Genomic DNA, 72,089 nt, shown 5'->3' with positions numbered 1-72,089 from the left:
CACTGGCCCGGGGGGGTTTAAAATAAGATGACCCTCGGGCTCCGGAAACCCAAGGGAAAATAGGCTAGGTGGAAAATGGTAAAACTAAGGTTGGGCATTGCTGGAAAACCTTTAATCAAGGCGAACTATCAAGGGGTCCCACTATAACCCAACCGCGTAAGGAACGCAAAATCCGGGAACATAGCACCGATATGACGGAAACTAGGGCGGCAAGAGTGGAACAAAACACTAGGCGAGAGGCCGAGCCTTCCACCCTTTACCAAGTATATAGATGCATTAAGATAACAAGATAATATGATGATATCCCAACAAGTAAATAAATGTTCCAACAAGGAACGGTCTCCAATCTCCACCTGCAACTAGCAATGCTATAAGAGGGACTAAGCAAAGCGGTAACATAGCCAATCAATGGTTTGCTAGGACAAGGTGGGGTAGAGGTTTGACATGGCAATTTGGAAGGCTTGAAAGCAAGTGGTAGGCATCGTAGCATTGGCATAGCAAAAGAGCGAGCAATCTAGCATAGCAAAGACAGTAGTGATTTCGAGGGTATGATCATCTTGCCTGCAAAGTTGTCAGAGTTGACTGGATCCTCGAAAGCAAACTCAACGGGCTCCTCATTAGCGAACTCGTCTCCCGGCTCTACCCAAACAAGACAAACAAGCAAACGGAACACAATCAACCACGGGCAAAGCTCAAACAATATGATGCAAAGATGGTATGCTATGCGGGATGCGATGCGGGATGCATATGCAAGATTTGACAAGGGATGCATGAACCTGGCCTCAACTTGGAAAACCAAGTGTGCAACTGGAAAGATGAGATGAAATCGCTTGAAAATGATATAAAGATCACCGGAATCGGAGTTACGGTTTGGAAATGGCAAGCGATTCAAATATGGCACCAGTCTGTGATTTACAGCAAGTAGCCATCTAAATGCAACAAGATGAACATGCTACAGCAGTCAAACATGGTATCAAAATACATGGCAGGAAACAATTCATGAAGCTTAACAAAAGTCTAGCACTGAGCTACGGCCAATTTATCCATTAACAGGTTCAAACAAGCATGGCAAAAATGCATTTGGTAAGCAGATTTCAGACAGTGAAATTAACACTTGTCTGGAATTTCAGATGAGATAGCACTCTTTGGAGCAACAAAACTACATGCTACAGGACCTGAACATGGCAAAGTAAAGCATGGCATGGAGCTACTGAAAGAGCTTAACAAAAGTCCCTTAGTGACCTTGAGCCAAAAGGGATTAGAAAATACATTTGCAAGCATGTGAACATGGCAAAAACATAATCAGTTCTCAGACTTAGTGAAAACTGGAGCATGCTGAAACAGATATCAAGTAGGCATGTTTACGAGCTTGATGCACTCACTACAGAGCAAGTCATGACAATCTAAGCATTCACCCATCAAGAATACACAAAATACCAGCTAGACATGGCAAGAACAATACCATAGCATGCACGGATCAACTACAACATCATCGGCAAAATCGCTAACAAGTAGACAATCTGCCCAGATTCACGAAATGACAAAAGTAGAGCTCGATTGACTCAAGCTAGGGTGCTCCATAATTGCAAACAAAGACATGGATGTATAGATCACTACAAGATTAACAAAACATCCTTACTGATCATCCTCAAAAGAGGCACGGATCACTAGGAAACAACATGAACATATGGCCATATGAGATAAACAGCTCAAGGACTTGGTGAAAATGCTAAGTCCCTGAAATCAGCATTAGCAAATGCCTCGCTTTGCAAGCTTGTGCTAGTCACCACACACATCACAAAAAATACATGGGTTGCACCTCTGGATAGATGGCAAAACATATAACAAAACTCATGAAGAGCTCAGGGGCATAACATGCACACAATAATCATGGCAAAAATGACAAATATCTAATTGGAGCAGCAGATCTGACAATTATCCCAAATAGCACTCTTCCAACAGCATTTCGGGCATCAAGATGAACTCAAATGAAAATGATGCAACGAGATGAAATGATGTACTCTCTGAGGCGAACATTTTGATATGCTATATGCCCAAAACGGAGCTACAGATGAGGAGTTACGGCACGATGAACAAAGCAAATTATTAGGGTTTCAGGGATAAAAAGTCAACCGCGAGTTTTAGATCTCAGATCTGGCACTGTAGATGTACTGTAGCAGCTCGAGGTCGTTACAGTTGGTTCATTGCTTGTTGCTCTTGATGCAAAGCTTGTTGTGCACCAAAGACGTGGCTCTTTGTGACGTAGGAGGACATGTCGTCGTCTTGCTCGATGAAGAGTGGGTTGGTAGAAGTACTTGGCCTATCCATCATTCCAACAAATATGTGAGTGGGAGAAAGAGAAGAACTTATACCAAATGTACCTTGACCGATGTTGAAGATGGATCAATGATCACTCAAATGTGTAACAAGGAAATAACACAATTGGTACCAATTCTTGTCAGTTTCTCACACCTACACAAGTAAAATCTTATAGTGGACCTCGGTTAGGATGGCGGCACAAAATTTGATGCAATTGTTAGTGAGCCTAAATAATGTTGGAAAAGATTCACAAATTTGCAAATGCAACAAGTAGACTAATAGCAAGATATGGTACACGGAAACTCACACATGGATAGATAAATGGGGTCGTGCAATCAAGGAATGAGCCAAAATGTGGAATCCACAAAAATGCTCTTGTTGCACAGCACTAGAGAGACGCTAGCATGATTGCACCATAGGCGGATACGAAACTTGTGCACAACCTACTAAGAAAAAATGCAACGACTTCTATCCCAAGTATGCTATATGTATGGTATTCCAGTGATATGATCCAAGATGATATAGTATGACATTCTTAATGTAGTATGATGCTATGGTTCTTGCTTATAAGCTCTTTGCTTATCTTTCCTCTTTTGCTTAAAAGCTTGGATGGCTCTTTCTCTTTTGAGCTCTTTTCTCATGCAAAACTTCATGAACCAAGATAGCAATTGCGTATGCTTATGACAACCTTGTGACACAAGAGATGATACCAAAATATGCACCACGATGGTATGGTATGTATGCAATGGGAGCTATGATCACTAATGTGCACAAGTAACGTTGCCGGCAATACTCAAAGGCTAGTCTCGATAGGAAAGGTACGCAAAATGGTCTATGGGGTTATCATTGCAATGGCAAGAATGCACAATGATGATGTATCACGATACCAAGATGATATGGAGGTTACCGTTGAGGTTGGTTGTTTGTAAGCAAGAACGGATGATGGTGACAAAAAGGTGACGTGGTCGTCGTTGATGATGAGTCCATGGCGAAGATGAGCGGCGGTGATGTCGATGTTGAACCGTTCCTAGTTAGCCGAAACACCCTAGGAAACGATGAACCACAACTCAAATTAACAAAACCAAATGTGTCAAAATTTGCCGGAGTGCAGAGCTGGTAATCGATGGTGGTTGTGGAAAGCGATGGTGGTTTGCAAGTGCATAAGCGGAATGTGGAAATGGTAGTGTGGATGATATGGTGGAGGACCTAGGCAAAGATGCCTAAATGAAAAAAAATATGGTGTCAAATTGTGTTGGAACCTATCTATGTGGATGGGGGATGTCAATAGCTATCCAACGATCTAAAGAATGTAAAAATCCGAGTCCGGATGTGAAAGTTATGGTCGAAATTGTCAATGAGCCAAGGCTGAAACTGGGAGGGGTGGTTGCACCGCTCCTAGAGCATCCTGGAGTTCCAGTTTTGGTTGGCAGAAGTATCAGGTTATGGGGGAGCGGTTCTACCGCTTTTGTCGGGAAAATTCTTAGATCTGGATATGGGATGAACTTGGGGTGGAAATGGATGATTTCGGGGGCAAAATTGCAAAGATTTTGAGGATGGAAGGTGGGGAAACTTGTGGGGAAGCTAGATCTACCTGCTACACACGAAATCCATGGATCAAATCCAACAAAACTTCATCACACCAACAAATCACAAAAAAAATTGGGGCTATTTTTCGTGGGGATTTTTGAATTTAGGACAAAAATCAAACAAAATAAGTGAGGGAGTCCTGGATTATGGGGTCTCCAGACAGCCGGACTATGTCCATTGGCCGGACTGTTGGGCTATGAAGATACAAGATTGAAGACTTCGACTCGTGTCCGGATGGGACTCTACTTGGCGTGGAAGGCAAGCTAGGCAATACGGATATGGCTATCTCCTCCTTTGTAACCGACCTTGTGTAACCCTAACCCTCTCCGGTTTCTATATAAACCGAAGGGTTTTAGTTCGTAGGACAACAACCATAACATACAATCATACCGTAGGCTAGCTTCTAGGGTTTAGCCTCTCTGATCTCGTGGTAGATCTACTCTTGACTACCCATATTATCAATATCAATCAAGCAGGACGTAGGGTTTTACCTCCATCAAGAGGGCCCGAACCTGGGTAAAACATCGTGTCCCCTGCCTCCTGTTACCATCCGGCCTAGACGCATAGTTCGGGACCACCTACCCGAGATCCGCCGGTTTTGACACCGATATTGGTGCTTTCATTGAGAGTTCCGTTGTGCTGTCGTCATCAGGAAGGATGTCTCATCCCGTCTTTAAAGACGACACTGATGCTGAGGGAGCTTTGGCTATCGGCCAAACTCTCCGGCTAGGTGGTTTTCTTATGACCGCCTGTTCGGCCGCTGCACCGACGATGACTTCTCGGCTCATCGAAAGCAATCTTCACATCAACTCGGAACTCACCGAGCAGTTAGATCCAATGGAGCTCTCTTCCCTGAACGAGCTCTTGGATCGCATCACCGCCCTGGGAGTTGCTATAGACTACGATCAAATTGGGTCTAAACCCGATCTGAGAGAGATCAACTCTCCCCAGGTCACCCATCACGTTGCAGTGGTGGAGGAACAATGCGGCAACCCTTCATCTATCTTAAGGACTAGCTATGTCCAAATTCCCGATCCCTTCAAGCCAGATACCTGCGGAGGGAAGGACGTCACTCAAGGCCTGAACCTAGAATCAGGCAGCGGGCTAGATTTATCGGAAAACATCCAAGAATCCAAACTTCCGAGTTCGGAAACTCCTTGGCCCCTGAGTCTCAGATTGGGTGAGGATTCAGATTCAATTCCACTCACCCACCCAAACATACGCGATCTATCCCAAATTAGGCAAGAGCCCGAAGAAACAGTACACCATTACTGGGCCAGATTCCTCCTGGTCATGAACATGATAAAGGACTGCCGCGAGGAAGACACAATTTCATTCTTCTGCAATAATTGCACAGACAAGGCAATCCTCAAACAATATGATGCAAAGATGGTATGCTATGCGGGATGCGATGCGGGATGCATATGCAAGATTTGACAAGGGATGCATGAACCTGGCCTCAACTTGGGAATCCAAGTGTGCCACTGGAAAGATGAGATGAAATCGCTTGAAAAAGATATAAAGAACGCCGGAATCGGAGTTACGGTTTGGAAAGGCAAGCGATTCAAATATGACCACGTTCTGCGATTTACAGCAAGTAGCCATCTAAATGCAAAGAGATGAACATGCTACAGCACCCAAACATGACAACAAAATACATGGCAGGGATGCATTCAAGATGCTTAACAAAAGTCTAGCACTAAGCTACGGCCAATTCATCCATTAACAGGTTCAAACAAGCATGGCAAAAATGCATATGACAAACAGATTTCAGACTTGGTGAAATTAACACTTGTCTGGAATTTCAGATCAGGTAGCACACTTCGGAGCATCAAAACTACATGCTACAGGACCTGAACATGGCAAAGTAAATCATGGCATGGAGCTACTCAAAGAGCTTAACAAAAGTCTCTTAGTGACCTTGAGCCAAAAGGGATCAGAAAATACAATTGCAAGCATGTGAACATGGCAAAAACATAACCAGTTCTCAGACTTTGTGAAAACTGGAGCATGCTGAAAACAGATATCAAGTAGGCATGTTTACGAGCTCGATGCACTCACTACAGAGCAAGTCATGATAATCTAAGCATACACCCATCAAGAATACACAAAATGCAAGCTAGACATGGCAAGAACAATAGCATAGCATGCACGGATCAACTACAACATCCTCGGCAAAATCGCTAACAAGTAGACAATCTGCCCAGATTCACGAAGTAGCAAAAGTAGAGCTCGATTTACTCAAGCTAGGGTGCTCCATAATTTCAAACAAAGACATGTATGGATAGAGCACTACAAGATCAACAAAACATCCTTACTGATCATCCTCAAAAGAGGCACGGATCACTAGGAAACAACATGAACATATGGCATCATGAGAAAAACAGATCAAGGACTTGGTGGAATTGCTAACTCCCTGAAATCAGCATTGCCAAGTGCCTCACTTTGCAAGCTTGTGCTAGTCACCACACACATCACAAAAATACATGGGTTGTACCTCTGGAAAGATGGCAAAACCCTTAACAAAACATATGTAGAGCTCATGGGCATAACATGCACACAATAATCATGGCAAAAATGACAAATATCTAAATGGAGCAGTAGATCTGACAATTATCTCAAGTAGCCTCCTTCTAACAGCATTTCGGGTATCAAGATGAACTCAAATGAAAATGATGCAATGGAATGAAATGATGTACTCTCTGAGTTGAACATTTTGATATGCTATATGCCCAAAACGGAGCTACGGATGCAAAGTTATAGCATGATGAATAGGGCAACATGAACTAGGGTTTCGGGCAAAAAGTCAACCCTCGAGATCCAGATCTGGATCTGGTGCGGAAGCCGAGGTTCGCCGGAGCACTGTTCACCGGAGGTCGCCGGCCAGAGTTGGGGAAGCTCGCCGAAGTCGTAGGAGGCCGCCGGAGGAGGGGGAGACGGCTGGGCAGCGGTGGTGATGGCGGTGGCCGGCGATGGCGATGGCGGCGGAGCGGTCCACGGCGGCGCGGCGGCGCCGGCCGGCGAGGGGAGCGGCGCGGGCGAGGAGAAGGCCGGCGAGCGTCGTGCGGCGGCGCGCCCACCTCGGGGCGGCGCGGGGCGCGGAGCCTCCCGCGGGGAGTGGCGGCGCGGAGACGGGCCGCGGGGGCCGGCCTCGGGCCCCGGCGGGCCTGGCGGCGGGGACGGCGGACGCGCCAACGGGGCGGCAACACGTGGCGGCGGCGGGGCAAGTCGGACACGTCCGGCCCGAATCGGACGTGTCCGGCGGCGAGAGGTGGAAGACGACTAGGGTTTCGGGAGAGGAAGAAAGAGAATTTTGGAGGGGTCTTTATATAGACATAGATGGAGCTAGGAGAGTCCAAATGAGGTGCAGTTTTCGGCCACGCAATCGTGATCGAACGCTCTAGACGATGGAGAGGGTTTTGGTGGGTTTTGGGCCAACCTGGAGGGGTGTTGGGCTGCAACACACACGAGGCCTTTTCGGTCCCTCGGTTAACCGTTGGAGTATCAAACGAAGTCCAAATGGTACGAAACTTGACAGGCGGTCTACCGGTAGTAAACGAAGGCCGCTTGCAAGTCTCGGTCCAATCCAGAAATGTTTAATCCCCACACACGAAAGAAAGGTAGAAATGACCACCGGAGGAGAACGAAGCGCCGTAATGCAAAACAGACAACGGGGAAAATGCTCGAATGCATGAGATGAACACGTATGCAAATGCAATGCATATGATGACATGATATGAGATGCATGACAACGATAAAAACACACGGAGACAAAGACCCGAACCCGAGAAAATAAAATAACTTAACGCTGGAAACGGCAAGAGTTGGAATACATATTGGGAAAGTCATATCCGGGGTGTTACACCTGCGCTACCGCCCGGTCGACGATCTCTATAAAGACTGGTTGGACCGCATCGCCGAGCCTGTCAGCGCGGCTGGGGGCTCCGCTGCACCGTCCCTCTCACTGCCTCGACCGCGGTCTGCTGTGGGCGACGTAGCTCATGGAGCGCCTACACCACCCCCCGTCAGGATGTCACCCTCGGTCTAAGACGCGTGGCCCCACGGCGTGACCCACCATGCAGGGCGCCCGCATGCGAGGGAGAAAGCTGCTAGGAGGTCGAACAGCCGCAAGATGGTGCTCCTGCACTCCCTCCACCACCACGTCAAGACCGCGCACCGCTTGCAGTGGTGGCGTGTGAGCACGAAGATGAGGCTCCACCTCCACGACGGGCTCCGGTGACCACAGCGGGCTGCCGCGCCTTCACCCCTGAGCTACGTAGCATCGTCTAGCCAGGCAAGTTGAAGCCCGACCTACCTCCATGCTACGACGGCACCCCCAACCCTACGGAGTTCCTACAGCTCTATGAGCTGAGCATCGAGGCGGCCATCAGTGACGAAAAGCTAATGGTGAACTAGTTCCCCATGGTCCTCGAGGATGGCGGTCGTGTTTCCTGAATCTGCCCGCGTTATTGATCTCCTCCTGGGGTGAGATGAGCGAGCGTTTCATCACCAACTTCCAGGGCACTCGTGACCGTCCGCCGGCCACGGGTGACCTATGGCGCATCAAGCAGCAGCTAGGGGAGACCCTGCAAAAGTACATCCAGTGCTTCAACAACGTTCACCTCAAGATCCCAAGGTTTCAGACGAAGCCATCATCTCGGTGTTCTCTGATGGCGTCCATGATATGAAGGAGGAGCTCGCCATCCACGAGGACCAATGCACGGCTCTGGAGATGTTCAACATGGCAACCAAGTGCGCAACAGCTGAGGAAGGGCGCCTCTCCCTCCTCGAGCTCCTAGCGTCCGACCCTGAAGACAAGAAGGCCAAGGACAAGGACGTGCAACTCAAGGGGGCGGCCATACTCGCGGCTGAACCAGAGATGAAGCGTGGCTGCGACCACCCACAGCCATCCAAGAGCAGCCGTCCATTCCGCGTCTTCCACAACATCCACAACCACAACACCAACGACTGTCAGGAGCTCAGGGCCATTCGTGATGGGCACCTTGGTCGGCGCCCCGAGCACCACGATCGAGGCTATGGCCATGGAGGAGGTAGGAGTGGAGGACATTGGGACAACCGCGGTCCCCACCAAGAGTGGCGCGACCAGCCTCGTGAGGATCGCTAGCAAAGCCAACCTCGCGGGGGCGCCTGGAGAGACCAGCCCCGAGAGGACCGTCCTTAGGGAAATGTCGGCCTCCCTCCGTTGCCGCCACCACCAAGAAGGAACGAGGAACACCACCAGGATGAGGGGACTTGGGGCTTCCAAGAACACAGTCCCAGCCTCCCAATGCATCGTCAAGCCGTTTACTCGTGAGGTGAACGCGGCCCTCCCCAGGCTCGAGGCCACACGTATGCTCAGGTGGTCTAAGTGCACCATCACCTTCAGCTCGTCCGACTAGCTCAAGTGCGCGGCAACTGCCGGTGCCCTCCCGATGCTTTGCTTGCCCATCATAAGCAATGTCCTTGTCATCAAGACTCTCATCGATAGCGGTTCAGGACTCAATATTCTTTCCATCGAGACGTTCGACCGTGTCCAAGTGCCATATGATCAGTTGCAGCACAACAAGCCCTTCTTAGGAGTGATCGATGGCTCCACCACTCCGATAGGGCAGTCCGCCTCCCTGTCACCTTCGGCCAGCGTGACAACTACCGCACCGAGCTCATCGACTTCAACGTCGCCCACATCCGCCTTCCATACAATGCCAACCTAGGGTATCCAGCCCTGGCCAAGTTCATGGCGGTGACCCACCATGGCTACAACGTCCTCAAGATGCCGGGGAACCACAGCGTCATCGCGATCGCCTGTGAGGAGAAGGATGTTGTGTGCTCTCTCAAGCGTGCCTAACAGGCTGCAGCAGTTGAAGACCCAGACAACAAAGGCACTATCTACCCTCCTGAGCTGCCACCAAGAAGAAGAAGCAGCTGCTCCGCCAAGAGCCTCAGGAGAGCGGTGCCTCCGGCCGCACCACCTCAATACCTGCGTCCATGGATGGGGCGCCTCCCTTCCTTGCATAGGAAGGCACGCCCGGCATCCTCCTCAGGCTGGGCTCGGGGGCTCTCTTCTAGAGGGCCTCTGACTTAGCCAATGTCACGTGGGAGGCGCTCGGGCACCACATGCAGGCATGCTTCATCGCACGCTTCCCTTCCAAGGGCACTCGGCACGAAGTTCCGAGTGCTCAGGAATTCATCACCAAGCCGACCGAAGAGCTTCAGGAAGTGAGAGCCATGTGCGGAAACCAGTGCCCACTGCTTGGCACGTCTCCTTGTCCTGGCGAGGACAACGAGCTGTGCATCTGTGTTAACATCCCAGAGATCAACAGAGCTACGTTGGTCGGTGTGAGGGCCCCCTCACAGCTACGTTCGCATGCCCTTTGGCCTGCCGAGCGCGGCTGTTACCTTCTAGTGTCGCCTGGGGAGCATCGTGGCGGCTCAGGAGGTCAGGCACCACGCGGTCCTGGCGGAGATGGCGACGGTTCTTCATGAGCCTCCTGAGGTTTGGGACCCATGCGGCTCGCGAGGAGCGACTTCTTCAGCATGAATCTTCAGCTACTCCAACATCTCTTCAGCAATGGAGCCAGGTGACATTTTCCAGTTTATTCAGTTGGGGGTGCCCCACGAACCGCATTATCCCCAGCTCGCATGGCCCTATCCCTGCGGCATGTATATTTATTGCATATTGAAAGTGCTAGTGATCGACTAGAGGGGGGGTGAATAGGCGATTTTTATGAAAGTCTTCAAAACATGGAAGTTTCGAAGACAAACGATAGAAATAAACCTATTACCATGTAGCGGAAGGTAGACTACACTAGGCAAGCCATAGTCAAGTATTCAATGGAGTGAAAAGCACAATGACTAAAGGAAGCTAGACAGTAAAGATCAGGTAGGAAGATATTGTGAAGCCAATCAGAACAAGCAGTCACTCAGTGAAGACAAAAGATAATGCAATCATACAATGACTTCACGAGGACCAACAGTAAGTAAAGGGAAGGGAAGGAAGAAACCCGTGACTCGTTGAAGACAATGATTTGTTGGACCAGTTCCAGTTGCTGTGACAACTGTACGTCTGGTTAGGGAGGCTGAGATTCAACTCAGAAGACCTCGTCTTCACCTTATTCCCCTTGAGCTAAGGACACCCAATCCTCGCCCAATCACTCTGGTAAGTCTTCAAGGTAGACTTCCAAACCTTCACAAACTTCGTTCATCGGCGATCCACAATGAATCTTGGATGCTCAGAACGCGACGCCTAACCGGCTGGAGGATTCACAGCCCTCAAGTGTAATAAGTCTTCAGATCACACAGACAGGAAGACTTAAGTGATGCCTAACACTCTTTGGCTCTGGGTGTTTAGGGCTTTATCCTCGCAAGGAATTCTCTCTCAAAGGCTTCGAGGTGGGTTGCTCTCAAACGACAAAAGCCATGCACTAACTCTGAGCAGCCAACCATTTATGGTTGTAGGGGGTGGGCTATTTATAGCCACTAGGCAACCCGACCTGATTTGTCCGAAATGACCCTGGGTCACTAAGGAACTGACACGTGTTCCAACGGTCAGATTTCAAACACACACGACAACTTTACTTGGGCTACAAGCAAAGCTGACTTATCCAACTCTGGACAAGATTTGCTCTCATAGTCTTCACTCGAAGACATAGGATTTTGGTTAAGCATCACTTTAGTCATTCTGACTGGTTCACTTGGACCCCACTTAACAGTACGGTGGTTCCTATGACTCAACAAAGAAAAACATAGAACGACAAAACTGCTAAGTCTTCGCGCTCCATAGTCTTCACGCGATGTCTTCTCTTGTCATAGTCTTCAATGTGATTTCTTCACATACCACCTTTGACTTCAATGTCTTCATACATTTTTAGGGGTCATCTCTGGTAGGAAAACTGAATTAATGAGGGACTTCTACCTGTGTTATCTTGCAATTCTCACAAACACATTAGGTTTGTCGTCAATACTCCAAAACCAACTAGGGGTGGCACTAGATGCACTTACAATCTCCCCCTTTTTGGTGATTGATGACAAACTAGTTGAAGTTTTCAATGGGGAATAAAATATGTGAAATTGTAAAGGATAGGGGATTGTCTTCATTAGTTGCAAAGGCTCCCTCTAAAGATGTGCATATAAGTAATTTGCTCTTGGAATGCAAATGCACATGGCAGGTTGTACTTGTGGAGATCCTCTTCAACCTATGATGACAATTCATCATGCATGATATGATGTAACGAACATAATGCCATGCATAATGAAAAATGGACGTCTGCAAAATGACCTAAGTGCGGAATTTATCATCACACATGCGGAATTTATCATCGCATCACAGAATAGCAAATAAGTAGCAGACGACCATCGAGTTTAAGTGTTACAACTCAAAGAACCAAATGTATCGAAAAGCAAGAGTTGTAAGCACTTGGCAAAAGTAGCAAAAATGTAAAGCAACCACCCATATTGACCCGCTTGAAGACTATGAACTCATATGCTTCTCCCCCTTTTGTCAGTAAGGACCAAAAATGTTTGAAGATATAGAGCGCCTACTCGTTCCCATGAGGTATAGGCGAGGCAGCAAGGTCGTCGTTGAGGTCCGGTGGTGCAGAAGAACGTGGTGCAGTGTCGATTCACGCTGAAGGTGGAGGAGGTGAAGTTGCATCATCTTGGTCATCGATGACTCTGGCATTTACGGTCGCAGCTGAGGACAAGTATTCAGAATCTTCAAGTGAGGGAGTCCGATGCAAGTGAGCATTTCTGGGAGGAGTTGAGTCAAATTTGAAGCATTCGGTGAAGCCATCGTCGTGCAGATCAGCTTCAGCACTCAGTAGGGTCAGACTCTTCCACGGCCTCCGACAGGTTTCATGAGTGACAAAGGCATTCTTGGTGGCAAGATTGCGAATGCGGTTGACATCCACCAAGAGGCTTTGCATCTGATGCTTAAGCCAGTCGTGATGTTTGTCCTGTTTCTGATGCAGCGCGATGAGAAGCTCTCGGTCATTGAGGACACGAGATCGTCTTTGAGGCCTTTGCGCAATGGTGCTACCAGTGACATCAGTTTGAGCACGAGGGGCACGTGTGTTTCCAGCAAGGGGATAAACACGTGAAACTGCTGGAATCCCTTCAATGGGCTGGGTGAAGCTTTGGTGATCAGCATTGTGAAGATTAATGGGATCTTTAGCAGGTACTGGGTAAATGGCTTCAACTGACAGATCAACCTTGGGCAAGAATATAAGATGATTGCGCGCAAACGGTTGATAGTTGAAGGCAGAGTGACGCTTTATCAGACGCATAACCCATGGAGCATAGAATTTCAACCCAAAGATGTCAGAGCCAGACGCAGTCAACTGCCTGATGAAGAAGTCTTGAGCATTGAAGCTGATGCCATTGAAGATATAGAAAACCAAAGTCTTCATTGCTCCTTCAAGCTTCGCTGTAGATGAGTGTCCTTTGACAGGCCATAGAGTCTTCCTGATGATGTGGTAAATGGTGCGAGGCAGGTACTCTAGGTCTTCAACAAAGAACTTTGATGGGTATTCAGCGTCGTGAGGCAGAGGCTTCATCATGCTCAGCATTTGACTCATGTTGGGTTTTGGCTTCTGAAATATGCTTTCCAAGGCATTTTGATGTTGTTGACAACCTGGTTCATAGTATTCACCAGGAGTGGGCAGGCCTATGAGCTCAATGATATCAAGAGCTTTAGCTTCATGATGGACATTGCCTGTCATCCACTCAGGGACCCAAGTCTTTGGATCCCTGTTGTAGCCTCGAAAATGAAGAGTGGCATAGAATTGAAGCAGCAATTCTTCGTTCCAGTGCTCCTTGTCAGTGACGAACTACAACAGACCAGCATCTCTAAAACAGTCTAATGCTTCTTCAAGGTAGGGCAGTCCAGCTATAGCTTCAGAGTCGAGGTGCATATGTGGAAATATGCGCCCTTGATTGTATAGGACACATGAATAGTAGCTGCGCTGCTGATAGCTCCAGAACCGATCGGAGGAAATGTGCGGTCTTATATAAGGGTTCTTGGAGCTATTGAAGAATGTATTATGTGCCACGAAGCCATTTGCATTGAAGACCCCAGGTGAAGTGGCAGTGCCTGGGAATCGTGGAAGTCTTGGCTTGTGCTTTTGGACTTGAGGCCTGTGCTCGACGTGGTACTCAAATTGTGGACCAGCAGCAGGCGGAGGAGTCAGAATGGGCCATCGAACCATAACCGGCTGACCACGATCAAATGCTAGCTCCATTGTGTGAGGTCTTGGAGGGGGAACAGGGGCATTGGCATTGTCTTCATGGGCTTCAGGGGCCACATGTGCTTCAGGTGCTTGGACTTCAGGTGTTGCAGCATTGACTTCAGGTGTTGCATTGACTTCTGGTGCCTCATTGGCTTCTAGTGCCTCATTGGCTTCAACCATGACAACGTCATTGGTGTCAGCAGTGATGTTGGTGGCCGCCTCAGGGTTGTTAACCTCCACTTCAGAAGCTGGAGGGTCGGTCACGTTCTCCTCGAGAACAACATCTTGGTGAGACGGGGGTGTAGCAACTCTTGTAACTCTTGGGGCTTCTTCTTCATCGGCTGATGCAACCGGAATGTCTTCAACCATTTTGGCTTCGGATTCAGACACGTGCATTGTGGGAGTGACTTGGGGCCTTGGTCCTTTGTGAAGCCTGCGTAATGCGGGCGACGCTTGTGGAGATGGAGTGTGCTGGGCCACAAAGTCATCATCATCTTGCACTGGTGGGGTAGCTTGCGGTTGGGGAGAGCTTGGAGTGTCTTGTCTCTGTGGGTGATCAGCCCACGATGCATCCTGAGTAGTTGGTGTTATAGGACGACCAATGCTGATGAGTTCGCTGTGCGTGAGCACATGCGATGATACCAATTGGTGCTCGATCTGAGGAAGGACTTCATCATCTTCAACATTGTCATGGTGACCAATGTCTTCAGCAGCGGTGGGGTCAACTGCTGGAATGTCTTCAGCTTCAGGAGCCTCTGTGGAAGCAGGCTCATGAACTATCATCCATCGTTCTTGATGCGAAGAGTTAGGACGAGCAATCGAGATGGGCTCGACAACAAGGGGCTCTGTGGGAGCAGCCCGATCTTTCTTGGTTTTGCGCTTCTTCTCGGAGGGAGCGACATCATAAGCTTCAGGATTTTCCTCTTTCTGGCTTCAGCCTCGGCAGCCCTTGTCTTCTTTAGTTCTGAAGCCACTTTGCGGACCTTAGGCTTCGAGCCTGTCATACTGGCAGGGAAGACAATGGGATGTACTTCCTGCCTTGTTGCTTCGGGTTCAGCCACAGCTGGCTTCATCTTCTTCGGCTTGGCCGCCATTCTGGGGTCGATGCCAGGATGCCCAAGAGCCTTGCGCTTTTCAGCTTCATTGTAGGCTTGCACGCACTTTTCAGCCAAACTCTTCATGCACTCACGAGAACCTCTAGCTTCTTCACGTTTCTTGAGAAAGGCTTCCTTGAGCTCGTGCAACATAATCTTGAAGTTTTTGACATCTTGTACGCTGAGCTTTGCCATGTGCTTCTTGAACTGAGCTTTCTCATAGTCGATCTTTTGCTTCAGTTCAATGATGCGCTGAGCTAGAGCTAGCTTAGAAGCAATGGCGCCAGTGAAAGCAACGCTGAGGCCAATTGGAAGTTGCAGATCATCAAAGCTGAGATTGGGGTTTTCAAACCACTCATCAATGAAATTGTGGAGGATTGCCACGTCAAAGAGAGGCAAATCATTGAAGATTTATGGTTCTTCCTTGCTCTTAATCAGTTTCTCAAGAGCGTCATCTGCAAGATCTTCATCACTGGACAGATCAATGTGTTCGTCTTGCAGTATGGCAGCAGGGGTCAATGCCTGATCAGTATTCCTTTTCATCTCAGTCTTCTTGGAGATACGTGATAGATCTTCAGACTGCACACTGTCTTCAGGAGGTGCAATAGCATGTGGCTTCGCCCGTAAGATTTTTGGTGCTGAGGCAGACTTCGAAGCTTTAGGCGTTGGCTTCGGTGGTGCAGGTGCTTCGTCAGATTTAGCATCATCAGCAGGTTGATCCACGACTGCCCCTTGAACCATAATGTGAGTGATGAGACCTTCCAGGTTGTAGAAGGGCCCAACAAGATTGGGTTCATCTTCGTGTGAGCCATCGGCACGAGGAGCAGAGGGACCTGGGTTGAAGTCTAATCCCCACGACTTCTTGTTTTCTTTGGCCGAATTTTTGGCAAACTGGAAGTTGCGCTTGAACAGATTGTTGTCACGACACCATAGCAATGATGATGGATCTGCATTTGCAGGCTGTGGTCCTCGGACCATACAAGGATAGAAGCCTAGTTCAATGGCTTCAACTCTGGACCTGGGTTGAAGATTTTTGTATAGGATGTCTCCCCACGGTCGCTTGATGGCATTCTTCTCAGCATATTCCTGGGTCACAAACCTGTACTTGAACCATTGCTCGGCCCAGTATCTTCGAATCCATTGGATTCGTGTCTTGCGCTGACCATAGCTTTCTTCGGGGTCAGTTTTGTATAGTTCATAAAGATCTTCGGGCAGGTCCGTTGATGTACCTCCACGACGCTGTCTGCCGCCCTTTCTTGTAGGTTTCTCTGGTGCCATGAAGTTTAAACTGAAAGGCTTCAACACGTTCAAAGGCTTCCGCTTGCTAGCTAAACAGGAACTGGCTTCGGGAGAGTTAATGTGATGCTGTAAGAATTCTGCAAACGAATGCAGACTATGAGAACCAAGGGATTCTCCCACGGACATGTACCTGTGACAGCATTAAGGTGTGAGGGAAGGGGAGGAGGTCATATGCATTCTCAGAAGATTTTGAAGATAAATCAGTTTAGAAGACATTGACCTCATAGTGCGAAGACATTCACTCATAGATAGAGAGTTGGTTCCAGATTTGTACGAATCCACGAATAAGTACAAGTGAGGAATCTAACTTCTTTGTGAAGCATAAGTGAACATACTAGGAATATTATGAGATGCAGTATGAAATAGATTCAACTTGTGTGAATAGAAACTGCTTGTGGTAGAACATGATGAATCTATAGGATCAAAGGGGGCCGTAAAAAGGAAGTTTTATTTACCACACGAAGAACTACTAGACGGAGTGGGAGAGGAGGCCGAGTAGTTCGATCGTCTGTGCCCTAACTTGGCGACGGAGGACAGCTACGGCGACGGTGGAGAAGACGATGTCCGCGGCCGGCGTGAAGACGGCGTCGGTGAGTTCGCGGCAGCTAAGCGCTTCATCGCCGGTGTCGTCGAGGGCTAACGGTGGCGCTAGGGTTTGTGCGGGAGTGGAAGATGGGATAATGACTGTGGTGAGGCGTGTATTTATAGGGATAGGGATGGCACAGAGTTATTACACAGGTGCCCCTGGCGATTCACATCTGGAGGACACGTGGCTGTCATGCAACACATCGGAGGTTGTTCCATGTTCCCACGCACGCCTGGATTGTCGGGTGGTCGTTCCCACTTCTCCGGGTTTCAAGTGAAAGGATTTAGCATTGAAAACGGATTAATGTTTGTCTCTGTGTCTTCTACTGACATGGATGCAGAGAAGACATTTGACAGTGTCAATAGAATGCATATGATTTGGATAGATAGATTTAGGAAAGAAGCATAGAGGGGTTAGGGTCCGATCACATTCACTTAGTTCAAAAGATTCATCAACAAACCATAGCTATAAGTGAATGCTGTAGAGGACAAAAACCAAATCAATATATACCAGAAGACAATCATATCAACTTAGTGAAGATAATCATTAAGACAAGTTGAAATTGAAGACAAACCAAATGTGAAGATATAGCAAATGTAACGCCATGGGTAAAACACTTCAAACAGAAGAATTTGGTGGTGGCGTTACCCACCGTATAGGAAGTATTAGACCCAAACACGGCGCACAATTATCGTGGTGCTCCGAAGTCAAATTCCACGTTAATGTATTCACACTCAGAATGTAAGTCTTCATTGATTGAAGATATACTTTACTTCGTGTGTTGCACATCTAAGTCATCAACATGCATAGGTGTTAGGATGTGTGCCTGATCACAGGACATTTGAGGATTCCAAGATATTTAGCTCACACCATAACTTGCAAAACCTCTTCTCATCCAAGGGCTTGATGAAGATATCAGCCAATTGCTCTTCTGTGTTGACGTGTATGATATCAATATCTTCCTTCATAACATGATCTCTGAGAAAGTGATGACGAATTTCAATGTGATTTGTCTTCGAGTGCTGAACTGGGTTGTTGGCAATCTTGATGGCGCTTTCATTGTCGCAGTAGAGTGGCACTTGCTTCAGATGAATGTCATAGTCTTTGAGTGTTTGCTTCATCCATAGAAGCTAAGCGCAGCAAGATCCGGCAGCAATGTATTCAGATTCAGCAGTGGAGAGAGATACACAGTTCTGCTTCTTTGAAGACCAACATACAAGTGATCGTCCCAGAAAATGACATGTGCCTGATGTAGACTTGCGATCCACCTTGTCACCAGCATAATCAGCATCCGAGAATCCAACTAGATCAAACTCGGAGTCCTTTGGATACCATAATCCTCGTGTTGGGGTGTGAGCTAAATATCTGAGAATTCGCTTCACAGCTAAGAGATGCGATTCCTTTGGTGCCGCTTGGAACCGGGCACACATGCAAACACTAAGCATGATATCTGGCCTAGATGCACATAAATAAAGCAAGGAACCAATCATGAAGCGGTATACCTTTTGATCGAACTCTTTACCGTTGTCGTCGGGACCCAGATGATGTTTGGCTCGCATTGGTGTCGTGAAGACTTTGCAGTCTTGCATCCCAAATTTCTTCAGGCAATCTTTGAGGTATTTCTCTTGAGATATAAAGATGCCATTGCGTTGCTGACATATTTGAAGACCAAGGAAGAACTTCAGCTCACCCATCATGGACATCTGATATTGCTCTTGCATCATATATCCAAACTCGTCAGTGTATTTCTGATTGGTGCAGCCGAAGATAATGTCATCCACATATATTTGGCACACAAACAGTTCACGATCATATGTCTTCGTGAAGAGAGTGGGATCGAGGGAACTAGGTTTGAAGCCTTTGCTCTTCAGGAAGTCTTGAGTGTGTCATACCAAGCCCGAGGGGCTTGTTTGAGGCCATACAGTGCCTTGTTGAGCTTGTACACCATGTCAGGATGTTTTGGATCTTCAAGCCAGGTGGTTGTGCAACATACACTTCTTCTCCAATCTTGCCATTGAGAAAAGCGATCTTCACATCCATTTGATGCAGAAGAATGTTATGATGATTTGCATAGGCCAGCAGTATGCGTATGGCTTCAAGCCTAGCCACAGGAGCAAATGTTTCATCGAAGTCAATCCCTTCAACTTGAGTGTATCCTTGAGCAACGAGACGAGCTTTGTTTTTGACAACCTGACCATGCTCATTGAGGGAGTCCTGGATTAGGGGGTGTTCGGGTAGCTGGACTATACCTTCGGCTGGACTCCTGGACTATGAAGATACAAGACTGAAGACTTCGTCCCGTGTCCGGATGGGACTTTCCTTAGCGTGGAAGGCAAGCTTGGCGATGCGATATTCAAGATCTCCTACCATTGTAACCGACTCTGTGTAACCCTAACCCTATCCGGTGTCTATATAAACTGGAGGGTTGTAGTCCGTAGGCAATCAACTCCGTATACAACAATCATACCATAGGCTAGCTTCTAGGGTTTAGCCTCCTTGATCTTGTGGTAGATCTACTCTTGTACTACCCATATCATCAATATTAATCAAGCAGGAGTAGGGTATTACCTCCATCGAGAGGGCCCGAACCTGGGTAAAACAAAGTGTTCCCTGCCTCCTGTTACCATCCGGCCTAGACGCACAGTTCGGGACCCCCTACCCGAGATCCGCCGGTTTTGACACCGACATTAGTGCTTTCACTGAGGGTTCCTCTGTGTCGTCGCTTTTAGGCCCGATGGCTCCTTCGATCATCAACAACGATGCAGTCCAGGGTGAGACTTTTCTCCCCGGACAGGTCTTCGTCTTGGGCGGCTTCGCACTGCGGGCCAATTCGCTTGGCCACCTTGAGCAGATCGAAAGCTACGCCCCTGGCCATCAGGTCAGGTTTGGAAGCCTAAACTACACGGCTGACATCCGCGGGGACTTGATCTTCGACGGATTTCGAGCCACAGCCAAGCGCGCCGCACTGTCTCAATGGGCATGATATAGCTCTGCCACCGAACAGCGCCTTGGAGGCCGCACATGCATCGGTTCCGACCATTGACTCGGAGCCTACTGCACCGATCGACGATCAGCGGTTGGACACTGCCTCAGGGGCTGCGATCTCAGAGGCGATTGAGCCGAACTCCAGCCCCGCACTCCGCATGGCCTGTGACTCCGAGGAGCCGGATTCCTCTCCGAGCTCCGAGCCCCCCGCGCCCCTGCCGATCGAATCCGATTGGGCGCCGATCATGGAGTTCACCGCCGCGGACATCTTTCAGCACTCGCCCTTCGGCGACATCCTGAATTCTCTAAAGTCTCTCTCTCTTTATCAGGAGAGCCCTGGCCGTACTACGGTCAGCAAGGTTGGGATACGGACGACGAAGAAATTCAAAGCCCACCCACCACCCACTTCGTAGCCACTATCGACGACTTAACCGACACGCCGGACTTCGACTCTGAAGACATCGACGGCATAGACGACGATGCAGGAGACGAACAAGAACCAGCACCTGTAGGGCACTGGAAGGCCACCTCGTCATATGACATATATATGGTGGATACTCCAAAAGATGGAGATGGCGATGGAACAGTGGGGGATGATGCCCCCAAGAAACAGCAAAAGCGCTGGCGTCAGCAGCGCCGCTCTAAATCCCGCCAAAGCAAAAACGGTGATTCCGGCACAGGAGATAATACTACCCCGGATAGCGCCGAAGAACACCCACCTCAACAAAATTCGGCACAGGAAGATGGAGAAACCAGCCCTCATGAAAGAGTGGCAGACTGAGAGGTCGAGGATGATAACTATATGCCTCCCTCCGAAGACGAGGCTAGCCTCGATTACGACGAATTCGTCATACCATCAGACCCCGCCGAACAAGAGCGTTTTAAATGCAGGCTTTTAGCCACGGCAAGCAGCCTCAAGAAAAAGCAGCAACAGCTTAGAGCTGCCCAAGAATTGCTAGCTGACAGATGGACTGAAGACCTTGCGGCCGAAGAGTATGAACTCGAACGCCCCTCCAAGAGTTACCCGAAGCGCAGGCCGCTACCCCGATCAGAGGAGGAAGCACCTACATCACCAGCGCATGACATGGCAGACCGGCCACCTCGCGGTCGCGACAGAGAGGCCTGTCGGCCCTCCACCCAAGCCATGCCCCGACGCCGCTCAACTAAGGCACGGGAAAATGCGCCCGACCTACGAGACATACTGGAGGATAAGGCAAGACAAACAAGATCGATCTACGGATCGTGCAGGCGCCCTATGGCATGTGACAATGATATTCACTCCGGATACAACAAATCCGGCCGGGCCGAACACAACAGACATAGCTCTTCCGAGCTGCGTCGTGATATAGCCCAGTACAGAGGTGCCGCACACCTGCTATGCTTCACGAATGAAGTAATGGATCATAAAATCCCAGAGGGCTTCAAACCCGTAAACATCGAATCATACGATGGCACAACAGACCCGACGGTATGGATCGAGGATTTTCTCCTTCACATCCACATGGCACGCGGCGATGATCTACACGCCATCAAATACCTCCCGCTCAAACTTAAAGGACCGGCCCAACATTGGCTTAACAGCTTGCCAGCAGACTCAATCGGTTCTTGGGAGGACCTGGAAGCCGCATTCCTCGACAACTTCCAGGGCACTTATGTGCGACCGCCGGATGCCGACGACTTAAGCCACATAATTCAGCAGCCAGAGGAATCAGCCAGACAATTCTGGACACGGTTCCTAACAAAGAAAAACCAGATAGTCGACTGTCTGGACGCAGAGGCCCTAGCAGCCTTCAAGCATAACATCCGCGATGAGTGGCTTGCCCGGCACCTGGGACAGGAAAAGCCGAAATCCATGGCAGCCCTCACGACACTCATGACCCGCTTTTGCGCGGGAGAAGACAGCTGGCTAGCTCGCAGTAACAACTTATCAAAGAACCCTGGTAATTCGGATACCAAGGACAAAAGTGGCAGCACACGTCGGAATAAGCAAAAACGCCGCGTCAACAGCGACAGCAATGAAGACACGGCAGTCAATGCCGGATTCAAAGGCTATAAATCCGGTCAGCGGAAAAATCCATTCAAAAAGAATACTCAGGGCCCGTCCAGTTTGGACCGAATACTCGATCGCTTGTGCCAGATACATGGCACCCCCGAAAGGCCAGCCAATCACACTAACAGGGATTGTTGGGTGTTCAAGCAGGCAGGCAAGTTAAGGGCCGAAAATAGAGACAAGGGGCTGCACAGCGACGACGAGGAGCCCAAGCCGCCGAACAACAATGGACAGAAGGGCTTTCCCCCACAAGTGCGGACGGTGAACATGATATACGCAACCCACATTCCCAAGCGGGAGCGGAAGCATGCGCTACGGGACGTATACGCGATAGAGCCAGTCGCCCCAAAGTTCAACCCATGGTCCTCCTGCCCGATCACTTTTGATCGAAGGGACCATCCCACTAGCAACCGTCATGGCGGCTTCGCCGCATTGGTTCTCGACCCAATCACCGATGGATTTCACCTCACAAGAGTCCTCATGGATGGCGGCAGTAGCCTGAACCTGCTTTATCAGGATACAGTGTGGAAAATGGGCATAGATCCCTCAAGGATTAAGCCCACAAGAACGACCTTTAAAGGCGTCATACCAGGTGTAGAAGCCAACTATACAGGCTCAGTAACACTTGACGTGGTCTTCGGATCCCCGGACAATTTCTGAAGCGAAGAGTTAATCTTTGACATAGTCCCGTTTCGCAGTGGCTATCACACCCTGCTCGGACGAACCGCATTCGCAAAGTTCAATGCGGTGCCGCACTACGCATATCTCAAGCTCAAGATGCCAGGCCCTCGAGGAGTAATTACGATCAACGGAAACACCGAACGCTCCCTCCGTACGGAGGAGCATACGGCGGCTCTCGCAGCAGAGGTACAAAGTAGCCTTCTCAGGAAATTCTCTAGTCCAGCCATTAAAAAGCCAGACACTGCCAAGCGCGCCCGGAGTAATCCACAGCAGGACCGCCTGGCACGCTCTGGCAAGCGTAGCAATGCGGCCCCAATCCCAGCTTTCGCAATATAGCGAAACCAGTACCTCGCGTACATAACTACGCCCTGGAAATACCATGGGCACAGGGGAAGGGGCGCAATAACGGCACACCCAAAATACGGCTTAAAACGTACTAGGGGCTGCCGAATTCTTTTTTTAATTTTTCTTACTTTCAGGACTCCATACTTCGGATGACCTGTTCGGCAATTTGACTGCCGCACAAACGATGCAAGATCCAGGGAGGCAGACAAGCCATGCCGCATTATGGAATCCCAGGTGGTCTCTGTTACGAGCGCTATACCTGTTTTAAATACAATTCCGCGGCCTGCCCCTGGTCAGGAAATACTGAATAGTCCAATATCTTCTGCTTACCGCACTATTTGTATCGTTCGGCTTTGATAAATAGCCTCTCTATAAACAATGCTTAGCTTTTTGTCTATTTTTTGCATTACTCTCTTTTATATATGTTCATTAATGACATGTTGCACCCGTACACTGTGGTACGACAAGTACGCCAGGGGCTTCAGTACCCTTTAATATGGTGTGAGAAGCCCGTACACTTTCACAAGTGCGGCACCCTGAACTTATAGCACTATATGCATCGGCTCCAAATCATGATTTGGGTCAATAGTTGGGTTTGCCCGGCTCCTATGTTTTGGTGCCTTACGTTCCACTATATCGGCTAAGGTAGCACTAGGAGAACCACTGCGATTGTGCCCCGGTTGAGCTGGGTTAAGCACCTCAGTGGAGAAAGCTAAAACTGACTGTCATGATGAGGCGAGAGACTAGTCACTGTTCGAGAGGTTTTTCGAGTCCCTAAAGACTTATGCCGTTTCGAGCGAGGAGCTGGATAACCCCAGCCAAGGCGTGGATAGCGCCCCGAACTCGGTCTTCTGAACTAGGGGCTTCACCGAAATTTAAAATTATAAAGTTCTATGGCTAAGTGAGAGTGTTCAAGCATTATAGTCCGATTGCCTGGTTCGTCATGCTGAGCGCCTCCCTCGAAGGACCCAAACACGGGAAAAAGAGCGCACAGGTTTATCACCGAACACCCCAGCACTAGTGGCATGGGGGCAGAAGCCGACGACTGGCCATCTCTCAATTTTTGATAAACGGCCGCACAGAAAATAATATTTTAAATTCAATAAGCATTGCTTAGCGCATATGAACAAGTTTTCAATGCATAGGATAAAATCGAGCGAGTTCATTCAAAAATTACATCCTTGGTACACTCATCCGCTACAAGGCGGCCACCCGCAAGAACATCCTTATAGTAGTTCTCGGGCTTGCGATGCTCCTTCCCCGGCGGCGGCCCATCCCTAACAAGCTTCTCACGTCCAGCTTACCCCAGTGCACCTTTGCACGGGCAAGGGCCCTACGGGCACCTTCGATGCAGACGGAGCGCTTGATGACCTCGAGCCTTGGACAGGCCTCCACCAGCCGCCGCACCAGCCCGAAGTAGCTCCCAGGCAGGGCCTCTCCGGGTCACAGCCGAACTATGAAGCCCTTCATGGCCTGTTCGGCCGCCTTGTGGACCTCGACCAGCTGTTTCAGCTGGTCGCTCAAGGGCACAGGGTGTCCGGCCTCAGCATACTGAGACTAGAACACCTTCTCCATCGAGCTACCCTCTTTAGCTCGGTAGAATGCGGCGGCGTCGGATACGCTGCGGGGAAGATCTGCGAATGCCCCTGGAGAGCTCCGGATTCGGGTAAGTAACAAGTAGTTTACTTTTATATTTCTGCTTTGCATGAAGAATGCCTTACCCGCTGCTATCTTTTTCACCTCTTCCAACTCTTGGAGGGCCTTTTGGGCTTCGGCCTTGGCAGACTTGGCAGTCTCAAGGGCCGGCGCGAGCTCGGACGCTTGGGTCTTTGACTCAAGCTCCAAACTCTCATGTTTTTTCATGAGAGCCTGAAGCTCTTGCTGCACCTCGCCGACCTGAGCCCCAAGTTTCTCTCACTCGGTGCGCTCCGCGGCCGTTTTCTTTTCGGCCTCAGATAGCGCCTGCTTGAGGGTCGCCACCTCAGTCTTGGCCCCTACAATAAGCAGCACAATCTTGTTATTTTTTTTGCAATCACGCCTCTCTATAGGCACCTTTTTCTGTAAGGTATTTCATACCTTCTTTCTCCTCGAGCTGCCGCTTGGCAAGGCCGAGCTCTTGCTCGGTCCGCCCGAGGTCCTGTTTCAGGACACCCACCTCCGCAGTCAGTGCGGCGGTGGATAGCAGCGAAGCCTGCATACACATATTGACTCTTTATTGTTAGACTCCTGCGAAATTTAATAGATCCTCTATTCGGCTTTTCTTTTAGAACGCCAAACAGAGCATCAGGGGCTACTATCTATGCGGTAATATTTTTACATATTTTTTACTTACCTTGAAGCCTGTTAGGAGGCTAGCACAAGCTTCACTCAGTCCGCTTTTGGCGGACTGAACCTTCTGGATCACCGTACTCATAATAGTACGGTGCTCCTCGTTGATGGAGGTGCCTTCAAGCACCTCCAGCAGATTGTCCGGCACCTCCGGTTGGACGGAGGCTGCTGGCTCAGAAGGCTTGCTCCTCTTGGGAGGAGTTCGCCTGCCGCGGTCCGGAATCGTTGAAGATTCCGGCACGGTGTCCGGCTCAAAGCCAGACTTGGAGCCCTGGGGGGTCTTGTCCCCTTTACTCCTGGAGTCCGGGAGGTCGCCTTGCGGCTCCTCCAGGACCACCTCCTCCTGCCCCGGAGCTCGTTGCGACGCCACTTCGGCATCGTCCGCGGTGCGGGGGGAGACAACGGGCGGAACTGAGTTCACGTCCGATGAATCCAGGGAGCCGCTCGACGACTCGTTGAGTTCGGCCCGGGGCGGGCTGCATGATTATATTCGACATTAGGGAAAGCTGTGCAACAAAAGGAATATCATGAGTTACTCTGGTATCCGAACACTTACGATTTCGCCGGACGCCTGGCCCTGTCTGGCCACTCCTCTTCGTCCTCGTCGGGTCGGGGGCATAGTCCGGCGGAGGGGTTTTCCTCTTCTTGGACCCTTCGGCCTTCCCCCTTGGGGCGTCCTTCCTTTTCTTTCCTCCCTCCGCTGGGAGGGGAGAGTTTTCTTCTTCCTCCTCGTTTTCACGGGATGAGGGTGTCTCGGACTCGTCGGATGACGAGCCCGACAACACCATGTTGCGGGTACTCCTTCGAGTCCCCGCGGTCTTCTTCTTCTTGGCCTTCTTTTCCGGCACCACATAAGGTGCCAGAGCTAGCAGCTTCACTAGTAGAGCTGGGGCTGGGTCTTCGGGCAGCGGAGCCGGACAGTTAATCGGTCCGGATACCGCCCGCCAAGCCTGTCAAAGGTAAGGGAGTTTAGATCCGCATAGAGTTAAACTATGAAAAAAAAGCTGAACATCCTGTAAAAGGTGAACATAGCTTACCTCGCTAGTGTGACGCTGCGAGCTGTATCCGCGGTCCTCGGAGGCGGATGCGGGAGCCTCGGCACCTTTGATTAGCGCCTTCCAGATGTCTTCATACATCGTGTCGAAGAGCCTATTAAGGGTTCGGTGCTGTGCCGGGTCGAACTCCCACAGAGTAAAGTCCCGTTGTTGGCACGGGAGGATTCGGCGAACGAGCATGACCTGGACTACATTTACAAGCCTGATTGACTTGTTTACCAGGGACTGGATGCATGTCTTCAGTCCAGTCACCTCTTCCTCGTTACCCCACGATAGGCCCGTCTCTTTCCAGGACATGAGCCGCGTGGGGGGTCCGGATCGGAACTCGGGGGCTGCAATCCATTTCGGATCGCGTGGCTCGGTGATGTAAAACCACCCGGCTTGCCACCCCTTTAGGGTCTCTACGAAGGAGCCCTCGAACCACAGGTCGTTGGCAATCTTGCCCGCCATGGCACCTCCGCACTCCGCCTGGTTGCCGCACACCACCTTGGGCTTGACGTTGAAGGTCTTGAGCCAGAGGCCGAAATGGGGGCGGACGCGGAGGAAAGCCTCGCACACGACGATAAACGCCGAGATGTTGAGGATGAAGTTCGGGGCCAGATCGTGAAAATCCAGGCCGTAGTAGAACATGAGCCCCCGGACGAATGGGTGAAGTGGAAAACCCAGTCCGCGGAGGAAGTGGGGAAGAAATACTACCCTCTCATGGGGCCTTGGGGTGGGGAGGAGCTACCCCTTCTCGGGAAGCCGGTGCGCGATGTCTTTGGACAAGTATCCGGCCTTCCTAAGCTTTTTTACGTCGCCCTCCGTGACGGAGGAGACCTTCCACTTGCCTCCCGCTCCGGACATCGCTGGAGAAGGTTGAGGTGGGAAGTGCGGGCTTGGGCGATGGAGCTCGAGTGCGCAGGAGATGGATAGGCAAAGGAGGAAGAAGGCGTAGGTAAAAAGGTGGATCCTTATCCCCTTATATGGGCGGATGCGGTTGTGCATCCCCACCTGCCTAATAAAACTCGCTTGCCTCCCAAGCGCCGTGGTAAATGGCGCGGTTAGGGTTACCCACGTCCGTATTGATGAGAATCCCATAAAAAGGGGTACACAGTCTCTGCTTTGACAAGACGTGCCAAGGAAACCGCCTCGCAAAACATGCTGAGGTGGAAAAATAAAAATGATTCGAGTAAAGGACTTGGCCGTAGTGTGATGACGCACTGCGGAATACGTCGGCAGATTTGATTTGTGTTAATATTATTCTCTCTATGGCAATATGTGGAAACTTATTTTGCAGAATCGGACACTACTCTTGGTGTTTACAAATCTTCTATGAAGGACTTGGAGGAGGAACCCGCCTTGCAATGCCGAAGACAATTTGCGCGCCGGACTCGTCGTCATTGAAGCCTGGTTCAGGGGCTACAGAGGGAGTCCTGGATTAGGGGGTGTTCGGGTAGCCGGACTATACCTTCGGCCGGACTCCTGGACTATGAAGATACAAGACTGAAGACTTCGTCCCGTGTCCGGATGGGACTTTCCTTAGCGTGGAAGGCAAGCTTTGCCATGCGATATTCAAGATCTCCTACCATTGTAACCGACTATGTGTAACCCTAACCCTATCCGGTGTCTATATAAACCGGAGGGTTGTAGTCCGTAGGCAATCAACTCTGTATGCAACAATCATACCATAGGCTAGCTTCTAGGGTTTAGCCTCCTTGATCTCGTGGTAGATCTACTCTTGTACTACCCATATCATCAATATTAATCAAGCAGGAGTAGGGTATTACCTCCATCGAGAGGGCCCGAACCTGGGTAAAACAAAGTGTTCCCTGCCTCCTGTTACCATCCGGCCTAGACGCACAGTTCGGGACCCCCTATCCGAGATCCGCCGGTTTTGACACCGACACTCATCTTGCTTGTTTCGATATATCCATTTGGTGCCTACTATATTGTGCATACGAGGATCAGGACGCTTAACCAGTTCCCATACATTATTCAGCTCAAACTATTGAAGCTCTTCTTGCATAGCTTGAATCCATTCAGGTTCCATGAAGCCTTCATCAACTTTCTTGGGTTCAGATATTGAGATGAATGCGAAGTGCCCATAGAAATTTGCGATATATTCATTGATGCTATCAATTATTCTCTCAATCTGCACTTCATTTGCAACACGAGGACGTACAGGACGAAGATTTTTCTCTTGCTTATCATTGTCATCATTAGAAGGATTGTCTTCAGGCTGAGCATTGTCTTCAGGTTGATCAGGTGCGGAGATGATAAGTTCCTCTTCAGGCTGAGCTTCAGATGGTATGATTTCTCCAGTTCCCGTAAGTTTGATTGATTCACTAGATGGAACTTCATCTAGCACATTTGGCAGGTGCTCTCTTTGCGAGCCGTTAGTCTCATCGAACCGCACATCCACAGTTTCAACCACTTTATAGTGAAAGAGGTTGAAGACTCTGTAGGAGTGTGAATCCTTTCCATATACAAGCATAAAACCTTCATGTGCTTTCGGTGCAAATTTTGAAGTGTGATGTGGATCCTTGATCCAGCACCTGGCGCCAAATACTCTGAAGTAACTGACATTTGGCTTCTTGCCAGTAAGGAGCTCATAGGATGTCTTGTTCAGAAGCTTGGGAAGATAAACACGGTTGATGATATGGCAAGCAGTATCAATGGCTTCCGTCCAGAACTTTCTTGGAGTCTTGTATTCATCAAGCATCGTCCGGGCCATCTCAATAAGTGTTCTGTTCTTGCGTTCCACGATGCCATTCTGCTGCGGTGTGTATGGAGCTGAGAATTCATGTGTGATGCCCAAAGTATCAAGAGAAGTATCTAGGCCAGTGTTCTTGAATTCAGTGCCATTGTCACTTCTGCTGTGCTTTATCTTGACGCCATAGTTGTTCATGGCTCGATTGGCGAAGCATCTGAAGACATCCTGCACTTCCGTCTTGTAGAGGATTATATGCACCCAAGTATATCTTGAATAATCATCAACAATGACAAAGACATAGAGACAAGCAATAGTAGTAAGAGTTGAGTAATGAGTGGGACCAAAAAGGTCCATGTGGAGCAGTTCGAAGGGTTGAGTCGTTGTCATGGTTGTCTTCGAGGGATGCTTGGTCCTCGTCATCTTTCCCGCTTCACAGGCACCGCATAAGTGATCCTTCTTGAACTTGACGCCCTCGATGCCTATGACATGCTTCTTTCTTGAAAGAGTGTGCAAGTTCCTCATGCCAGCATGCCCCATCCTCCGATGCCAGAGCCAGCATTTTGAAGCTTTTGCTAGAAGACATACGACAAGTTCTGGTCCTGCTGAGAAATCTACCACGTACAAATCATCTTTCCGATACCCTTCAAACACTAGAGACTTGTCAGATTCCATTGGAACAAGGCAACGATATTTTACAAATATCACAATCATGTTTAAGTCGCAAAGCATTGAGACAGACATTAAGTTGAAACCCAGGGATTCAACAAGCATGACTTTGTCCATGTGTTGATCCTTTGAGATTGCAACTCTACCTAGACCCAATACCTTACTTTTACCAGTGTCAGCAAATATGATGTGACTTTTGTCAGATGGATGTAAGGTTGAGTCCATAAGAAGGCTTCGCTTGCCAGTCATGTGATTGGTACACCCACTATCAATAATCCATTCTGAAGCAGCTGGTGTCGTACCCTATAGTGCACTTAGGGGGATAGGCTTCACGAATAGAATTGTGAAGCAAAAACATTTGATGTGCCAGTGGATTATGAAAGCTTAGATCGAGATTAGGACTGATAGCGCAAGTAGCAAGCGACTCAGGAACAAAATACATAATAAGACCATTTGGGCATTTGATCTTGTGCCCTACAAGATGTTTAAGATCCCTAGCAATAGCTTCAGACGATTTTAGTTTTCGGCTGGAGACCTTTCCCTACAAAAGAGAGTTAAGCTTTCTTAGCCACCCACATCTTCAAGGGTGGCTTCAAAGCAATGAGTCTAAGTGCAGCATCTGAGAACTTTGGCTTTGGAGCCCTAACAAAAAGTCTTGCAGGTGGACAATAGTACTCATAAGAATAAGCAGAATAGTTCTTGGTCTTATGAACATGGCGATTTGATGAAATGCGCTCATATTCATAGGCCTGAGTATGGCTTCCCTGCAAAACATTTGCGTTAGTGCGACTCAGGTGAGTCCTCTGTCTATATGAAGCCTTTGGACCGTATGAAGCCTGTGGTCTGGGGTTTGTCTTCTTCACTTGTGGTGTCATGACGACATTTACAGGAAGGTTCTCCAACCACCTTTTCAGCACCCAAACCTTCTTCATAGGCGGCCCATTCCTGCAGTTAGTACCAATATACCTGGCAAACACTTCACCATTCGGATTCTTAAACAGTTTATAGTTTGCATCAAAGGATTCATCAATAACAATGGGATTAGCACAAGTGAAGCCAGATAGGGTGGATATATCCGCTGAAGGTTCCTTTGCAGCAACCCATGTGGTTTTGGGGTACTGCTCAGGTTTCCAGTAAGAGCCATCATCATTCATTTTCCTTTCAAACCCGACACCCTCTTTCCTAGGGTTTTGGTTCAGGATCTGCCTTTTGAGGACATCACATTGTGTCTGATGCCCTTTGATTCTTTTGAACATCCCTGTTTCAAGCAATGTCTTCAACCTAGCATTCTCATCAGCAATAGCAGTGGCATCCTCAGCAGAGGGGTTAGTTACCACATCAGCAGTTGAAGATATTGCAACAGTAGCAGCAGTAGAACATTCAGCAACAGAAGTAGCGTTATCACGCTCAATGCATTTAAGACATGGTGGTTCAAATCCTTCCTGAGTGGAACTGATCTATTTGGCGCGAAGTGACTCGTTTTCCTTTTGAAGATCTTCGTGAGCCGCTCTCAATTTTTCAAGGTCTTGCTTCCTTTGAAGATAATCATAGGAAAGCTTTTCATGAGTTGTTGAGAGCATTTCATGACGACTTTCAAGTTCCTCATACTTAACATGAAGATTTTTTATGTCTTGAATTAAGGACTGAGATTGAGTCATTTCAGCGTCTAACAGGTCATCGCTTTCGTCTAATAGTTTTTGAATATGTTCCATAGCTTTCTGTTGTTTAGTTGCAATTTTAGCAAGTGTTTTGTAGCTGGGTTTGGAACCACAATCAGAGTCATCTTCACTTGATGTTTGATAGTGAGTGGCGCGTGAGTTTACCTTGGCACCGCGTGCCATGAAGCAGTAGGTGGGAGTGGAGTTTTCCATGTCATTAGCATCGGCGTTGGTGACATTGTCTTCAGTGTTGAAGATGGACTTGGCAACGTAGGCTGTAGCCAGACTTGCCATGCCAGAATCGGACTCCTCAGACTCCACCTCCGCCTCCTCAAAAGCTGACTCCTCTGAATCCATTTCCTTGCCAACGAACGCACGAGCCTTGCCAGATGAGCTCTTCTTGTGTGATGAAGACTTTGAGGAAGACTTGGAAGAAGACTTTGAGTATTTCTTCTTCTTCTTGTCGTCAGAATCACACTCCTTGCTCTTCTTTTTCTTCTTGTTCCACGACACCACACCCCTGCATTCCCTACTGGCGTGTGTTGGGAAAAGTCACTATTGCCGACCGACTGTTGGTCGTAAAAACTTGCGACGGACAGTCGGTCGGGAAAACCTGTGAATGATACCACACAGTCGGTCGGGAATAAAAGAATATTCCTTGTCAAACAATCGGTCGGGAAAGCTCTTATGCCCATCGACCCGTGGGTCGGTAAATAACGCCAACCAACCGTCTGTGGCGAACGGGCCTGTGCGCGCAAAGGAAAAAGTTAGCGCCAACATTTGGCCCAGGCCCGCGAAAGTTTCCGCCCACTACAGATAAGTCACCACACAGAGGCGAGGCAAATCCCTAATTTCCCCTTCTCCTTCCCCACGCACGCCGCCATGGGCTCCCGCCGCCGGTCTCTCCACCATGCCCGCGCACCATCCGCCGCTCCCGCATGACCCTGCTGGCCTCCCGCCCCCACGCGCTCAAATCCTCTCCTCCGACTAGGTTCCCTCTTTGCTCGATCTCTTGTCCTCATGGTGGGCACTGGTCAGATCTCAGGGAAGACCGGGCTCAACTTGCTGCCGAGGAGTACTGCCCTGTACTAGAATAGCATGATGGCCGTGGTGAAGCAGTTCTCGGAGGCGTTGCTGCTCATGTTGGCCAACCCCTTCCTGGCCTTTCAGGGTTGGGTTCCCGGTGAGCGACGTCATTAGCTTAGGCACCAACCTTGTCTCCTCAAGGTTCTTGTCCCTCGTATGTTCTCTCTCCTCCCCTCTCTATTTGCATCGTGCTGATTTCAACCACAAACGGTTTAACCTTTTTGGGTTTATTATGTGTGGATTTGGTTTAATGGATTAACCTCCTATTACTACAGGATGAATAAACCTAACACATCGTTGCTGAATTTGGAGTTATACGCATCAACAACAGAAGGGTAAGAGAGGGGCGTACAGTGGTACCAAAAAAATAAATTTTCCTCCATTGAACTCTATCGGTTGCAAAGGTGAGGCCAGATAACAAGAGGTTAATTGTGTTCTCGTCTCCAATATGTTCAGTGGTTACATCATGTTACAGTTCACTTTTTCTCACCTCTTGGTACTGCACTACTACTATGCACTTAATCTATTTTCTAATTTACTCACTGAATTGTTCTGGTCAATATGCTATTTATGTGTTTCCTTCCCAAAATCCTTTTTCTAGTGGGAAAGGTTGTTGTTGCTCTAGCCTCGTCAATTTTTTTTTGTACTAAACTGTTTGCTAATTTACTCACTGAAAGTTTGATGATCCAGTCCCCAGTGAGGAAGAAATCTAAGTCGACGGCGCTTGCACTAAACTGAAACTAAGTTAATTACACTAACTTGACAAGCGTAGGAGTTGGCATGGGTTGATGGACAAATTGATACTCCCTCCGTCCGAAAATACTTGTCATCAAAATGGACAAAAATGGATGTATTTAGAACTAAAATACATTTAGATACATTCCCTTTTATTCATTTTGAGTACAAGTATTTCCGGACGGAGGGAGTACTTCTTTTTCTCTTTCTGAAGAAGCAAAGACGTACTTCTAATCTCATAGAGACCATATATGGGGCTTTCCTGTAATTTGGAAAATGCACTTGGAAACTTGGACTAGTTCACGGCTCTGAATCTGGATGTGCCTCGTTGGTGCCGAAAAATCCTTTAAATTATGTTGTTATTCATATAGTCGATCTTCCTCTTATATACTGCGCAAAAAAATCTAAAAAGTTCAGATAACATGAACATCATTTAGCAAAATATATAAGGCACTACAGAATGTGTGTGCAATATTCATATTAAAGAATGAAGAACTACTACTACAATCTGTTCTGAAAGTATGGACGGGTCATTGTTGATGATGCGCAGCTGCACCTTTTCTGACATAGTCGAAACTGCACCATAACAAGTACATAGAAAAGTTTATGGCACTGCATTGTTTACCTCTTGTCATTGCCCAAACTAAATAATTAGATAGTTTGAATAGGAAGTCTCTAAGATGTCTTTAATTTTAGTATAACTTGGAATTCTCTGAGATGAGGGCCTACCTTTCAATATAAGGTTCTACATAAAAACTGAAAATTAGATAGTTTGAACAGAACAATAACTAATTGCATGCAGTCTTAATAAACAAAGGTTAAATTTTGATGTTCTTTTTGGGTCCAACAAATTATGCCATAGAGACAGTAAAGGGGAGAAGAAGACATTACTTCTGGGCATGGCAGTTCGATCCCATGTAACAACATCATAGCCACGCTGTAGGTGCAGCAGTTTTCTTTCGTGCAAAAGGATTCTTTAGCGCTAAACATGTTTAGTCACTCACCATCAGGACAATAAGGACGGTTGGATTAACACGAACGGATGATCGAGATTTGTTGGATCTTCTCCACTCGGTCTTTTTATATTGGAATAGATTTTATATCTACAAGCCACATGGAGGTGCTCTTAAGTGTATGGACTATTTTTGATGGGTTTCCCTACCTTTCTTGTTGGTTCCGTATTGATATTTATATGCAACTGTTTCATCTTCCAGCATGTACATTATCTTTTTTCAGATTCAGTCAGCATGCATGTAAATACTATGGCCAATTGCATTGTCTTCTAGAATTAATTATGCACCATGTAATACAAGCATATGACAGATTTTTAGTCACACACCATTTTGGTAAGCATTATGATTTTAAATTACAAGTGTGAGTCACCTCATTTTGAATATATTGCCATCCATTTCATAGATTTGTACTCACTTTGTTGTTTGGCACAACATAATTGTCAGGTTTCAAAATGCATATGCTTCTTTTTATACTGATATTTTCTGTGCTCACCTTACATGCCATCACACAGTTACATCTTATAATTGTGAGTTCTTTGAGAATTAAATGGAACACCATACTTTTCAACTTCTAAGTAACATATTTATATGCCTATTTGACAAATTCCTCTTCAATCTAAATGAGTTACAAGAAATGGAGTGTTTACAGAGAGTCCATAGGAGAAATCTACATGCCATCATTAGGAATGAGGGAACAACCTACGGTATGAATATATATATCTATATTCCACGAGCAGTATTTCTAACGGGAACTCTTCTAAATTATGATGGTCTTATTCTATAACTACAATTAAGGAGTATTTTAGCACATGTTGCTTATAAAAGTCATATCTAATTATACTCGAAATTTGTTTTGGCAACTCCTTTTTGTTTAGTTGTATCTCGAGCACACAAATCAGTGCATTCTTGACCACCTCTTTCTCCCATGTAATAAACTGGGGAGGCATCACACAAATTACAAATATTTTCGTTTTTCCTAGATTTACACAAGAATAGCATGTCAATTGCTTCTATGTTGTATCACCCAATGTACAACTTCCTTGACTTTATTTTGTTTTCAGCTAGTGGCATCGTATTCTGCCATGTACCCTTGTCTTTATTTACAGTTTGCATGTCTAGTGAAAAGACCAATCATTTACTGAGTTGCTCTTGGTCCAGTGAAAAGACCAAATCCATGTGCAGCTTCTAGGTTCTGGCTTTGTGGTGTGCATCTTCTAGCTAAAATAATGAAATGATGTGAGATTATGTTAGAGCTTGCCGGTGTGCTGCTTGTCAAGCTTGGTATGCTGCTGTCTGTTGAATTATGGCTGTACTGTCAGGACCCTGATTCCAAAGTCACACCGATCTAGCATGTAACACTTCATATCACTTTACGGCCTCACGCACGGTATTCCCACGGGTGCCACCTTATCTGGCCCGGGACCGTTTGCGCCTTTTGGCTCACATATATGATAATGTCGCTAGCATCCATATGACAGAGAACCCGGGCCGACATGGCTAGTCGTGAACCCAAAGTGGCACCAATCTATGGGGACAGGCATATATGAATCACATCGAGCATGTCGGTCAGCAGCTTGTGAATCCGGGCTGTAGCACTGGGCTAACAGGACTCCGGGAACCCGGGCTGTAGCAGGCTAGGCAGGACTCCGGATGTCACCGCGTGACATTTCCCCGAAGGGACAGACACAGGAACGAAGTGAAACACATGCCGGCCAGTCAAGTGTCCTAAGCAGTAGTGCTGGGCTAGCAGGACTCTGGTGAACCGGGCTGTAGCAGACTACTATGGCTGATGGAAGCACCAGACTACATTTCCCCATAAGAGAGGCTGCCAAGGATAAACAACTAGATTGTCAGATCCCACACATACCAAGCATTTCAATCATACACACAATATGCTTGATATGTGTAAATACAACATGGCATCACAACATAACTCTACGACTCAAGTATTTATTCATTAGGCTTCGAGGAGCGAGAAATTACAAACATGAGTCTCATGACCCAACAATCATAGCATACAAATCAAAGCACATGCGGAAGCTTAACATGTCTGAGTACAGACATCTACAAATGAAAAAGGCTAAGAAGCCTGACTAACTACCAGATCCTGCCGAGGGCACAAGATCGTAGCTGAGGTATCAAGCTAAACGTCGAAGTCCACGCGGAACTACCAGCGAGACTGAAATCTCTCTGCAAAACATAAATTAAGCAAACGTGAGTACAAAGGTACTCAGCAAGACTTACATCAGAACTAGCTACATATGCATCGGTATCCACAAGGGGTGGTGGTGGAGTTTAACTGCAGCAAGCCAGCTTTGACTTGGTGGCTATCCTGAACTACGACTGCAAGCAACTCTTTTGAGGTGGCGCACATGAGTCCACATATTCACCATTCAATACACCACTATGGATCCGCTCCCGTCTCCCTACGAGAAGGCCATCCATAGCACTCACACTTATCTTGCGAGTTTTAGAGTATCCACTTTCACTTGTCTATGAACTATGCAAGGGGTCCAAGTTTCCATATCCGAGGAATCCGGCTATTCAAATAGATAATGATAACCCTGCAGGGGTGTACTTCTTCACACACGCTCCCACCACTTACCGTCGTTTACACGACATGTACTCGGCAACCTTCAAGCGGAAGCCCAACGAGGGTGTCGGCCATGGCCTACCTAAACACTCAAGTCTCTAGTCCAGGTTTATCGCCTATCCAGGTTCCATCCGCAGGGAGTCCGGCCGAGGTTTCCACATACGGCCCCGAATGATGTGTACAGGGTTCCGAGACACCAAACGGGCGCCCGGCATGCCCGACCACGGTGTATCTACCGCATCATAGCCCACCCCTAGGGTCAGCGCTACGCACGGCCGCCAACACATAACCTACAAACACCAGAAACTAGTTGCAACTCCTGGACAGAGTACTAGGGTGATTAAGAAGCCGAGAGGGTCAATTAAGGATCCCAATGAGTGGTAGTAGCTGTTCATGGATCACAGACACAGAACTCAGTTCCTGAGGACGGCTGCAATGAGACAACCCACCATGTACTCCTACATGGCCTCTCACCGCTACCTTTACCAAATCGTGTTCACACACTTAGCTCTCAACGGTAGGAGATGTTCATCACGTCCCAATTCATTCCTGATGAATCAGACCTAACTCAACTCTAAGCAATAGCAGGCATGACAAACAAGCATGAATGAGTAGGCACATCAGGGCTCAAACAACTCCTACTCATGCTAGTGGGTTTCATCTATTTACTGTGGCAATGACAGGTCATGCAGAGGATAAGGGGTTCAGCTACCACAACATGTAACAGTTGAAACGTTGTTGTCCTAATGCAGTAAAAGAGAGCAGGAGCGAGAGATTGGGATTGTATCGGAATGAACAAGGGGGTTTTGCTTGCCTGACACTTCCTAAGATAGTATAGTTCTCCATCGGTGTCATCGAACTCATCATCAGAACCACGTCTATCGAGAGGGGACAAACACCGGCAACTGAGAAAGAACTCAATCAACACATGACGATATGCAACAATATGATGCATGCTATGACATGGCAATATGAATGTGTTTTGCACTAATGCATCTAGCAACAATTTAAATGAAGTCCATATGGACCAAGGGTTCATATGCAAACTCCATATTTAGCATTTAAAATGCCATTATCATGTTTTCACTTATACAGTGGGTATAAGTTGGTTGAACATGCATGAAAGTAGCATAAATGGATAGATTGGATTTTTCTGATAATTTTTCATATATAAATTATTCCATTTGCAGTTACGGTTGAATTTCTATGATTTTTTGAAGTTTTGGGCATTTCTGAAAATAATAAATCATTTAATATTTATTTAAATTCCAAAAAGGAATTATTGCATCAACATGACCTCACAGTGACATCAGCAGGTCAACGGCTCGGTCCAGGTCAAACCTGACGTGTGGGGTCCACACGTCAGTGACACAGTTAACTAACAAGGTTAATTAAAATTAAACTAAACCTAATCTAGTTTAGTTAAGGCCTGGGCCCACATGTCAGAGTCTAACCTATCTAACTAAGTTAATTAACGCTTATTAATCTATTGCTTAATTAAGCAGGGGCCTGGCCCACACATCAGTGAGTCAGGGGGGAAGTCAACCCAGCCAACCGGGGTCAAAACACGCCGGAGTTGACCCGCGGCTCGCTGCCAGTGAGGCCAAAGACGGCAGATGCGTTCGCGATTCATCCGCCGGCGTCCAAAACGACGGACAAGGCCATCTACGGAACGAGGAGACTCGTCCGTGTTGAACTGTGCAAGCGGGAGGGGCAGGGGTGGAGCAAGCTCGCTGGACACGAGCTCGTGGCGGCGGCCGGCGCTTGGGTGAACTCGGAATGGACGCGGTAGGGCATGGAAGGAGCCAAGGGTGCGTGCGTTTGAATCGTGGGGCTGCACTGATTGCAGTGGTGAGCTCGGACGTGTGCTTGCACGGCCGTAGCCACGACGGCGTCATGGCCGGCAGTGAGGTGCTCTCGGCTCCGGTGGAAACGGTGGCTACACGGCGCAATCGATGCGGGGAGGAGGGGGGTTAGGGGCAGGAGCTCACAATGGTTGCAACAGGGGCATCGGCGAGCTCGGGGAAGGGCTGGTGATGACGGGAGGTCGCCGGCGATCTTTGGCGGCAGAGGAGGAAGAAGACGAGGTAGCCGGCGATGCGGGGCGTCCGGCATCGCGTGGCTCCTCATAGATGATGAAGACCACCCTACGGTTCTCCTGGGCGGGTCGGAGCGGCGAGGGGAGCTCCACGGGCACGGCTTTGGCAAGCGGCGGCGACGACGGCGCTCGGGGAAGAGAGGGGGAGGGAGCCAGAGGAGGGGATGAGCATGGGGAGAGTGAGGGAGTGGGCCAGGGAGCTGCGTCACGTCTCGAGGGCGTGGGGGGGGGGGCGGAGGAGAGCTCGCCAGCGTGAAGCAAGAGCTGGCGCAGCCGGCGTCATGCTCTGGTTCGCCTCTACCTACTGGCAGAGGTAGAAGACGGTCATGCCCCTGTGGGCTGGGCCTCTACAGTGCTGGGCTGGGCCAGGGAGGTGAGCGGTAGGTAACTCTTCCCTCTTCTCTTTTTTTATTTCAGTTTTCTATTTCTTTTATTCTGTTTTGAATTAGTAAAAATACTAATCCACTTTGTAAAATCCTGAAAATAATTGTGGGTAGTGTTTGGATTATTTCCAACAACCCAAAACTAGTTTCAGAGTTATTAGAGCATTTAAAAATATTTATAGGATTTAAATGCTCCAATTCAAATACGATATGAGTTAATTCAAAGATCCAGAATGTCCTGGAAATATATGTTCATCATTTTTGGCAGAGGTTTTCACCTTTATCAAAAATCATGAACATTTTCAAAGGATATTTTGGGAACTCTGAAAAATATTTTTACTGAGCCTAGTTAAATTCATTTGGTGCTAGGGTTTCAACAATCCCCATTTCAAGTTTCATGAAATTTAAACATGATGCATGGATGCAATGCCACTAGTTACAAGCAAACTCTAGGGCTGTGACAACTCACCCCCACTAAACAAGAATCTCATCCCGAGATTCAAGTCGCAAGGTAAGAAGATAGAGGGGACACAAAGCTAACATGATCTTCACGATCCAACTGTGGTTCTCGAAGATGTTGATTCATTGCTTCAAATTGATCTTGACATCTTTGCTTTCAAGATCTTCATCCAACATGTGGTCAACAGAGCGAGACATGTCTACATGGATGGATCATCCTAATGATCACAAGACCAACTCACGGAATGACATGTTGAAACATCTCGAGTTGAGACACCAAACACATCGAGAGGGATGGAAGAACAAATGACGTGGTTTGATTTGGTGGGCAACAATTCCATGCTTAGAAAGATGGTGGATGGTGTCAAGGTGGCGAGGAAATAATTGCCTTGGTCCCGTAACGGGGCACCTTGGGAAAGGTGACTCATTGGATTGTTCCCTTAAGTGGCAAAAAGAATTACTTTTGATCCATAGATCATTGAAATTCTTCATACCAGCTTAAGGCAATTTACAATTGATCGTTTGAAAGAGCTCGAAGAAATGGCATACCCTGACTAGAATAGATGATGTGGACTACCTTGTTGAAGACAACACAATGGATGACTTTTGCTGATCAACGGAAATGGATGGGACCCGTGGTAAGTCCACCTTTGAAGATGATCCTGGACAACTACTACTGAGGTGCAAGCTGGGAACAAAATGCAAATGCTGGGAATGATTCTGGTAACTGGGAAAAAACTCAACAGTCGAGAGTGTTTCCAATGTTTCAATGGTTATAGAATCATCGAAGAAACTGAGAGCACAAGGATTCCTAAGGAACAACTTCTATAATAAGCCGCACGAAATCCTCATGGAAAAATGGGCAAGATACTATAATGACAGATCTTCCGGCTAGGTGTGTCGGCCAGAACATCAACCCTGTCGGGACCTACATCCTAGATCCTGGAAAAGTTCCAACCATCATATCTGCCTGAGATTCAGATCTGGTTGGTAATAGGATATTTCAGACAGCATGTCTGGAAAAGAAAGTTTGCAACACAAACCGACGAGATGACGTTGCGAGATTCTCAGAAAATGAACTACGATAGTAAGCTCCAAAACATGAGCTGGTTTTGCTACAAACATGTGAACACGCTGTCCCAGACAAGCATGACCACATAGTAGTCTTATAATAAAACACTACCGAGTCCAAATGGGGAACCATCATCGAGGATATCGAAGTCCTTGCGTAACTAGCTCTTAAGAAGAAACTTCTTCTCCTTGAACAAATCAATCAGTGGCTTGGTGTGCTAGGGATTCATATAGGATGAAGGTTGCAAGTCTCCAGACGACAGAATACTTCGCACGTATGCATGACTGACTTGGGATGATTCCAGAGGAAGCGAAACAAACTTTCCCAAATTCATGGCGGCAACTTGCTTCAAATGCACGTGAACTAGAGGAAGTCACTTCTTATACCAAACATATGCTTCATGAGCTAGCATGAAGAAATGCTTTCAAAGTTTCCAACACTAGCTTAATGTTCAACATGAATCATGGATAAGATGAAAATATTGTCGATGGGCTCAACAATAGGTCATCCAGATTTCCGTGAAGATGGAATTCCATAATTATGTGAACAAGGTGATAGCATTGGTCAGACCCAAAAGATATAACGGTGTATGCTCGAGGAAACAACCACGAGTAAGACAACATTATGAACATCGTTGGTTCTCATTTGACTTGACGATAGCCCACACTCAAATCAAGGTTTGGACAGGACGATAGATTCAACAACCGATCCCGAGGAACAATCGATGAAAATATCATCTTTCTTCAACACACACACACACAAGGATATCCCTTTGGAATGAACTGAGCCGGACAAGCTTTCATCTTCCAACTCTCCAAGTTGTTGTTCAGCTTAACCAACTAGCTCAGGGTATCCAACACAGATTCTTGGAGAAGGGGTGGTTTACAAGAAACCAACTTGATCACGAGCTCAACATAACAGTCAGGGGGCAACCTGGTGATACTTCCAAGGAAATATTCAGAAAATCACGAACCACCGATATGTTTCTAAGCTCGGGAACAATCTTGCTTTTCAGAGAAAGACAATATGATCAAGAGAGCGAGGGACTGACACAATCCTAACTCATTGATCAAAGAGTGCACCAGGAAAAATGGACTAGGTAGCACGATCAATCTTAGGATGATGATTCAATAACCAACACGCTAAGAAAGAAATTATTGTCCATTAGCTACCTAGCAACTAGTTGCTAGGAGTATTGATTTCACACATCATGGTTCACTTGCGAACATTCCGGTTGCGACAACACGGGACCGAAGAATGAAAAATGATGGTAAGAAGTATCACTACGTCAAGAATTCATGAGAGAGGGTGCAATTCTCATGACAATCCTGACATAAAGGGGGTAATACTCCAGGGTAGAATAGAGGAAAAGCTGGATTGGCATTTGATCTGCAAAACTCAACTACTTTGACCCAATCCTGGATATGGATGAGGTACTGGAGTTTGTTTCTCCTAATCTGAAATAGAATGGCTTAACGGACCACGAGAATAATAAACATCGATAACATGGATGCACAATTACTCCTGACTATCAATTGATAGACGACGGTCGGAATATAAATGAAGAGGGACAACTCAAGAGGACATATATCTTTCGGAGTTGTGGATGCATAGATTAATATGTCGAACCAAATTCAACAAGTTTCTTCCAGATAACCCATGCAGAAAGGTAGATCTGGCAGAATCACAATTATGAATGGAGAACTCCTCAAGAGTACTCTGATTGTGATATTTTGGTTCAAAAGAACTTCTGCCTTAATGGTTCATGGTATTTGGAAGAAGGAAATACCACGGACCTCGAGGACCGTCACAAGGTTACTAATATCCTAAAGGAACGAGCAAACACTATCAACAGGAGGTGACTAGAGTGAATCTCGGGTTCAAACCCAGGCATAGAATACCTACTAACTAAATGGCATCGCGGAATGCTTTCGAGAATGATGGCCAGAATCATCACACTGGGAATACAAAGCATTGCTAGATTACTAGGTGACTCCCTAAAACACCTACGGTCATAATAATAGCTCCAACATATATGTCGAGACAATAAATTACCTCAACGCACCGGTTAGTGTGCTTATTCTGACCATAAAGGACATCGGGAACAGAAAGAAAGGATTGCAAATGCATCAGATTATCTAGAAACCTGGGATGACTCGGACAGCATAATGGCTGTAAATGCTCAAAAATATTTGAGACATCCTGCAAAATGGTGGCATAACCACTCAACAACATCATATCAAAGTTTTGAGGCCAGCTATGACATATGGAAGTAGTAAGAACTGAACTGAGGCTTGAACTCAACAATCCCAGGCAACTACGGTTTAGTAACACGTCATCCTGAGAGATAGAAGAGAAGCCTAGTTCTTAACCCCCGCAGAAAAGAAGAGGGTGACTCAGATCAGAAGGCATAAGGTATAAGGAGTAAAAAGAGCCTTACGTTCCCTTCCACAATCAATTCCCCTACATAACTAAAGCATTTCTAGACACAACTTCGACCAGTATGGCTAGGTAATCCTACAGGCAGTCAGGCTCTGATACCAACGCTGTCAGGACCCCGATTCCAAAGTCACACCGATCTAGCATGTAACACTTCATATCACTTTGCAGCCTCACGCACGGTATTCCCACAGGTGCCACCTTATCTGGCCCGGGACCGTTTGCGCCTTTTGGCTCATGTATATGATAATGTCGCTAGCATCCATATGACAGAGAACCCGGGCCGACATGGCTAGTCGTGAACCCAAAGCGGCACCAATCTATGGGGACATGCATAAATGAATCACATCGAGCATGTCGGTCAGCAGCGTGTGAATCCGGGCTGTAGCACTGGGCTAACATGACTGCGGGAACCCGGGCTGTAGCAGGCTAGGCAGGACTCCGGATGTCATCGCGTGACATTTCCCTGAAGGGACAGACACAGGAACGAAGTGAAACACATGCCGGCCAGTCAAGTGTCCTGAGCAGTAGTGCTGGGCTAGCAGGACTCCGGTGAACCGGGCTGTAGCAGACTACTATGGCCCATGGAAGCACCAGACTACATTTCCCCATAAGAGAGGCTGCCAAGGATAAACAACTAGATTGTCAAATCCCACACATACCAAGCATTTCAATCATACACACAATATGCTCGATATGTGTAAATACAACATGGCATCACAACATAACTCTACGACTCAAGTATTTATTCATTAGGCTCCGAGGAGCAAGAAATTACAAACATGAGTCTCATGACCCAACAATCATAGCATACAAATCAAAGCACATGCGGAAGCTTAACATGTCTGAGTACAGACATCTACAAATGAAAAAGGCTAAGAAGCCTGACTAACTACCAGATCCTGCCGAGGGCACAACATCGTAGCTGAGGTATCAAGCTAAACATCGAAGTCCACACGGAACTACCAGCAAGACTGAAATTCTCTGAAAAACATAAATTAAGCAAGCATGAGTACAAAGGTACCCAGCAAGACTTACATCAGAACTAGCTACATATGCATCGGTATCCACAAGGGGGGTGGTGGAGTTTAACTGCAGCAAGCCAGCTTTGACTTGGTGGCTAACCTGAACTACGACCGCAAGCAACTCTTTTGAGGTGGCGCACATGAGTCCACATATTCACCATTCAATACACCACTATGGATCCGCTCCCGTCTCCCTACGAGAAGGCCATCCATAGCACTCACACTTATCTTGCGATTTTTAGAGTATCCACTTTCACTTGTCTATGAACTATGCAAGGGGTCCAAGTTTCCATATCCGAGGAGTCCGACTATTCGAATAGATAATGATAACCCTGCAGGGGTGTACTTCTTCACACACGCTCCCACCACTTACCGTCGTTTACACGACATGTACTCGGCAACCTTCAAGCGGAAGCCCAACGAGGGTGTCGGCCACGGCCTACCTAAACACTCAAGTGTCTAGTCTAGGTTTATTGCCTATCCAGGTTCCATCCACAGGGAGTCCGGCCGAGGTTTCCACATACGGCCCCGAACGATGTGTACAGGGTTCCGAGACACCAAACGGGCGCCCGGCATGCCCGGCCATGGTGTATCTACCGCATCATAGCCCACCCCTAGGGTCAGCGCTACGCACGGCAGCCAACACATAACCTACAAACACAAGAAACTAGTTGCGACTCCTGGACAGAGTACTAGGGTGATTAAGAAGCCGAGAGGGTCAATTAAGGATCCCAATGAGTGGTAGTAGCTGTTCATGGATCACAGACACAGAACTCAGTTCCTGAGGATGGCTGCAATGAGACGACCCACCATGTACTCCTACATGGCCTCTCACCGCTACCTTTACCAAATCGTGTTCACACACTTAGCTCTCAACGGTAGGACATGTTCATCACGTCTCAATTCATTCCCGATGAATTAGACCTGACTCAACTCTAAGCAATAGCAGGGATGACAAACAAGCATGAATGAGTAGGCACATCAGGGCTCAAACAACTCCTACTCATGCTAGTGGGTTTCATCTATTTACTGTGGCAATGACATGACATGCAGAGGATAAGGGGTTCAGCTACCGCAGCATGTAACAGTTGAAATGTTGTTGTCCTAATGCAGTAAAAGAGAGCAGGAGCGAGATATTGGGATTGTATCGGAATGAACAAGGGGGTTTTGCTTGCCTGACACTTCCGAAGATAGTATAGTTTCCATCGGTGTCATCGAACTCATCGTCGGAACCACGTCTATCGAGAGGGGACAAACACCAGCAACTGAGAAAGAACTCAATCAACACATGACGATATGCAACAATATGATGGATGCTATGACATGGAAATATGAATGTGTTTTGCACTAATGCATCTAGCAACAATTTAAATGAAGTCCATATGGACCAAGGGTTCATATGCAAACTCCATATTTAGCATTTAAAATGCCATTATCATGTTTTCACTTATACAGTGCGTATAAGTTGGTTGAACATGCCTGAAAGTAGCATAAATGGACAGATTGGATTTTTCTGATAATTTTTCATATATAAATTATTTCATTTGGAGTTACGGTTGAATTTCTATGATTTTTTTGAAGTTTTGGGCATTTCTCAAAATAATAAATCATTTAAGATTTATTTAAATTTCTCAAACAACGTACACCAAGGACTTATTCAAGAAGTTCAACATGCAAGAATGCAAAGGTATCACTACAAAAAAATACACTTCTGTGATGATACGTGTTTGTCACAGTAGGTCACGTTTTCTGTCATGCATGTACATCCATGACGATTTTATGACAGAACCAAGATAGTCATACCTGTGCTGTCATAGAAGTGTTCAATGACATTACCAAAATTATCATCATGGAAGTGTCCACTTCCATGACGATAAATCACGCGTCATAGAAGTGCTTTCGTCAAGGGTGAATGACACATGGCATCCACCGTAACGGGTCGCTGTGAAGCTATCGGGTCCGGTTTTGGATCCAATAACCTGCTAATAGCCACGACCAATGCCGATTTTCCACGTGTAAAATTCTCATTAGCCGACAGAACCACGTGTCAGCTCCGTGTTGGCATAGGTGCCACTCATCCAATGGGCGGGATGCGCCTATGATATGTTGACACGTGGACCGGCCAAAAAGTGGCCCATGAAGATTAAATGGGGCAGCCCAACTAAAGGCCCACAAGATTTTGCGGACCATAATGGGCCGGCCCAACTAAAGGCCCACGAGATTTCACCGACCATAATGGTCCGGCCGAGCTAAAGGCCCGCAAGATTTTGAGGACACTAGCGGGCTGACCCGTTAACAGGCCGCCATGTTTTCGGCCAAATGTCGGCCCATATTTGATCCGGTCCATTAACAGCCTGCCACCTTCCAGGCCTAACATATATACCGAGGCAATGGAGTACCTCAACAGACCGATTAGTGTGCTTAATCTGGGCCAAAAGGACATTCAAAACTAGGAGGAATGATTTGCAAATGCATCAGACTATCTAGACAATTATCAGAATTCACACATGTATTACGATTTCCGGATAACACAATTATAGCATGAACAATAGACAATTATCATGAACAAAGAAATATAATAATAACCATTTTATTATTGCCTCTAGGGCATATTTCCAACAGTCTCCCACTTGCACTAGAGTCAATATTCTAGTTTCATTGTGATGAATCGAACACCCATGCAGTTCTGGTGTTGATCATGTTTTGCTCTAGGGAGAGGTTTAGTCAACAGATATGCTACATTCAGGTCCGTATGTACTTTACAAATCTCTATGTATCCAGTTTGAACACTTTCACGAAAGGAGTTGAAGTGACGCTTGATATGCCTGGTCTTCCTGTGAAACCTGGGCTCCTTGGCAAGGGCAATAGCTCCAGTGTTGTCACAGAAGAGAGTCATCGGGCCCGACGCATTGGGTATGACTCCTAGGTCGGCAATGAACTCCTTCACCCAGACTACTTCTTGTGCTGCCTCCGAGGCTGCCATGTACTCCGCTTCACATGTAGATCCCGCCACAACGCTTTGCTTGCAACTGCACTAGCTTACTGCCCCACCATTCAAAATATACACATATCCGGTTTGTGACTTAGAGTCATCCAGATCTGTGTCGAAGCTAGCATCGACGTAACCCTTTACGACGAGATCTTCGTCACCTCCATAAACGAGAAACATTTCCTTGGTCCTTTTCAGGTACTTCAGGATATTCTTGACCGCTGTCCAGTGTTCCATGCCGGGATTACTTTGGTACCTTCCTACCAAACTTACGGCAAGGTTTACATCAAGTCTGGTACACAGCATAGCATACATGATAGACCCTATGGCCGAGGCATAGGGGACGACACTCATCTTTTCTCTATCTTCTGCCGTGGTCGGGCATTGAGCCGTGCTCAATCTCGTACCTTGCAATACAGGCAAGAACCCCTTCTTTGACTGATCCATTTTTAACTTCTTCAATATCTTGTCAAGGTACGTACTCTGTGAAAGACCAATGAGGCGTCTCGATCTATCTCAATAGATCTTGATGCCAAATATATAAGCAGCTTCTCCAAGGTCCTTCATTGAAAAACACTTGTTCAAGTAGGCCTTTATGCTTTCCAAGAATTCTATATCATTTCCCATCAACAGTATGTCATCCACATACAATATGAGAAATGCTACAGAGCTGCCACTCACTTTCTTGTAAATGCAGGCTTCTCCATAAGTCTGCGTAAACCCAAACGCTTTGATCATCTCATCAAAATGAATGTTCCAACTCTGAGATGCTTGCACCAGCCCATAAATCAAGCGTTGGAGCTTGCACACCTTGTCAGCATTCTTAGGATCGACAAAACCTTCCGGCTGCATCATATACAATTCTTCCTTAAGGAAAACATTAAGGATTGCCGTTTTGACGTCCATTTGCCATATCTCATAATCATAGAATGCGGCAATTGCTAACATGATTCAGACGGACTTCAGCTTCGCTACGGGTGAGAAAGTCTCATCGTAGTCAACCCCTTGAACTTGTCGATAACCCTTAGCGACAAGCCGAGCTTTATAGATGGTCACATTACCATCCGCGTCTGTCTTCTTCTCAAAGATCCATTTATTTTCTATGGCTCGCCGATCATCGGGCAAGTCAGTCAAAGTCCATACTTCATTTTCATACATGGATCCTATCTCAAATTTCATGGCTTCCAGCCATTTGTCGGAATCCGGGCCCACCATCGCTTCTTCATAGTTTGAAGGTTCACCGTTGTCTAACAATATGATTTCCAAGACAGGGTTGCCGTACCACTCTGGTGCAGAACGTGTCCTTGTGGACCTACAAAGTTCAGTAGCAACTTGATCTGAAGTTTCATGATCATCATCATCAACTTCCTCTCTAGTCGGTGCAGGCACCTCAGGAACATTTTCTTGAGCTGCGCCACTTACCAGTTCAAGAGGTAATACTTCATCAAGTTCTACCTTCCTCCCACTTATTTCTTTCGAGAGAAACTCTTTCTCTAGAAAGGACCCATTCTTGGCAACAAAGATCTTGCCTTCGGATCTGAGGTAGAAGGTATACCCAACAGTTTCTTTAGGGTATCCTATGAAGACGCATTTTTCTGACTTGGGTTCGAGCTTTTCAGGTTGAAGTTTCTTGACATAAGCATCGCATCCCCAAACCTTTAGAAACGACAGCTTAGGTTTCTTCCCAAACCATAATTCATACGGTGTCGTCTCAACAGATTTCGACGGTCCCTATTTAAAGTGAATGCGACAGTCTCTAAAGCATAGCCCCAAAATGACAGCGGTAAATCAGTAAGAGACATCATAGATCGCACCATATCTAATAGAGTGCGATTACGACGTTCGGACACACCATTATGCTGAGGTGTTCCAGGCGGCGTGAGTTGTGAAACTATTCCACATTTTCTTAAGTGTGTACCAAATTCGTGACTCAAGTATTCTCCCCCATGATCTGATTGCAAGAACTTTATTTTCCTGTCACGTTGATTCTCAACCTCACTCTGAAATTCCTTGAACTTTTTAAAGGTCTCAGAGTTGTGTTTCATTAAGTAGACATACCCATATCTACTCAAGTCGTCAGTGAGGGTGAGAACATAACGATAGCCACCGCGAGCCTCAACACTCATTGGACCGCACACATCAGTATGTATGATTTCCAATAAGTTGGTTGCTCGCTCCATTGTTCCTGAGAACGGAGTCTTGGTCATTTTACCCATGAGGCATGGTTCGCACGTGTCAAATGATTCGTAATCAAGAGACTCCAAAAGTCCATCTGCATGGAGCTTCTCATGCGTTTGACACCTATGTGACCAAGGCGGCAGTGCCACAAGTATGTGGGACTATCATTATCAACCTTACATCTTTTGGTATTCACACTATGAATATGTGTAACATTACACTCGAGATTCATTAAGAATAAACCATTCACCAATGGAGCATGACCATAAAACATATCTCTCATATAAATAGAACAACCATTATTCTCAGATTTAAATGAGTAGCCATCTCAAATTAAACGAGATCCTGATACAATGTTCATGCTCAAAGCTGGCACTAAATAACAATTATTGAGGTTTAAAACTAATCCCGTAGGTAAATGTAGAGGCAGCGTGCCGACGGCGATCACATCGACCTTGGAACCATTCCCGACGCGCATCGTCACCTCGTCCTTCGCCAGTCTCCGCTTATTCCGCAGCTCCTGCTTTGAGTTACAAATGTGAGCAACCGCACCGGTATCAAATACCCAGGAGCTACTACGAGTACTGGTAAGGTACACATCAATTACATGTATATCACATATACCTTTAGTGTTGCCGGCCTTCTTGTCCCCTAAGTATTTGGGGCAGTTCCGCTTCAAGTGACCACTTCCCTTGCAATAAAAACACTCAGTCTCGGGCTTGGGTCCATTCTTTGGCTTCTTCCCGGCAGCTTGCTTACTGGGCGCGGCAACTCCCTTGTCGTCCTTCTTGAAGTTCTTCTTACCCTTGCCTTTCTTGAACTTAGTGGTTTTATTCACCATCAACACTTGATGTTCCTTTTTGATTTCCACCTCTGCTGATTTCAGCATTGAATATACCTCAGGAATGGTCTTTTCCATCCCCTGCATATTGAAGTTCATCACAAAGCTCTTGTAGCTCGGTGGAAGCGACTAAAGGATTCTGTCAATGACCGCGTCATCCGGGAGATTAACTCCTAGCTGAGTCAAGCGGTTATGCAACCCAGACATTTTGAGTATGTGCTCACTGACAGAACTATTTTCCTCCATCTTACAGCGGACGAACTTGTCGGAGACTTCATATCTCTCGACCCGGGCATGAGCTTGGAAAACCATTTTCAGCTCTTCGAACATCTCATATGCTCCGTGTCTCTCAAAACTCTTTTGGAGCCCCGGTTCTAAGATGTAAAGCATGCCGCACTGAACGAGGGAGTAATCATCAGCACGTGACTGCCAAGCGTTCATAACGTCTTGGTTCTGTGGGACGGGTGCGTCACCTACCGGTGCTTCTAGGACATAATCTTTCTTGGCAGCTATGAGGATGATCCTCAGGTTCTGGACCCAGTCCGTATAGTTGCTTCCATCATCTTTCAGCTTGGTTTTCTCTAGGAACGCGTTGAAGTTGAGGACAACGTTGGCCATTTGATCTACAAGACATATTGTAAAGATTTTAGACTAAGTTCATGATAATTAAGTTCATCTAATCAAATTATTCAATGAACTCCCACTCAGATAGACATCCCTCCAGTCATCTAAGTATAACATGATCCGAGTTAACTAGGCCGTGTCCGATCATCATGTGAGACGGACTAGTCAACATCGGTGAACATCTTCATGTTGATCGTATCTTCTATACGACTCATGCTCGACCTTTCGGTCTTCCGTGTTCTGAGGCCATGTCTGTACATGCTAGGCTCGTAAAGTCAACCTAAGTGTATTGCATGTGTAAATCTGGCTTACACCCGTTGTATTCAAACGTTAGAATCTATCACACCCGATCATCACGTGGTGCTTCGAAACAATGAACCTTCACAACGGTGCACAGTTAGGGGGAACACTTTCTTGAAATTATTACGAGGGATCATCTTATTTAAGCTACCGTCGTTCTAAGCAAATAAGATGTAAAACATGATAAACATCACATGCAATCAAACAGTGACATGATATGGCCAATATCATTTGCTCCTTTTGATCTCCATCTTCGGGGCTCCATGATCATCGTTGTCACCGGCATGACACCATGATCTCCATCATCATGATCTCCATCATCGTGTCTTCTTGAAGTTGTCTCGTCATCTATTACTTCTACTACTATGGCTAATGCTTTAGCAATAAAGTAAAGTAATTACATGACGTTTATGTTGACACGCAGGTCATAAATAAATAAAGACAACTCCTATGGCTCCTGCCGGTTGTCATACTCATCGACATGCAAGTCGTGATTCCTATTACAAGAACATGATCATCTCATACATCACATATATCATTCATCACATCCTTTGGCCATATCACATCATAAAAAACTTGCTACAAAAACAAGTTAGACGTCCTCTAATTGTTGTTGCAAGTTTTTACGTGGCTGCTATAGGATTCTAGCAAGAACGTTTCTTACCTACGCCAAAACCACAACGTGAATTGCCAATTTCTATTTACCCTTCATAAGGACCCTGTTCATCGAATCCGATCCAACTAAAGTTGGAGAGACAGACACCCGCCAGCCACCTTATGCAACTAGTGCATGTCAATCGGTGGAACCAGTGTCACGTAAGCGTACGTGTAAGGTCGGTCCGGGCTGCTTCATCCCACGATGCCGCCGAATCAAGATAAGACTAGTAACGGCAAGCAAATTGACAATATCGACGCCCACAACTACTTTGTGTTCTACTCGTGCATAGAAACTACGCATAGACCTAGCTCATGATGCCACTGTTGGGGAACGTAGCAGAATTTTTAAATTTTTCTACGCATCACCAAGATCAATCTATGGAGTCATCTAGAAACGAGGGAGAAAGGAGTGCATCTACATACCCTTGTAGATCACGAGCGGAAGCGTTCAAGAGAACGGGGTTGATGGAGTCGTACTCGACGTGATCCAAATCACCGAAGATCCTAGCGCCGAACGGACGGCACCTCCGCGTTCAACACACGTACGGAGCGAGGACGTCTCCCGCGCCTTGATCCAGCAAGGAGGAGGGAGAGGTTGAGGAAGAGGGCTCCAACAGCAGCACGACGGCGTGGTGTTGGTGAAGCTGCAGTACTCCGGCAGGGCTTCGCCAAGCTCTTACGGAGGAGGAGAGGTGTTGGGGAGGGGAGGGGCAGCGCCTTGGATGTTATTTGCAGCCCTCCCCTCACCACTCTATTTATAGGGGAAGGGGGCCGGCCCCCTCTAGATGAGATCTAGAGGGGGGGGGGCGGCCAAGGGGAGGGGGCTTGCCCCCCAAGCAAGGGGGCGCCCCCCTTAGGGTTTCCCCCAACCCTAGGCGCATGGGCCCTACGGGGTGTGGCGCCCCAGCCCACTTGGGCTGGTTCCCTTCTCCATACAGCCCATAAGGCCCTCCGGAAGAGGTGGCCCCTCCCGGTGGACCCCCGGAACCCCTCCGGTGGCCCCGGTACAATACCGATATGCCCCCGAACCTTCCCGGTGACCGTATGACAACTTCCTATATATAAATCTTCACCTCTGGACCATTCCGGAACTCCTCGTGACATCCGAGATCTCATCCAGGACTCCTAACAACTTTCAGTAATCGCATACATGTTTTGCTAACAACCCTAGCGTCACTGAACCTTAAGTGTGTAGACCCTACGGGTTCGGGAGACATGCAGACATGACCGAGACGACTCTCCGGTCAATAACCAACAACGGGATCTGGATACCCATGTTGGCTCCCACATGCTCCACGATGATCTCATCGGATGAACCACGATGTCGAGGATTCAATCAATCTGTATACGATTCCCTTTGTCAATCGGTATGTTACTTGCCTGAGACTCGATCGTTGGTATCCCAATTCCTTGTCCAGTCTCGTTACCGGCAAGTCACTTTACTCGTACCATAATGCATGATCCCGTGATCAACCACTTGATCACATTGAGCTCATTATGATGATGCATTACCGAGTGGGCCCAGAGATACCTCTCCTTCATACGGAGTGACAAATCCCAGTCTCGATTCGTGCCAACCCAACAGACACTTTCGGAGATACCTGTAATGTACCTTTATATTCACCCAGTTACGTTGTGACGTTTGGCACACCCAAGGCACTCCTATGGTGTCCGGGAGTTGCACAATCTCATGGTCTAAGGAAATGATACTTGACATTCAGAAAAGCTACAACAAACGAACTACACGATCTTTGAGCTATGCTTAGGATTGGGTCTTGTCCATCACATTATTCTCCTAATGATGTGATCCCGTTATCAATGACATCCAATGTCCATAGTCAGGAAACCATGACTATCTTTTGATCAACGAGCTAGTCAACTAGAGGCTCACTAGGGACGTGTTGTGGTCTATGTATTCACACATGTATTACGATTTTCGGATAACACAATTATAGCATGAACAATAGACAATTATCATGAACAAAGAAATATAATAATAACCATTTTATTATTGCCTCTAGGGCATATTTCCAACAGAGGTCCAACAAGGCACTATGGGATCTCTATGGGAGGGGGTTGAAGAAGCTGCTGGTGACTGCGGAGGAAGGCCCCGCCAAGATGCTCCCCCAGCTTGTCACGACGCTCGAGGGCGTTGTTGTTGGGGTCGGTGCTATGGTGGAAGGAGAAGCCCGTGCGCTCTCCACCTCGGCTGTGACGTGCGTGCTCAGCCACGTCCATCTTCGTGATCCCAGCTTCGACCTTGGAGCCTTGCTTGAGCCTATGGACTTGGAGCACTGCCCGCCACTACCGAAGCCGTGAAGAACTAGGTGGAGGCCCTGATGGAGAAGTTCCTCGCCATCGACCCCGCAACCATGGCTGATGGCACCGTTAACCCTACGGCCACGGCTTACGGCACTAGTAACGATGACGTTGTCGATGACGGGGCACTTCTTGCGGGCGATGGCAGCGCCCAAGGCTGAAGAAGAAGCTCGATGGTGGTGCTCCCCTCTATTTTATCTCCTTCAACATGCATCATGCCTCATGGAGGCGTAAAAACTTATATGCTTGGCACCTTTAAGAGATAGTATGTATTGTAATAATTTGCTAGGATTTTGCGATTTCCTCCCTGTTTGCCTTAATATTCTGCGTCGGCAGGGCCCGGCCCCGCGCGTACCTCAGCCGTTGTTGGGTCGTCCGAATCGCCAGGATGAGACCAAGGGGTGAGGGTGAAAGTGCAACTAATCCCTGGGTGGTTTTGGTAATTATTAACAACATATAGCTCATTGAACTGATATCCATTCAAGATAATCTTTTCAGAAAGTTCAATGATTAGCATGGCATGGACTAGAGATGTGGACCCCTCAAAATGCTAAGGACACACATTGGCTCAAGCTCAAGACTCTACATTCTCATTTTAGTGATCGAATATCAGATTGAGTCCATAGGAAAAGCCAATACTATTAAAAGGGGATGAGGTGTTGCTTAATGGCATGCTTGCTCGAAATGCTTAGTGATATGCTACAAAAGCCCTCAACCACTTTCTCATATCCACATATGTCCCAAACCAAAAGACAAACTCAGCCCCACCGATTTGAACTATCCGGCGCCACCGAGTTCATTTGACATAGCCATAGACTGAAACCCTAATCAGTTCGGTCTCACCGATAGGGATCTCGGTCTCACCGAGATGGGATTGCAAACTCTCTATTTCCCTTCGTAACGTTTCAGTCTAACCAATATGAGAAATTGGTCCCACCAAGTTTGCAATGCAAACTCTCTGTTTCCTTTTCGTAACGTTTTGGTCTTACCGAAATGAGCAATCGGTCCCACCGAGTTTGCCTGACCAACTCTCTATCAGCCTATTACAGAAATCGGTCTCACTGAGTTCATGTGATAGGTCTCACCGAGCTTACATTATGCCCTAACCCTAATGAAATTGGTCCCACCGAGTTGACATGTCAGTCCCACCAAAAAAACCTAATGTTCACATTTTGAACTAAATCGGTCTGACCGAGGTTCACTATTCGGTCCCACCGATTTTGGTAAATTGTGTGTAATGGTTAGATTTTGTGTGGAGGCTATATATACCCCTCCACCCATCCTCCATTCCTGGAGAGAACCATCAGAACATGCCTACATTTCCAGCATTCATTTTATGAGAGAGAACCACCTACTCATGTGTTGAGACCAAGATATTCCAATCCAACCACAAGAATCTTGATCTCTAGCCTCCCCCAAGTTGCCTTCCACTCAAATAATCTTTCCGCCAAATCCAAATATGTGAGAGAGAGTTGAGTGTTGGGGAGACTATCATTTGAAGCACAAGAGCGAGGAGTTCATCATCAACAACACACCATCTATTACCTTTTAAGAGTGGTGTCTCCTAGATTGGTTAGGTGTCACTTGGGAGCCTTCGTCAAGATTGTGGAGTTGAACCAAGGAGTTTGTACCAGCAAGGAGATCGCCTACTTCATGAACATATGCCCTAGTGAGGAAAGTCCTTCATGGGCGATGGCCATGGTGGTATAGACAAAGTTGCTTCTTCGTGGACCCTTCATGGGTGGAGCCCTCCGTGGACTTGCGCAGCCATTACCCTTCATGGGTTGAAGTCTCCATCAAGGTGGATGTACGATAGCACCACCTATCAGAACCGCGCCCAAAATCTCCATGTCTACATTGTGTTTGCTCCCTCCAAACTCCTCCCCTTTACCTTCATATGCAATGATTTATATTCCGCTGCTATACTCTTAGAATTGCATGTGTAGGTTGATTGCTTGACTTGTGATAAGTTGCTAAAATCTGCCAAGACTTAAAATTGGGAAAAGGCTAGATTTTTATTTGGTCAAGTAGTCTAATCATCCCCCTCTAGACATACTTTCGATCCTACAAGTGGTATTAGAGCTTTGGTCTCCATTTGCCTTGATTTCCATTGCTTTGGTGATCATAGCCTTGGTTTCACAACCTAGGAGAGTATGGCGTCTAGCGAGGGAAATTACCACTGTAGAGGTCCTTACTTTGATTGTACTAATTTTGCTAGTTGGAAGCATAAGATGAAAATGCATATTCTTGGACATAACCCCGCCATTTGGGCTATTGTGTGTACTGGCTTGCAAGCTGAATTCTTCGATGGGAGAGAACCGAATCATGAAGAAGAATTGAAGATGCTGCAATACAATGCTCAAGCTTGTGATATCCTCTTCAATGGATTATGCCCTGAAGAATTCAACAAAATCAGCCGTCTTGAGAATGCAAAGGAAATTTGGGATACTTTGATTGACATGCACGAAGGTACTGACTCTGTCAAGGAATCAAAATTGGATGTGCTTCGAAGTCAGCTTGACAAGTTCAAAATGAAGGATGGTGAAGGTGTCGCTGAAATGTACTCTAGGCTTACCCTCATCACAAATGAGATTGCCGGCTTAGGAAGTGAAGAGATGACCGACAGATTCATCATCAAGAAGATCCTAAGAGCCTTGGATGGAAAATATGACACCGTGTGCACATTGATCCAAATGATGCCAAATTACAAATATCTCAGTCCAATGGAAGTCATTGGTAGAATTGTTGCTCATGACATGTCACTCAAGGATAAAGAAGAGCTTCACAACAAGTCTAGTGGTGTTTACAAGAGCCTTGCCGGAAGTAAGCAATTTGAGGAAATTGTACGCAAGCAAGGAAGGCACCGGAAGAATCAAGGTGTTGGTTTTGAACAAAAGTTCAATGCCAATGGAAATGAGTGGGAAGAAGATCAATACCCCAAGACGAAGTATGTTCCTCAATAAGAGAAGTATGATCCTACTTCCTTCAAATGAACACTAGCGCAAGATGATCTTCCACCACAAGACCACAAGCAAAAAGGCAAGGACAAGCATTTGAAGAAGCTCCCAAGGCCTTAGTAAAGTGGGTTCCCAACACTACATCAAGTTCTACTTCATCAAGTACAACTACAACTCCAAGGATTCCCATCAAGTTGATGTGGATCCCGAAGAATAAGAACTAGAGAATTATTCAGGGTGACTCCGCCAACATAATTCACTCATGTCATTTTGGCGAGAACAAGTGCAAACAACTTCCACATCTTGCATTAGTTCAAGGAGTCACAAACCCTCTTGTTGGTAAGACAAGGGACAAGGTAATTAATGCTTTCATGGACATCATCTTGTGTTTACTTCACTCTATGTTTATGGATATCCTTGTTTGTCCCTTGAGGGACTAACCCATGTACATATTGAAAGTGCAAATCACTCCAATGGATTTCCCCAAATGATCTACATCAACATTGAGCATCCACATCTTCAACATCTAGATGAAGTCATCATCGACAAAGCCCAAGGTTAGTTCATCCCTCTTAGGGGGGATATCACATCTAGGGGGAGCTTTACTCTAAGAATTGAGCTAAAGAAACTGTAATGATGTGAACACAATAGTGCTTTATGTAAAAGTGGTAACCCGACTTGTGCTTAAACGATGAGTATGACCTAAGATCAAATGTTTTCATTTGACTCCTCAGACAAGATACTCATATATAGATGACCTAGTCATCGCCAATTGCTTCATAGATGCTAGAGTGTTTGTGCATACTTTTCCACATATTTAATTTTCCATCTTATTGTGTGAGCATGTTGATTGCATATTCTTCTCATTCGAGGACATCCATTTGTTGCTTTGATTGTTTGGTCTTTTTCTTTTGCCAAATGGATTGACTAGAATGCCAAAGAACTTCCTCTAACTATCTATGCTTTTATCATCTCAAGCTCTATTCATGCTACATCACAAAGTTTTATCAAGTCAGATTCGAACCCTCTTGGTGAGGAGCACTCGGAGTCACCAATTCGTCATAGACTTAAACTTCCAAAACCTCTTTGTGTATTTCAGTCTGACCGATTCATTTCTTTCGGTCATACCGAGTTCATTGCGTTGATCTAGGTTTTCAATCTCGGTGCAACCAATTAGAATTGTTCGGTCACACCGAGTTGCAGTAATCGCTTGCGATTCTACATCTCGGTGCCATGGAGTTGTTCCACTCGGTCACACCGACAGGGTTAGGATATAAATACCCACGAGCCAAATTTTGGAAATTCCTCCGAAACCTTTTCGCCCGCGCGTGTCTTGCTCTGCCGACTCGGGTCCCCAGATCATCTCCTCCTCGCCAGCGACCTCCAACCGCTGGTCTCCGCCGTCGTCAATAGGAATCTTCACCGTCGCTGCCGCTGTAGAGAACTCATCGCCAAGTTAGGGCATGAGTTCGATCCTTTGTGCAATCTTTTCCTTCGATTCTTAGCACAAAGTAAATGCCATGATTCTTACCACGTATGAGATTATCCTATCCAGCAAAAAATCCCTTTAGATTAGTTTTGATTCGAAGATTCAGGGTTAGGTTTCCACCGAACTCATCTCGGACCGACCGAGTTGTAGAAATCGGACTCATCGATTTGGCTTAGGCCATTGCACTTGTAACTTTCGGTCTGACGGAAACATGCAAATCGGTGTGACCGTGTTCAACTCTCAGAGAAACCCTCGCAATCTCGGACTCACGAATTGTGTCTTGGTCTAACCGATCTCACTAGTTCAGACTCCAATATTGCTTCTGTGGCACCGAGTTTAACAAATCGGTAGCTCTAAAATGCTTTCTGTAGAAAACTAAAACTAAGTTTTTGACTCATTTGTTTTGCAAAATATCTACAATTTGTGATGCTCATCCACTCTATCTCAACAATATCTATTCACACGGTCAGCTCTGAGTTTGCAGTGTCAGAAATGTCTGATCAAAGTGATAGCACTACTGCAAGATGCTGCTAATGCGACACTACGATCAGAGACCCTTCGACGAAACTGTGTGCGATGCAATAATCGCAAACGGTGGTGTAAAATAACCGTAAAAAAAGGTGCAAACCGTTTGTGATGGAGGATGCGTCAAAAATGGTTTTGCTTTTAGTTGCGTGTGCGATGCAGGGCATACGGTTGATCCATATGAACCGTTTGCAATTAGAAAGAACAACAGAAATAGACAGCCATATCAATGTGTGTGAGATATACGTCATACAATTAGCTATGATGAACTGTTTGCGATGATCGAGGTAAACATAAATGATTCGGCGTAATAAGATGTGTGTGATACTCGGCAAACATGTTGGTAATCAGAATTGTGTGCGATCATTATAGACAGCCCATACGGACTTTTTTTGTGAATTGTGTGCTCGTCAAGGCACATAGTTCAACAAACCAACCTGTGGGCGATAATGTAGAAGATCTCTGCCGAATACTTATTACAAATCGTCTGCGATGATATTGACGGGATAAACAGAGATAACAAATTAATATGAGCGAATAGAAACAGAAATATGTACAGTTTCCTTAATTTAGTCCTTCTTCCTTTTGTTGTTTTTGGATGGCCCTGTTCGACCATCACTGCCTGTCGTCATCGTCGTTGTTGTCGGCGTCCTGCTCCTCCTTGTTCGACCATTCCTCCTCCTCCTCATCGTCGTCCTCTTCTCCGTCCTCTGACGGATCCTCGTCCGTCTGGTTGTTGTCTGATGACTCCAGAGGTGGTGTCCCTTCCATGAACCGGATATAATTGAGGTCTGGGTTCGACACTAGACTCATGGAAGACGAGCGGGATGATTCCGATGTTGACCTAACATCGGGTGCCAGACTGCTGGCCGAACTGTCGTCCTCGCTATCGCTCTACATGGTTGCAGAGTGTGTGCCAGTGTGTAGCGCGGCCTGCCGGGGATGATGAATATGGTGGACACTTAAGCGGGGTATGCAAAGAAGAGGAAATGCCAATTGAAGCGGGGGTTGACGTATTATCTAACTGCTGATATAATCAACCGCAATTATTTGTACCTAGTCACTCCAAATTCCCGAGGTTGTGCAGGACTCCTACTGGCTGGTTTATTTTTCAGGAGAAAAAGAAGGAATGAGTTTTGGGATTATGCACCAGTACAGGTACAAACAAAGTAGGACAGTTGGCAAGCAATACATTGAGCTCTTCTTATTGATAAAGCCAGTAATAATCAAACTACAAAGGAAAAGAAAAAAAGACAAAGGAAAATATCTGCGTGAATCTTCGCATAACATCAATGGCATAGGACCTAGATGTGCATTACTTAGAGCACATCTAGATGTTCTTTAGCAATGCTATCAAACAAAACCACTAATCATCATTGCAAACAGTGCATAGAACATGGCTAATGCAACAACCAGAACTACACATGCTAGTTCCTTCTTGTCTCTTGCTTTCATCCGTTGCTTCTAATTGATTCTTTCTTGCTTCATCGTACTGATTGTACATTCCAGATCAGCCAGTTTCTTCTTCAGCTTTACGTTATCTTCTGCAACTTGGTGATAACACTCCGAGCCCTGCCATGCCATTCTTCATCCAGCCAGTTAACAAAGGCACAAACCTCATACCCCTGCCAACGTTAAATAGTATTCAGGATGAGTGGTGGCATTAACTAAAGTAAAATGATGAACTTAGCACTAACCTCTATGGGGCAACTGAGAAACCTCCTGCCAATGTCGAATCCCTCCATGCATACACGTCGAGCAGGAGTGTGCCCGTGCACACAACTCAGCTTTTGATACTTCTCGGTGGCGCAAAACTCGGAGTCAAACTCGTGTTGCGGGAGTCTGGAGTCATGCTCCGGATCCGGCGGCAGATCTCTTTCCTAGGGGGAGGGGGTGTCATTCAGGACGAATTCAACAAGGAGCTATACTTTGGACATGCTAAAAAATATCGGGATAGATTGGAACCTGACAGGACGATTCGGATCCATAGTACACATGCCTTCTGATGACCTTGGGCAAGTGCTCGGCGGCGCCTGCCGTCGTGGCGGCGATACAAGCAGGAGAAGCCACACCGAAACACCAAGGGCCCACACCCTGTCCACGAGGGTGGGGGCGCACCCCCCTATCTTGTGGGCCCCTGAGGGTCCACCGACCTCAACTCCAACTCTATATATTCACGTCCGGGGAGAAAAAAATCAGGGAGAAGGATTCATCGCATTTTACGATACAGAGCTGCCGCAGAGCCCTAATCTCTCTCGGGAGGGCTGATCTGGAGTCCGTTCGAGGCTTCGGAGAGGGGAACCCATCGCCATCATCATCATCAACCTTCCTCCATCACCAATTTCATGAAGCTCGCCGCCGTGCATGAGTAATTCCATCGCAGGCTTGCTGGACGGTGAGGGCTTGGATGAGATTTATCGTGTAATCAAGTTAGTTTTGTTAGGGTTTGATCCCTAGTGTCCATTATGTTCTGAGATTGATGTTGCTATGACTTTTCTATGCTTAATGCTTGTTAAAAGGGCCCGAGTGCCATGATTTCAGATCTGAACCTATTATGTTTTCATGAATATATGTGAGTTCTTGATCGTATTTTGCAAGTCAATAGTCACTTACTATGTGTTATGATCTGGTAACCCTGAAGTGACAATAATCGGGACCACTCCTGGTGATTACCATAGTTTGAGGAGTTCATGTATTGACTAAGTGTTAATGCTTTGTTCTGGTACTCTATTAAAAGGAGGCCTTAATATCCCTTAGTTTCCGATAGGACCCCGCTGCCATGGGAGTGTAGGACAAAGTATGTCATGCAAGTTCTTTTCCATAAGCACGTATGACTATATTCAGAATACATGCCTACATTACATTGATGAACTGGAGCTAGTTCTGTGTCACCCTATGTTATAACTGTTGCATGAGGAATCACATCCGACATAATTATCCATCACTGATCAATTGCCTACGATATTTTCACATATTGATCTTTGCTTAGTTACTTTTCTATTGCCACTGTCACAATCACTACAAAACCAATACTTTTACTTTTGCCACCGTTACCATTACTTCCATATTACTTTGCTACTAAATTCTTTGCTACAGATATTAAGTCTTTCAGGTGCGGTTGAATTGACAACTCAATTGTTAATACTTGAGAATATTCTTTGGCTCCTCTTGTGTCGAATCAATAAATTTGGGTTGAATACTCTACCCTCAAAAACTGTTGCGATCCCCTATACTTGTGGGTTATCAAAACTATTTTTGGGCACCGTTGCCGAGGAGCATAACTCTATTATTTGAGTCACTTGGATTTATATCTGTTGATCACTATGAGGAACGTGAAATATAAAAGAACCAAAAATTTCCCTCAACTATGAGGGGAGGTAAGGAACTTCCATCTAGCTCTGCACTTGATTCACATTCTATTTTGAGTAAACTTGTGACACCTACTCCTGCTATTCATTCTGATATGTCGCTTGTTATTGATGATGCCACTTCGGCTATGCATGATGCTTCTGATGAAACTACTTCTATGCTTGATAATACTGTGCCATTAGGTGAATTTCTTGATGAACAACTTGCTAGGGTTAGAGATAATGAAATTATTGAAACTGATAATATTGATGAAAGTGATGATGAATATTCTCCCCCTAGATATGAATTGCTTGTTGTGCCTGAGGGTTATGTTATGGACGAAGAAACTGCTAGAGACTTTTTAGCTTGCAATGATAGATATGATCTTAAGAAACTGTTAGCTAAGCTAAAAGAAAAATCTTTGAATGCTAGAATGAAATATGACCTTGCTTTTTCTACTTCACCCATCTGTATTTCCGATAAGGATTATGATTTCTTTGCCGACCCTGAGTTAATTACTTTGGTTGAATCTGATCCTTTTTATGGCTATGAATCTGAAACTGTCGTGGCACATCTTACTAAATTAAATGATATAGCCACCATGTTCGCTAATGTGGAGAAAATTTGTTACTACTATATCCTTAAGTTATTTCCGTTCTCATTTAAGGGTGATGCTAAAACATGGTTTAATTCCCTTGATCCTGGTTGTGTGCGTAGTCCCAGGATATGATTTATTACTTCCCTGCTAAATATTTCCCCGCTCATAAGAAACAAGTTGCCTTAAGGGAAATATATAATTTTGTGCAAATTGAAGAAGCGAGTCTCCCACAAGCTTGGGGGAGGCTTCTTCGATTACTTAATGCTTTGCCTGATCATCCTCTCTAGAAAAATGAATACTTGATATCTTTTATAATGGACTAACTGATGCCTCCAGAGACCACCTAGATAGTTGTGCTGGTTGTGTTTTTAGGGAAAGAACTGTTGATCAAGCTGAATTGCTATTGAATAATATGTTGAGTAATGAAAATGATTGGACACTTCCTGAACCAACTGCTAAGCCAACTCTGAAGAAAAGTGGTATTCTATTTCTAAGTCCTGAAGATATGCAAGAGACAAAGAAATCTATGAAAGAAAAAGGTATTAAAGCTGAAGGTGTTAAGAATTTACTACCTATTAAAGAAATACATGGTCTTGATAACCCGACACAGGTAGTAAAGGCAAATTCTTTCTATAGATTTGATAAGGGTGAAATCCCATCTACAAACTTTTCTAGCCAATGCTTGGATGAGTTTGATAATTTTATTGTTAAACTAAAAGACTTCAATGCTTATGTTGGTAGACAATTGAAACATAATGCTTATATGATTGAACACTTGAGTGATTATATGTCTAGAGTTAAAGGTGAACTTAAACTTATTAGTAAACATGCTTCTATGGTTACCACTCAAGTAGAAGAAGTACTTAAACCTCAGAATGATTTTCTCAATGAATTAGATAATAAGAAAAATAAAAATGATGTTAGAGTTGTGACTAGAGGGGGTAAAATGACTCAGGAACCTTTGTATCCTGAGCGCCACCATAAGAGAATTGAGCAAGATTCTCAGAGACTAATGTTGATGCACCTAGTTATTCTAAGAAGAAGAAAAAGAAAAACAATAGGACTTTGCATGCTTCTAGTGAACCTGTTGTTGACACACCTGAGAATCCAAATGATATTTCTATTTCTGATGCTGAAACACAATCTGGTAATGAACATGAACCTAGTGATATTGTTAATGATGATGCTCATATTGATGCTCAACCTAGCAATGACAATGATGTAGAGATTGAACCTGCTGTTGATCTTGATAACCCACAATCAAAGAATCAACATTATGATAAGAGAGACTTTGTTGCTAGGAAGCACGGTAAAGAAAGAGAACCATGGGATCAGAAACATATGCCTTTTCCTCCTAAACCATCCAAGAAAAAGGATGATGAGGATTTTGAGCGCTTTGCTGAAATGATTAGACCTATCTTTTTGCGTATGCATTTGACGGATATGCTTAAAATGAATCCTTATGCTAAGTATATGAAAGATATTGTCACAACTAAAAGAAAGATACCGGAAGATGAAATTTCCACCATGCTTGCTAATTATACTTTTAAGGGTGGAATACCTAAGAAACTAGGAGATCTAGGAGTACCAACTATACCATGCTCCATGAAAAGAAACTATGTTAAAACTTCTTTATGTGATCTTGGAGCCGGTGTTAGTGTTATGCCTGTCTCTTTATATCGTAGACTTGATTTGAATAAGTTGACACCTACTGAAATATCTTTGCAAATGGCTGATAAATCAACTGCTATACCTGTCGTATTTGTGAGGATGTGCCTGTTGTGGTTGCAAACATCACTATTTTAACGGACTTTCTTATTCTTGATATTCTCGAGGACGATAGTATGTCTATTATCTTGGTAGACCCTTTTTGAATACTGTAGGGGCTGTTATTGATTGCAATAAAGGCAATGTCACTTTTCATGTTAATGGTAATGAGCATACGGTACACTTTCCGAGGAAACAACCTCAAGTCCACAATATTAATTCTATAGGAAAAACTTCAATGATTACTATTGGAGGTTTTGAATTCCCTCTTCCTACTGTCAAGAAGAAATATGATACTCTTATTGTTGGGGATGTGCATATCCCCGTTGAGGTAACTTAGTGTTATTTGAAAATTCTTCGGTTTCATGCGATTCGGAAAGAGTTTGTTAACAAGACTTGATCAACCTTGTTAGTGGATTCCTTTTGATGAGCCTGAGAAGGATGAAGTTAGAAAGCACAACTCTCCGTACCCTCTTTTTACTCTCTGTTATTTAGCTTAAATAAAGTAAAAATAATATTTTCTGTCTGTTTTCTGAATTATCCTGGCATTAAAAAATACCCCGAAAATAAAAGTTCTCAAAATGTCCTGAAACTTTTAGATGATTTTTTGTAGAATATTTAAGAATATTTGGCATTGAGAACACACCTGGGGGACCCACCACCTGACCACGAGGGTCCAGGGCGCGCCCACCCCCTGGGGTGCGCCCCCTGCCTCGTGGACCCCATGTGGGCCCCCTCCACTTATTCCAGCACCCACACACTTCGTCTTCCTCCAGAAAAAATCCTCCCACAGCTCAAACCCGAGTTCTAGCTCATCTTGCTGTCATTTTCGATCTCCTAGCTCAAAGCTCCATTCACAAGACTGCTTTGGGAGATTGTTCTTCGGTATGTGACTCCTCCAATGGTCCAATTAGTTTTTGTTCTAGTGCTTTATTTATTGCAAATTTTTTCTGCTTAGGTGACCCTGTTCTTAAGCTTGCATGTCAAATTTATGTGGTCAAAAGTAGTTTTAATGCATGATATAGCCTCTAGGCACTTGTAGGAGTAGTTGTTATCAATCTTGTTGAGTTTGATTCACTTCTATTTTGAGTCACTAAAATTTTTAGAAATTTTTCATAGGAAAAAATGTTTAGGAAAATGTACCAAGGTGGTTCCTCAAGGAAGCAAGGCCCAAGGCTCGCGATACGTGAGCCGGACAATGAACTACCAAGGGAAGCTCAAGTGCGGCCTTGTGAATGGCCGTCAGAGGAGTTCATGGTCCAGGCAGGCATCAAGGATGAATTTGACGAATATGTGCTTAACACTGATCTTGAGAGCTTTGTGCCAGATAAGTGCTGGCAATACCACTATCTAATTGATTCCTGTTTGAGAAGGTTTAAATTTACATCCTCGTGCAATTCTCACACTGTTTTATTTGACCTTTATGATAAATCATATACCATGGACCTAGAAGATTTTAATATTTGCTTGTAAACTCCCGCAGTGGGGCAATGTTAGTGAACCTCGCAAATCTGAATATGAAGACTTTCTTGCTAGTATTACTGTGGGGGAATCTAAATAAATCACACAAGCTACCATAGGGAGCATTCATTTCCCTTCCATACATTATTTTGCTCTCTTCGTTGGTAGATGCATTAACGGTAAACACGAGGTTTGTCACATGTGTGTTCTAGATCTTAGTGTCCTCAAGAGTGCAGTATTAGGTGATAAACAATATAACTTGGGGGCTATTGTTGCAGTAGGTTGCATCACAACAGTATAAGTGGAGATTTTTTTGGTGGAATTTATGCAACTCGTGTAGCTAACTATCTTGATATACCCATACATAGAAATGATATAGAATTACCTCCTACTTACCTAGATTATAATGCCATGGTTCGCCATCAGTTTGTTGAGAGGAATGATTAGTTCCTCCAGTACCGACTAATCTTTGACAGACGGTGCACCGTCCATGTTGCTCTCCTTGCTCCCACTTTCTTTGACTTCCAGGCAAAAAGGAGATATGTTATAACCAGGGAGGAGGCGAATGAGTACGAGAGGAGGACGGAGGCAGCTCGCCTCCAAGCTGCAGCTCGTCAGGCAGTAGCTGCTGCATCTCAGTACGACCCTAGCTACAACTTTGGATATCCACCAGGCCAGCCATGGCCATAGACCAACTTAGGCCAAAAGCCTAAGGTTGGGGGAGTACGTATTTCTCACCGACATTACATTCATGTTCACACTCTCATGCCAATTGTCTGTGCTCATACTTTTTCATTGTACTATCCATGCTAGTTTATTTTCTTTTTAAGCCTTCTTCTTGTGTGTTTGAAAAACCTTAAGAAAAACCAAAAAAAATTAGTTGTAGCTTTTAGCTAGTTTACTTCCCATGCCTTTAGTAGTAGTAATTAAAAGAAAACCCAAAAATATTCCTCGTTCTTCTTCTGCCTGCTGGGAGCTTTCCGGTGTAAATAGTTTTGTTTCTTTTCTTTTCTTTGGGCGTCGAGAGGAGAAGACCATGATGAAAATGTTGAGTGGCTCTCATATGCATTATTGTTGATTTAACCAAGAGCCCATATTACCTTGTCTTCTCTTGTGTGTTGAATGCTTACAGATTCCAGCTTAGTCCAATGCACGTGCACTATTATTATTATCCACACCGTTCGGTCGTGCAAGTGAAAGGAAATACTAATGATATATGATGAACTGATTGAGATGAGAAAAGCTGGTATGAACTCGACCTATCTTGTTTTTTTAAATATGATTAGTTCATCGTTCCTGATTCAGCCTATTATGAATGAACATGTTTGTAATGACAATTAGAGATTATAGTTGCTCATGCCATGCTTAATTAGCTAGGAGTTTGTAATGGTTTACCTTGGGTGCCAACATGCTATTAAAATGGTTGTGATGTGGTATGATAGGGTGGTATTCTCCTTTGAACGATTCGAGTGGCTTGACTTGGCACATGTTCACGCATGTAGTTGAATCAAAATCAACATAGCCTCCACGATATTTATGTTCATGCTGAATTATATCCTACTCATGCTTGCACTCAGTGTTGATTAATTTTAATGCATGTTCATGACTGTCATCGCTCTCTAGTTGGTCGCTTCCCAGTCTCTTTCTGACCTTGACTTGTATTAAGCGGGAATACTACTTGTGCATCCACTTCCATAAACCCCAAAAGTTATTCCATATGAGTCCACCATACCTTCCTATATGCGGTATCTACCTGCCGTTCCAAGTAAATTTGTATGTGCCAAACTCTAAACCTTCAAATGAAATTCTGTTTTGTATGCTCGAATAGCTCATGTATCACTAGGGTTGTCTATATCTTCCATGCTAGGTGGGTTATTCTCACGAGGAGTGGACTCCGCTCCTCATTCACGAGAAAATGGCTGGTAACCGGGATGCCCAGTCCCATGCTTAAATTAAAATAATTTCGATCAAAACTCCCCCAGGATTGTTGTTAGTTGGAGGCACCCGTTGTTTCGGACAAGCCATGGATTGATGTTTGTTGGTGGTGGGGGAGTATAAACTTTACCATTCTGTTTGGGAACTGCCTATAATGTGTGTAGCATGGAATATATCGAGATCTCTCGGTTGTAATGTTGACAATGAAAGTATACCACTCAAAATATTATTTATCTCTATTACAAAAATTGAGCTCTGGCACCTCTACAAATCCCTGCTTCCTCTGCGAAGGGCCTATCTATTTACTTTTATGTTGAGTCACCATCCTCTTATTAAAAAGCACCTGTTGGAGAGCACTGTTGTCAGCTGCATGCAATACTATTAGTTTAAATTGAGTATGACTATGAATGGATCTGTTTTATCATGAATTACAATGTTTAGTCAGTCCTTGAACTTCAAAGGTGCTCTGCATTTATGCCTTGCGGCCTCAGGAAGGGCTAGCGAGATACCATCTTGTTATATCATATTATGATTGTTTTGAGAAAGTGTTGTCATCCGACATTTACTATTATTGCTCGCTAGTTGGTTATGCCACTAATATGAGTAAACATGAGACCTAAATGTTATTGTGAATATGGTTAGTACATAATCTTTGCTGAAAACTTGAATGTGGGCTTTACATATTTACAACAAGATCAAATAGAGTTTGTAAAAGTTTTTCTTTATCACTTTCAGTTTGTCAACTGAATTGCTTGAGGACAAGCAAAGGTTTAAGCTTGGGGGATTTGATACGTCTCCATCATATCTACTTTTCCAAACACTTTTGACCTTGTTTTGGACTCTAACTTGCATGATTTGAATGGAACTAACCCGGACTGACACTGTTTTCAGCAGAATTGCCATGGTGTTATTTTTGTGCAGAAATAAAAGTTCTCGGAATGACCTGAAACTTCACGGAGAATATTTTTGGAATTTACAAAAAATACTGGCGAAAGAATCAACACCAGGGATCCCACACCCTGTCCATGAGGGTGGGAGGCGTGCCCACCCCTGGGCATGCCCCCTGTCTCGTGGGCCCCCTGAGGCTCCACCGACCTCAACTCCAACTCTATATATTCATGTTCGGGGAGAAAAAAAAGTCAGGGAGAAGGATTCATGGCGTTTGACGATAAGAAGCCGCCGCCAAGCCCTAATCTCTCTTGGGAGGGCTGATCTGGAGTCCGTTCGGGGCTCCGGAGAGGGGAATCCGTCACCATCGTGATCATCAATCTTCCTCCATCACCAATTTCATGATGCTCATCGCCGTGCATGAGTAATTCCATCGTAGGCTTGATGGAATATGATGGGTTGGATGAGATTTATCATTTAATCGAGTTAGTTTTGTTAGGGTTTGATTCCTAGTATCCATTATGTTGTGAGAATGATGTTGCTATGACTTTGCTAAACTTAATGCTTGTCATTAGGGCCCGAGTGCCATGATTTCTGATCTGAACCTATTATGTTTTCATGAATATATGTGAGTTCTTGATCCTATTTTGCAAGTCAATAGTCACCTACTATGTGTTATGGTCCCGTAACCTTGAAGTGACAATAATCGGGACCACTCCCGGTGATGACCGTAGTTTGAGGAGTTCATGTATTCACTAAGTATTAATGCTTTGTTCCGGTACTCTATTAAAAGGAGGCCTTAATATCCCTTAGTTTCTGATAGTACCCCGCTACCACAGGAGGGTAGGACAAAACATTTCATGCAAGTTCTTTTCCATAAGCATGTATGACTATATTCGGAATACATGCCTACATTACATTGATGAACTGGAGCTAGTTCTGTGTCACCCTATGTTATAACTATTGCATGAGGAATCACATCCGACATAATTATCCATCACTAATCCATTTCCTACGAGATTTTCACACATTGATCTTTGCTTAGTAACTTTTCCGTTGCCACTGTCACAATCACTACAAAAGCAATACTGCTACTTTTGCCACCGTTACTTTTACTTCCATATTAATTTGCTACTAATATATTGACGTAGATATTAAGTCTTTCAGGTGCGGTTGAATTGACATCTCAACTCTTAATACTTGAGAATATTCTTTGGCTCCCCTTGTGTCGAATCAATAAATTTGGGTTGAATACTCTACCCTCAAAAAATGTTGTGATCCCATATACTTGTGGGTTATCACAGAGCAGTGGAGAATGCAGGTGGAACACGCTGCACTGAAGAAAGATAGGGATGCTTGGAGAAACTGGAAGCACGTGTTGTGAAAGAAGTACTTGAGTGAAGGCAAGGACCCAATCCCTGCATACCCCCAAATTACAAAGGCAGACCGGGCAGAATTCAAAAGGGCCAGGGCAACTAAAGAGTTTGCTGAGAAGAGTTTCAAGCAATGGGAACTTCAGAAGAAGAACATACACCCCCACCTTATGGGCGTGGCAGGACACGACGACATGAAACGGATATGGTACCATGAGGACAAAGAAGTAGTAGCGGTGGGTGGGTGGGAATCCATCCTTTAGTGAAATCAGGGGCAAACGCGCCAGAGACTACTTGCAGTCACGTGCAAAGAGGCATGATGACGGAACTTATTACTTTGAAAACTCACATGACGTCGAACTGTATCAAGTGATGTTAGAGGCTTCCAAGATCCCTGGAAGGTTCTACAGGAACTCAGGGTCATGTGACATTCTATTTGTTGCTCTGGAAACAAAAGAGCCCCCTGGCCGTGCAAGGGGTATTGGTGTTAATGTCCCGCACAAGAGGGCTTTCACACTCAGCAAAGAAGAGAGGCTCAACATGAAAAAATTGAGTGAAATGAAGCAGAATGAATTGTATGAAAGGTTGAGGAAGGAGATTTATCCAGATGTTGGAAAAGATGTTGAGGAGTCAATGATGATGCAGAAGACTCTAACACTGACAGATAGCCAACAGATGGGAGGGGAGGCAGGTGTGGAGGATGCTGCTTATTGCGCGACAACACTACACAAGAGTAGTTGTGCATCAGCTGACCCTAGCGACACTGAGACTGCAGCTGCTCATGATGATGCTATATCTGATCTATCTGGATGAAAGACAGACTGAAGGGCGTGCTTACACATTATGAAGGTACATTAAAATGTGCAACAGCCTGGGTTTGCCCACCCTTCTTGGAAGATGGCCTCTTGTTGGACAATGTGCCATTGAAGCTGGGCTGTGTGAAGTGCTACATGACTGAAGTAAAGTCTGGATTCAATCAATTTTCCCTGAAGAATGTCCTAGGAGACTTCGATGAGCAAAGGACCTTAGGAGAAACACTGTTACATCACATCCAATGGCCACAAAAGGAAATAGAGTTCATCGATGAGATCCCTGAAGACCTGCCAAGAGCAACCACTATCACCCCTCAACCGGTGACGCTCTCCTTGCCGCAGCAGCTCTCGCGGGCTGATGCATCAACTTTTGATCAGCCAGCCAGACTTTGTGGCATACAGGCCATATCATCATCCGCCCCAAAGCAGCCAGTGGCAAGGCCTACAACTGTTGAAGACTCACCACCGGTTCAGATGCCGGCCGCTGAAGCAGCGGGGGGAGACCCAGCTGCAGCACATGCTCAGCAGACCAGCCTAGTGGAATGGACTGCTAA

General features: G+C 46.0%; 1 long non-coding RNA gene across 1 annotated transcript; it reads left to right on the top strand.

Annotated features, from left to right (window-relative positions):
• The first annotated feature begins 32,417 nt into the window (after window positions 1-32,417).
• Window positions 32,418-33,289, top strand: LOC125516213 (uncharacterized). Its single transcript, XR_007287289.2, has 2 exons — window positions 32,418-32,811; window positions 32,933-33,289. It is a non-coding gene; the product is annotated as an uncharacterized LOC125516213 (long non-coding RNA).
• The last annotated feature ends 38,800 nt before the right edge of the window (window positions 33,290-72,089 follow it).

Source organism: Triticum urartu, chromosome 6A (assembly GCF_056163025.1).
Source record: "Triticum urartu cultivar PI428250 chromosome 6A, HENAU_Tu73, whole genome shotgun sequence".
Classification (NCBI taxonomy): Eukaryota; Viridiplantae; Streptophyta; class Magnoliopsida; order Poales; family Poaceae; genus Triticum; species Triticum urartu.
Note: the sequence above shows the minus strand (reverse complement) of the source record. Positions and strands in the feature narration are given on the sequence as shown.